The sequence below is a fragment of the Caloenas nicobarica genome, chromosome 3, assembly GCF_036013445.1.
Source record: "Caloenas nicobarica isolate bCalNic1 chromosome 3, bCalNic1.hap1, whole genome shotgun sequence".
NCBI classification, from domain to species: Eukaryota; Metazoa; Chordata; class Aves; order Columbiformes; family Columbidae; genus Caloenas; species Caloenas nicobarica.
In genome coordinates this window covers 46,996,032-47,056,979 of record NC_088247.1, presented here as the reverse complement: position 1 = coordinate 47,056,979, position 60,948 = coordinate 46,996,032, and the positions used below count along the sequence as shown (strand labels likewise).

At 45.8% G+C, this 60,948-nt stretch overlaps 1 protein-coding gene across 2 annotated transcripts; it reads right to left on the bottom strand.

Moving 5' to 3' along the window:
* Window positions 1-18,221: 18,221 nt before the first annotated feature.
* On the bottom strand, window positions 18,222-48,835 carry PRDM1 (PR/SET domain 1). 2 transcript variants are annotated; one of them, XM_065632132.1, is made up of 7 exons: window positions 48,776-48,835; window positions 39,086-39,334; window positions 31,984-32,103; window positions 28,484-28,736; window positions 19,606-20,714; window positions 19,176-19,304; window positions 18,222-18,797 (listed from the first exon to the last, which is right to left on the bottom strand). In XM_065632132.1, the coding sequence occupies exons 1-7, from the start codon at window positions 48,833-48,835 to the stop codon at window positions 18,222-18,224; spliced, it is 2,496 nt and encodes an 831-aa protein (XP_065488204.1). The 2 variants fall into 2 exon arrangements, with proteins under 2 accessions (XP_065488204.1, XP_065488206.1); XM_065632134.1 differs by lacking the exon at window positions 48,776-48,835 and having other exon boundaries at window positions 39,086-39,367.
* Between the last annotated feature and the right edge of the window lie 12,113 nt (window positions 48,836-60,948).

Sequence of the window (60,948 nt, the reverse complement as noted above, 5' to 3'; positions counted from 1 at the left end):
CTGGAGGAAATGAGGCTGACAAAAATTTTCTGTGTGAAAACCTGTAGAAGCTGACTTCAAACAGAGAAATATCCGTACAACGTGAACGTGGCAGAGATGTTCCACAGGAATGTTTCAGCTCTCAGGAATATGAACTGCGTTGTGAGCATTTCCCCTCTTACATTTGCATAGATGGAGATATGTTGATTCAAAACAGAAGGATTTTGATGAACAGACATCAGCTTCAGCCATAGCTGAGTAAAGAGGAAAAAAGGTAGGTCACATTCAAAACAACGGAAACTCAACAGCGTAATTATACGCTACAAATGGTCCTACTTCTTCAGTCAGCAAAGGTGGAAAAGTCCTTTGTTAAATGTTATTGGTACACACGAAACTGCGCTCTTCAAGCCAATGCCAACTGCTTCTGAAATCACAACAACTAATAACTGCAAGCTACGCTGCAATTTCTTTCCTGAAATCATGTGTTTTAGCCTGTAAGTGAAACTTCATGGGCTCAAATGCAAAGATTTGGATTTGATAAATGAGTTTGTATATATTTTGTGAACTTCTGTTGCTGCTCTGCGTTTTCAGTGAAGAAATACTGAAAACTTCAGACAAGATGAGTTAGTGAAAGTGATGCAACAACTTAGATAATGTAACTTTCATGATGGCTAAAGGATGGCTCAACATCAATTATACATGATCAGTAATAAGAGTAAGAGAAAATTATAGGCTGACAGTGCTTAGGAGGGGACTCTATGGATGTGTGTAATATATTTCCCTCCTTCCAAAACTTGTTGGACTAGCAACCTGACTACAGGGGAATCATTGTAATTTAGCTTTTGTTGGCAGTATTGGCAGTGGAATCTAGGGCATAAATACGTTGCTTTGTATATGTCTCAGCCCAGATCTAACACAGAAATAAGTGAATATGGGAGAGTTTGCACTGTTGTCTCTTCTCCTTTTCTTAAACAGGAACAGCTCAGGTTTGGTCATGCTGGAAAGCAGACGTGCTTGAAAACATTACCTTTATTTCATCCCAAATATCCTGTTGAAAGGAGAGATGAGCCCAGGTTTTATCAGGTCTAATGCAGGGCTGCTCTCAAGCTGCCTCAGAGGAAGCACTTGGGGAAACTCATGGTTCAAGGTTTCAGGCTGGGCATGGGAAGGCACCTCTCATTGCACACAGCCACCCTCTGGGACTAAGGCGGTAATCACTGCTCTCCAGCCTGTGCCCATGCCTCACGTCTGACACGAACATTCCTTTTTCCTTCAACACAGTCACTGGGAAACATCTGACGCAGCTCATGAGCTTTGCTTTGTGGTGTGTCTGGGGCAGCGTTTGTTTCTTATGGTAGGTAGAGACTACAAACAAAGAGTACTGTGGGTCTCGGTCTTAAATTTTGGAAGAGTAGGATAGCCAAGCTATATCCTGGATGCATTCAGTTCCAGCTCCTGTGAGCTAAGGAAGCACACGTGGTGACACGTTTTGCCAAATAAATTAGCATAAGCTGACTCAGGCCAGCCCCAAGTGCGTCACTGTCTGCTTTGGTGGCTCTTTTTGCCCTGCTCGTAAAAAATCAAGGAATTGGTGTAACCTGAAGAGCCAAAGGTTTTGAGTTTGTGCTAGCACACACCTGTTAACAGGGCTTTGCTGAGGTCTTTGACCTCCGAAAGGAGATAAGCCGCTCTTGCGGGTTAAGAGATTTGGAACCGCGGGGCTGAAATCCAGCACGTTACAACCCAAGCTCTTTACCTTTTCCTTGGTTAATAGGTGCTTGAACTATTTGGCAGGGAGCCAATGAGGTCTGCTGGGCCTGCGATGGGGCAAGGAGTTACGTTAAAAGACCCAGTTTCTAATTAATCCAGGGCCTTTGTAACTCTATAAGTGGCTTGCCCAGAGTCACGCCGGTGCAGGGTCACACTTGTCTTCCGAGTGCGAGACAGGGTAGGTGAGGCCTCCAGTTCTTCTAAACACTGAATTTCAGTACAGATCATTAGCATTTTTTAATTATTCATTCAAAATTGCTAGAAAATTATCTGTGTGATTATATCTTAAGGGGCAGAAGCCAGAGTAGAAGTGACTGGCTGCTGTTTCTCTCTTGGGCTGGAGTTCAGCATTGCCCCATGCTCTCTGCTGAGACTGTGTTTCGAATGAAATAGAACCTTGCATGGAGCTGTTCTTGATGTAGCTTATGTTTAGAGGAGACGAGAATGAGGGGTAACTCATACCCACAATTTAGCCTAATGTTTTTTCTTCTTTCTTCATTTCTGATGGTAGTACTGGATGTGGGGAAATTGCATTGCTGCACTGGTCTGGAAGTGTTAGTATGGCTTTGACAGGGGTTGCAGGAGATGGTCCTTGCTGCAGATGTGCCTTGGCTTTACTAAGCTACATGATTGTTTTTTATATACTTGTGATTCATGGCAAGTGTCTTTCAAAGGTAATCTGTGCCCTCTGGCACTGAAGGATGTCATGTGTGAAAATATGATGACCTGGTAACTCTAATATATGACAGAGCTTTTTGGTGTAGCAGTATCATGGTGAATACCCCTTTTCAGCAACTGGGATGGGGTTTGCTAGCAAAAGGCCTGATTAACACAATACTTGTACGCTCAGATGGTCAACAGATTCAAAGCCATGATTAGCAATCCAGTACTGGCAGTGCAGATCACCTCTGAATTGGTGATCATCTGCAATAAATTACAATTCAGTGCAGACCCTTGGTATACCTGATCATTATTTTAACAATTCACCCTTCCGGGAGATTTCAGGTCCCTCAAATTTTACTTGCTGGAAGAAAATTAATTTTAAAAAGCCCAGGCCGATAACAAGATTCACGCAGGAAGCTTATTTTGTTCATTAGTGTAGTATTAATTAATATAGTGTATTTGTTAACATGGTATCAATTGAGTTGAGAGAAAAGATCTAAGAAACAGAACTTGGGTTGCTTGAGTCCTGTGTGGTGTATGTTTAATGAATTTTCACTTAATCATCCATTAATATGTATGATAAAAATAAGCATGGCAATTGAACAACACAGTACTAAATACTGTTCTGAAAGAAAACCACTTTGGGTACACTAAAACAACTGCATTTCTTACTAATCTACACAATGCATTGCATTTAAAAGGAGAATTTATAGTATTTGAAATATCCTACCACATACTGAAACTTTTAGTATAAACTGCCACTTTCTGACTATCACATATTGAAATACTTGTGGCGCATAGTGAAATTTATGTTACATAGTGTAAAATATATAGTGAAACCGAACTGATGTATAATGAGACACACATGTGCCTGCAATGACTTATCAGTTCCATTATTTTCTAACTAACATCACTTTCACGGTCAAGTTTTTCTGGGTCAGAGGAAGACAACGGTGAAGACCAGGACTGGTATTACAGTGGAAGGTATAGACCCAAACTTGCACAAAAACCCCATCATGCTGAGTTATCCATTGTCCTTTTCTGACATAAATTCTAAATGCAAAGTCTGCTAATGGTTACAACGTGTCTCTCTATCTCCGCCAAAGCTTCGTTACAAACATCAACATCACCCCAGCCAGGGAAATACCACCAGCCACAAGTGGAGAGGCCGAGCGCCCAACTCTCAGCAGTTTTTACCAGCATGGGGCTGCTGCGTAAGTTACCCTGGTGAGTTGTGTGGGGCATTGCAGGAGCACCCAAGCACAGGTTGCGTCATTCAGACTCATGGGAGGGGGCAGCTGGGCATCTCACACCTGATCTCCTTCATGCACCAGCACTCCAGACCTCCCATGAAGCCAGTGGTGGCTGCAACCTGCAAAAATTCCGTCTCTGCTGCTTAGATTTTTCTTTTTTTTTTACCTGAGCCAGGTCCCGACTATGCAGCCAGGCATCCCTGCTGGGCAGGGCGGGCAGGCCGGCCACTGGGTGTGCCTTGCTGCTGCTGGAGGATGGCTGTGGTAGCTGGTCCAGTGGCTGGTGGCCTCCCAGCAACCTGGGGCACTCCTCTGCGAGGCTGTCATTTGCAGTTCACGCTTGCTTTCCAACCTCAGCGATGGTTTGGGCTGAGGATGTAGTATCCTGGGCTGGCTGGCCTGGGAGGTGGTTTTGTCCCTGTCCTGGTAGGCTGACGTCTTGCAGATCCCACCTGGTGCAAGGCTGCAGGACTTCTCCAGCCCTGCCCAGTCCTGCCCAGGGCTTCCCACTGGACTTGGACCCCAAAGAAAGTGCTGTCTCCAAGAACTGTCCAAAAAAGAAACCGACATCCCAGTGCTGCTCAACCAAAAGAAGGAGAGATAAACTATAAATCTCATGTCTCCTTGACTGGTCCTAGTCCAAGCTCCATCAGAGGTGTTTCTTTTATGGGTTATCTTTTACCAGTTTTGCACCAGTGCCAGTGTGACCAAGGCATTTAACACTCGGAAAGTGGGAACAGCAGTGAAGTTTGAGTCGAGGTGTGTTCGTCCCACCCCAGCCATTGGACTACTGGCCTTTTGCTAAACCAAAACAATCCAGGCCATACTAACACTGAAAGAAGACCTTCCTACTTCATGGCTGTTGTGCAATCAAGGATGGTTGAAGGCACAAGGCAAAACACACCCTGCGTTTGAGGGTAAGGTATATTAACCTTTCCACTTGGAATGCCTAATTGCTCAAATGTTACCAACATCGTTCAAACTGCCAGATATGTTAGGGAACAGGCAAAACTGGAGGGACAACTTTATATAAGGGGTATGACAAATTTATTGGGTAAATTGTATGGGAATGCTTAACCCTTCTCTCTGTTCTGTTTTTTGTTGTTTTGGGGTTTTTTTGTGAGGACAGCTGCCAAGTAGAGTTGATCATGACTAATTCATGTGAGGAAATAGCACAGAGAAGTTAAACAGCAACAACCAGTTTAATTTCACATGTTAACAGAAGACCTAACTTCAGTTTCAAAAGGACATGAAAGGTATGTTTGCCATTTGCTCTCTATGCTTTAAAAGCTGCAAGGGAGCTTGAAGAGAGATGCGCTCTGCATTATTAATGCCATTTCTGTCTTTAGAAAAGGGGGAAGAGACAAACACAATTTATTTCCCATGTCTAGCAGGACAAAAGGTCTCTGAGGCATTGAACTTGTATTTTGTTTTTGTTCTTCCCCATTCCTAGCTTTTAAAAATCATTCTAGAGAGGTATGTTAGTTATCCCTGAAGCAGGGCAGAGCATATATGTGCTCCTACTTGTCCATGCCAAAACTGACCAAGGTGATATAGAAATGATAAAGGAGAAATTGTCTTGAAGGGAGAAGGAGAAGTAAGCAGGAAACATATCTTAAGTACCTGAGCATCAACTCTAGCAAACAACATATTAGGCATTGAATATTTCACAGGTGGTACAATCACCTGCTACCTCTTTTTTTGACCTATTTTCTTATCTCTCATGAATCAAAGGGTGTGACAATGGTGACAAAGAATAGATGAAGTACTATGTATTTAGACAACATTGTAAAAGATGATCTGTCACCAGGGAAACAGAAATCTTTTGTAATGCTAGAAGAAAAATTCATAGAGTAATCCCAGAATAATAGATTTTTAATCCTTGGTTGTTTCCTTGTATGACATAAACTACCGAGTGTCATCCACCCCTTTGAACCTCTCTGCAACTTCATTGGGATGGACCATTTCCTTTTGAAAGATACTCAGTCCAGACTGCAACAAACACCAGTTTCTTCATCACTTGTGGCTAGATTGTTCTTTTACTAAAACAGAATTAGGCAAAACCACTGCATTTTTCAAAGACAGTATCTAGAATTACCATCCCTTTAAGGTAACATAGGCAAGCCAAGCACATGACTGAGCTTTCATAAGATCAGGCTTCAACACAATTCTCTTCATTTAAAATGCTTCTGCATAAACCAATCTTGATTTAAATGTCCACTATGTGGGTTGCAGATGAAGACTGTCCAACACAGACTGCCAAGCTGGATCTGCTCTCTGCTGAGCTACAAGAGTCCCTGTGAGGAGGCCAAGGGCAAATGGCTCTTGCTTAGCAGCTTAGTAATGTTCTCACCATCTCCAGGAATGCTGGTGGTTATTGCTTGCCAATTAAGGGGATCCTTTTTTAGTGCGGTCCCGGTTATTTTCTTCGCTGGCTGCCTGTATCCAGCCAGGGCAGTGTCAGTGTATGAACAAGAGGGGCAGCTCCACACCACTGAGTTTTCAGCTCCTGGGGGAAGTATTAGGAGAGAAAGATGCATCGAAATAAGGAAAACCCTAAAAAAGGGAGTAATTTGGAAATATCAACCCAGTAGAACACTGAAGGTAAGCTCTGTCAGGGTGGCAGGAGGCTTCTGAGGACCCTCAAAGCATTGTGGATGTTATGGTTTGTCAAGTCATGGGTGAAATTTCATGCCTCAGAGTAAAGTCAGAGATGAGACACTCTGGGCCTTTCAATGTGGGAGAGCTGAATCTATCAAAATAGTTTCACTTTGCATCTACAGACTGTGAAAATATATTCTTCCTTTTTTTTTTTTTTTTCCCTCTTGGTGTTTCATCTCACCCTTGCCCACGGTTGTGTGGGTCCCCTTGCTTAGGAGGCGACAGCTTTTCCAAAGAAAAGGTGCCGTTTCACAGCTTCCCTCCACCGGGTCGCAGCTGGGGAAACTGAAGAAGCCGGTGGCCACCTTCCCCCATGGCTGGCATGGTGGCAGGACTGGCAGCACCGGCAGGGAGCCAGGAGCCTTGGGGATGGTCACCGAGAAGGCAAGAGGATGGGGCTGGGCGCAGGGAAGGGGAGGATGAGGAAGGTAACAGGGATGGAGAGTAAGAGCGTGAGGCTCACAACTCGCCTGTGCTAGTCTACATCATGGGTGACAGGCTGCTCCTGGTAGCAGTGCCATGGCCAACAGTGCTGATGGAAAATGCCAGTCCTGCTGCATTGACCTGCCATACCCCAGGCCAGCCACGGAGCGGGACAAGTCTTGCCCATGTGTGTGGTTTCCAAAACCCAGGAGCTTGCTCAGGCAGCCTGTGAGAACAGCACTGAGGCGGCAAGCTTGGTAAGTTGAGAAAAGCCAGAATTAAGGTTGCATCAAGCCCTTAAGGATATGAGTAATTATGTGGTCTTTACAGGATGCTCGTTACCTTTCCCCATGGCCTTTGCCATCGAGAACCAAAGGAGGCTCCAATCTGTAAAGCCCACACCTTGGTGGTGGTCTCTGTTGAAAGGAGTGGGGTGGATGGAGGGGCCAGGGAGCTGGTGCTGCCTGGGAGAACATGTTCTTCACTGGCTGTTACCCAAGGAGTTGTGCTTAACATGGAGCAAGTCACTTCGCCCGAATTGTCACAGGCCGCGGAGTATAGGACTCTCTAGTTGAGGTGCTGAGGATTCCCAGTGACCCCTGCAGTTAGGATGAGCTATGCTACAGTCAAATAACACTTAGTTGGGATAAACTGCCCTGGAAGGTCTGGGCACCCAAAGGGAATATTTGACGTGCAACTCCCCTATTTTGTTGCTTTTTCTGTCATGTATAAGGATACTACCTTCCTCTCCCATTGAGTGACACAGGTGAAGCCTTCAGCTCTCCTCCCGATGGGCCCACCGAGAGCACCAAGGAGCAACCAGCCCTGGCTGAAGAGTGGTGCGGGAGCACGAGGACCAGAGCTGCATGGCCAGCGACGGAGGCAGGAGGAGACGGGGGCATCCCTGTCCTGCCCCATGCAGGACAAGCATCTCCCACCTGGCATGCTAAGCAGGTAGAAGTTCTGTGGGAAAACCAGTGCGTGGTCCTGTGAGCAAGGGGTGCTCCTGAGGCCTGCATGTGGACAAGCTCAATGCTGGCATTTCATAACTTTTTGGTGTTTGACATTGCAACCGTGCTCACATTGTGTTAATATAGGGAGAGAGGTGTGTGTATGCGAGCAAGTGAAAGTAGCACCAGCGTTTTGATTAGAACAAGGTTTCCATCAGATACAGACGCATGTCCAGCTTGATACCCATTTGTTTCCAAGCAATGTGAAGTGAAGGCCCACTCGGTTTCAGCACACTTCTGGGGGCCCAGGCTTTTAATAGTGTGTAATATTTCTGGCAACAGATGAGAGCTAATATATTGCGTTTAAATCTGGGATGAGTTGTTGACCAGCTGTGGTCTATGTGCAGAGATATCAAATGCTTTTCTTTGGGTAATGTCAGTTCCAGCCTGCAGCCCACATGTGGGTCAGAGGCAGGACTGAAGATGGGCAAAAATAACCCATTTAATCTCACAAAGCCATCTCTCTCCTGCAGTTTGTTTGGTGTAGTCATCCTCTAATGATTTAAACAAATCAGAAAGTTCTGGGCGAGCTGGCTCCTTTTTCATTGTTGCACGTTGGTCGACAGTGGTGGGAGGTTTCTGCCCTTCTGTCTGCACCAGAGAGGTAAATTAGTTAGGCAGAGGCACGAATTATTTGCATGCAGCTGAGGTGGCAAATGTGTTATCTTAACAGCAGAAAAGGAAATGGTTCTCTATAGATTATTAGTTACTGAAAAAGCAAAGGCATGTCTTTTGTTACCACCACACCACTGGTCTGACTGTTGAGTAGATATGGATCAATATCCCCCTTCCTTCTTGCCCCCCCACTTCGCTCTTCACATTTTCACTGAGGCCGAGGTGAAGAGGTTTCACTTTAATTTCTGTCATTCTTGTATTGCCAAATGGCATGCCAGAGCAACCGAACCGGGCGTGATCTGACTCTCTGCTGTGTGCTCTCACATGCAATCCCCTCGTGGGAAAATGCTCAGAGAAAATAGAAATTTAAGCTCTGCACCTAGCCACTGTGGTTTTTTGGGTTTTTAGTAGTGCTTCGTTTATAAGCTGCTTGGGGCAGAGAGAGTTTTTGTTGCGTTCGGGCTAGTTGTAGCCCGTACGTGAGGACTTTTAAATGTTATGATATTGCACATAGTACTATAAGCAACCTGTTCTCTCTACAAACAACAAAAATACATGGTGTTACATATCAGAAGATCTCAAAACAAGGTACAAATATTAGTCTGATACCACAACTTGCACAAGTCTTGTACCTATTCTACAAATGAGTCGGGTGTTGTATGGGAAGGTCAACTGACTCCTTCCAGACCTTGCTACCAGTTAGTAAAGGTACCAAAACCAGAACCCAGCTGTCTTGGCTCCTAGGTCCCTGTCATTGCTGCAAAACTTAGCTCTGGCTTTGAAATACTGAAATTTCTAGATAGATTTTTTTAAAAAGTCATTTTAAACCTCTATTATGAAGATAAGCTTAAACTTGGATACATTCCCCTGCATAGATGCACATCATTGCCTTTATGTTTAGATTGGTCTAAAAAAATACATTAAAACTTAATTTAAAAAAATAAATGCATTAGGACTGGCTTTAACAGGCATTCCTGGACTTAAATACCCCAAATCTGGGGGAAGTGAGAACCTGTAGCTGAACTCCGTGGCTGGGTCCATCCCTGATGGTGCTTTTGGAGTCAGACTCACGTGGGGTTGGGGTGTTCCTGTGTGGCTAACGGGCACAGAGGGAGTCATCAGGCAGGAGGCCAGCGGTAAAGGACTGAGATTTAGGATGTTCATGTCTAACAAGGTTCTTAGAGTGTTTGGCAGGTGTGCATGCTGCTTCAGGAGAACAGGTTTGATGGTCAGGGAGGGCCCTTGTTTTCTGGCCTCCTTAATTTGGACAGGTAGCTGAGATTTTGAAGGAAATCAGAGAGCACTCTACCTTCAGTACGGTCTGCACCTTCAGCTCTTCAGCCTGCCTCTCTGTTGGGTGGTTGCTAGCGGAATAAGGATGGTAATTCCCTCCCCAGACAGCAGAAGGACCTGTGCCACGTTGCCCCTGCCCTGGAGAAGCCTGACCTGCTTGTGTGCCGCAGGGCAGAGGGAACTGTAGCTGCAGCCACTGCTTTATCTCATCTCCTGGGCTCCTTTTTGAGCTCAAGTAAGACAAGTGACTATGCAGCAAATGACACAGTCATTCCTGAAGGTTGTATCTGGTTGGGGGGCTGGATTGAAAACCTCAATCACATCTGAGGGAGGAAATCTGCATGTCACTCTTAGCTGCAATGTAGGTCATAACTTCATTTGAGAAACATTCAGGTACTTCATGAACAAGCCTCCCAGCAAATCACAGCATGTGGCACCCAAGGAGAGTGGAAAGAACCCAGGCATGCCAGGTGAACTGCACTGAATTCCTCCCAGATGGCTCCAGATTCAGTGGGACATCTTTCTGCAGACTTCAGCAGCAACTGCTGAAGCTGCGGTGGGATCTCCCTCTGCAGGGAACAGGCTTTTCTTGAGGGCGATGGACCTCCTGGGCTGCTGCCACGGGGCTGGGGGTTACACAGGACCCCCAGGCAGGAGGTGCAGGGATGGAGGAGGTGGGACACCGCTCAGTCACAGCCCTTCTGGAGACAGCAGGACAGGCAGCATGGACATTGGTGTGTAGTCTAAAAGGCGAGTGTCTTTCGCGAACAGATGTGAAGATAGCATTGCACATTGGGAAACCAGCTGCATGGTGGCACACAGAGATTATTGTTGAGACCGCAAGTCTTTGGAGCCAAACGAGAGCTGCTTCCCAAGGGCCGTGGAAGTACCTGCCCTTCCCTGTGCTCGCCGTCTCTAATCACAAGCACAATTTTGGTCAGTGGCTTGTGGCCAGGCTTGCTCAGGGCCAGCACTGGGAGCCAGCCTAGGGAGGAAGGGGGACAGGCAAGTGCCTCCTGCAGCTGCCCAGTTCACTGAAGCTGGGCCCCCAGTGCCCCAGCACCAAGGGGCCAGAGGAGGCCGTGCAGGGTTTTATGGCAGTGGAGATGTAGGAAGATGTAGAGCCTCAAGAATGGGGTCTTGGCTCTGCTTCCCAGGGTCCCAGCCAGGGCCTCTCTCAGGGTGGTGCTGAGGTTGTGGCTCTTGAGGGGGCTTATTGCCCCATTGATCAGAACGCATGGGTTTCAGCAGATTGGGATGCTCTGGGGAGAAAAAAGCCCTCTGGTAGTCACCTCACTCGCTTTGCTGTGCTTAAAGTGTATTTTCTCAGTTTGCAGTGTCAGGGGGCCGGGTGCACCATGAAGCTCTTCGGATTCTGTCTTGATAAGGCGAGTGCAAACTGTCCCCACAGCTCTCGAGAGCAGAATCAAACTGAAACTTACCACTCAGAGTAGAAAGCACATAACACCTACAGCTACAGACATGCACAAATTGCTGCAATAAAGGTTAGAAAAGGAGCCTTGCTCTGCACCCTCTGGTCTCATTAAAAACACACACACGCACACAAAATCTTCTCTGAATGACTAAAAGCAGCAGCGCGTGTTCCTTCCTAAACACCCAACAAACTTGTAACGGCTTATTAAAAAGGCAAATTTTCACTTTTCATGTATCCTTGCTCCCTTTTGCACCTGGTTGCAGTTTCTACAACATTTTTAACTTCTGTTTTTTTCGTGACCAGTAAAATGAGACCTCTCAGGGGATGCCACCCAGCCTGGTTAGCTGGGTCCCCACCTGGGGACATGGACCAAATGTGACCAGAAGAAGCCAAACCTGCCTCACTTACTAAAGATTTCTGCACGGGGCTCTGAGGCTGACAAGAAGAGCAGATCTTGTTTGTAAAGATGGGCAGGACCTGTCCTTTGGGGAAAAAAAAAAAAAAAAAAAAAGGCCAGCTATCTGAATACAGAAGGTAGACTAAGGAAGGGGAAGGCAAATGTTGCCTGCAGTTTGCAGAGGGACAGTCCTCACGCAGAAAGTTAAGTTTTGCCACAGGAAAGCTGGGAACTGAGACTATAATATCCAAGAAATCCCATATTGACTGCTGCCTGCTGCGCTCCTCTGCCTGCCCAAAGGTTACTCTCCGCTTTGCTCATTTGAGTTAGGATTTACCGTGTAAATCCTGGTAAAGGCAGGAACATTTGGGATACCCTAACCCCAGTATCATGTTGTGATGGCTGAGTCCTCAGCAGAGGCAAACGAGGACAGAGGTCTGCAGCCTTTGATTTTGCTGTGTGTGGTTTCAATATTGCAGGAATTGCTTCAGTTCCCAGCGCAGTGCAGCCACTTTGGGGCAGGAATGCTGTAAGGAATCTCACTTGGTCCTTGGATAAGGAAATGATCAAGGACTTGCCCATTCGCAATTAATGGAAAAAAAGAGCCGAAGGCCTTTATTAATCCTTGCACAATAAGGAAGTCATACTGGTTTGTCTCCCTGCAATGGGGCTATTTGGTCACACTTACCTCAGTGGTTTGGCATCCCAACCATCTCCCTGCACGCAGCCGGAGAGGAGGAGGGAAGGGCCACCAAGTGCCACCGAGGTGCCTGGCCCCCAGCGTGCGGGGCAGGGAGCAGCGAGTGCCCATGTCCTTCTTGATGGGCAGGCATCTCTTTTTAGAGATCTCTGCCCAATACATACACTAGTGCTACCCATCCCCCTGCTCTGGGCACAGGTTTCTGCCCATTGCTCTGGCCTAGGAGAGGGTGCCGGGGAGAATTTCATTGTGGGTGGCCGGTCATCATCAGCATGGGATGAGAGACAACACTTCAGGAGCCCAAACTGTCTCAGGTGCCTTTTCTAGGTAAGCTTGTGCCCAGGCTGAAGTTTGCAGAGCTGAAGGGCCTGAGCCGGCCGAGTCTGTGCTGCCTGGAGGTGGAAAGCATCACCTTATCTTCCCTGCGCTGGGCTTTGCTGTTCGACTTGTGCCGAGCTGCAAGCCGTCCTGGTGGCCTTGAAGCAGAAGGCAACGTCTGCTTGCACGCATCTCTGTGTAACCACCATCTGACCCCTCTAGCATGGGACAAGAATATAACTTTGCATCCAAAATAGGCGCTGAGGCAGCAGGGACTTGGTGAGGTTTAGCGGCTCCTCTCCCCTTCAGCCACCACTGTGAATTGCTGGGTAATTGTCCCTGACATCTTTTAAAAATGAGCAAAAGCAGAGTCCTGCAGCACCTTGGAAACTCTGAGCCTTCTGCCGTTGACTGCGGTTAGTGCAGATGTGGCCTCGATGGCTGTGCAAACGTGCTCCCTGCCAGCGCTTCCAGGTGCTGCTCCTGAGAATGGGAACGGCAGAAACCCTGCTGGCTGCAGGATGGCCTTTTTTCAGCATCCAGTGAAAAATTAAACACCCATGTTTTTGGGAAGTGTCATGTCTTTGACAAAAAGTTTTGTTTTCCCAGCGTTCAGGTGGGATCGGTTAGTGCTAAAGTCAACAAAATTTCCATTTGTGCCCCCCACCTCCCAGCCCAGGCAGCTGCCTTTCCCGGGCCGGTGTTCCCCAATCCTGCGCAAAAGGAGGGAGATGTCTGTCTCAGTGCCGGGGGGGCAGGCAGGGGGACCCAGGTACAGGAAGGGATGGGGATATCCTCCTCCCATGTCTCCTTTTATTAACAGCAGTTCTTGGGGAAACCTTTTGGCGGCCGCCTTGATGCTGCCAGTGAGTTTTTCTGAGGCCACCATGGCGGCTTGTGTTTTTCAGATACCTGCCCCGTGACGGGCGCATTCCTTGGCCGCGCCGCATCCTCTCAGCCCCGGCTCACACAGTAATTAGCCAAGTGTTTCCTGGCTGCCTTTAATTACAGCCACTACTATTTCCCTTGCTCTAGCGTAACGCCTCTCAATGACAGCACAGGTTTTGGGCCCCGTCCCGCATGCAGCACAGCCTCAGCACGTGTCGGGGCATCACCACGCACCGGCAGCTGCTGATGTGAACCCGAAGGGCTCATACCCCCTCGGTGAGTCACATTTTTCATTTTCAACCTCAAGGCTGTAATTGCCCATGCTGGGAATTAGCGGTGTCTCCCCAGCACCCAGCTGAGAGACACCAGGATTTAATAAACCAGCCAGAGGGGCAGAGCTGCCTTTTTAGCCTGGAGCGAAAGGAGGCTGAGGGGAGACCTTATCAGTCTCTACAACTACGTGAGAGGAGGTTGTAGCATGGAGGGTGCTGGTCTCTTCTCCCAAGTAACAAGTGATAGGACAAGAAGAAATGGCCTCAAGTTGGGTTGGTTGGGTATTAGTAAAAAAATATTCACAGAAAGGATTGTCAGGCATTGGAACAGGCTGCCCAGGGGAAGTGGTTGACTCACCACCCTGGAGGTGTTTAAGAGACGTGTAGATGAGGTTCTTAGGGACATGGGTTTGTGCTGGTGTTAGGTTAACAGTTGGACTCGATGATCTTGAAGGTCTCTTCCAACCAAAATGATTCTGTGGTTCTATGATCTTCCTTAAATCTGTGTTTCAGATTTGCCCCATCCCATGGTAAAACAGCTCAGCTGGCAAAGCCGTGGAAGGAAAGCGCATGTCGCCTTCCCGCCACATCACGCTTTGTCCCCCAGAATGTTCACGCTGGCGGCAGCAAGGTGGGCCCACAGCTCCATGCTGGGAGCACACAGCCTCACAGGGCTGCATTTTATGGCAGCACCCAAAAGGACGAGCTTTTCGCCTCCGCTCCTTGCTAAAGCTGTCACGGTCAGCCGACCTGGCGGCGGCGGTGTTGCCGTGGCTGAAACTTGCCGTATTTCTGGTCGCAATACCCACCTCCAGTGCCTTCCAGCCCACGCAGGGGGTGCCAGAAACCGAGGCAGCAGCTGCCGGGCTCGGCCTCGCCAGGCTGTGATCTATAATGTGCGTTGTCTTTTTATGTAATGTGTTTTATTAAGCATCTTCTAAAGCTTACAAGTGTCCCCAGGACATAACTCTCCAGCGCAACGTAATGCTTTGCCAAGTAATGAAGTATGATTTATGGCGGTAACGATTATCCTATGGTGGTGTGTTTTTTTTTTTTTTTAAATTATTACAGCAATAGCTCTATCTAATATAGGGATATAACATGCTGCATTTGGCACGTTTATGACAACTGTGCTCTGGTTTTCTTAACTCCACAGTTTGGCGTTGGCAGTATTTCAAATTCTTGAGACAGATGTTTAAATGAATTTTTTAAGAGGACAGTGAAATACTTTTAAAACATCATACGGCGCTGAGTGTCTCAATATGAGCAGGAACGTTATTTCTTTAACGTTCAGGTAGGGCAGGGCAGCACATGGCCTCTCTGGTTTAGATCTCATGCTAAATGATGGAAGTAGCAAATGTGGAATTAGCTTTTCTGGGGCACCCTGGCCTGTTGTTACGTTTTGGCGGAGGTGGTGGTGGGGGGAACGGACACTTGACCTTCTCCTGGATTTAGTTCACATTCGTGTCTCATTTGCGAGCAGTGAAAACAGATCCCCATTTGTTTTGAACGCAGTTCCCACCATGTTGATACAGGACTAAGTGGTCTCACACTGACATTTTGAGTGTGTCATTGTGGTCCCAGTGGTTACGGTTTCAGGCCAGAAATGACAATCATTTGGAAAAATGTAAATGAGAACCCATGTCACATATCTGCAAGGCAGATAGCATTCAAGTATTTCCATAGAAACACTGATTTTTTTTTTTTTGATATATCCTTCTTTTTTTTTTTTTTTTTTTCTGAAGGTATGGGCTAAAACTGAAGGGAGCGTCATAATTAACAAAGCCGGGGTATTCGGCTCCGGCGTTGCTGTTTGCAACTTCTGATCGTGGAAAATCGGAGCCCACAAAGGCAGAAGTCGGCGTTGCCGGGGACGTGGCGCGTTGGCGGCCGTGAGGGAAAACAACCCAACACGAGGCTGCAGACGCAGTCAGGGCAGAGAGACTGAAGACAAGGGAAGCATCGGTAAAGCAATGAACACTTATATTTAATTTACATTTGACAATTTGCACATAAATAATGATGTAAACCAATACGTAAACATATGATAGTTTGTTGTTCTAGCGAAGTAAAAAGCCTGTTAACTTTGGTCAGAGTCTTTCATAAGAGAGACAAAAAAAAAAAAAAAAAAACCATCCCAAAACACTGTTGATTGTTGCTACATTCACATGTAAAACTTCTAAGGGAAAGGGGAAACAGTAAAGAGAAGTAACAATTCTTAAAGCTGATGCATATAAATTCTTGTAAAATTTGTATCAAATACACGAAAGCACTACAGGCAAATAATAGGAAGAGTGTGTGTCCAGTGACAGAGTAGTGATACTTTGGTTTATCCTACAAGTAAGTACTATATTTATGAACTATTGCTACATTTAAAAGATGTCAGCCTCACAATTTGCAGGAGTGGAAATGTAATGAACTGTAGTCCTTCAAGAGCTGTGTTGAGCAAGCTGTAGTTCATGATTGTTTTTTAACAGAAGGCATTAAAATGAAGTTTACTGAAAAAAAAGATCACCGGATCCTGGATCGCTGAAGTGGGCTACTTCAAAATTTGGAGGAATATAACAGGACAAAAAGATATACACGGAGGGGAGGTGTGTAATAATGCTACTTGTATTTATGCGAGTTGAGTGCGCAACTCGTTAGCGGCCGGTGCAAACGAGCCGAGGGGCTCATCCCCACCAACTTCCACCCTGCCCCTCACCGTGTCTTCTGAACACACCAAGCACGGGGCAGATTTGGCTTCAAGTTCCTTCAGTGACCTTTTCTGGCTGTTCATTGACTGTCCACCCGCCTCCTTCCCCCCAGTACAGACTGCAGGGGACAGCAGGGGCCTGACGACCCCCCTAGTCCTGCAAACAGGGTCATTCCCACCAAATCCGCCCCGCGGGGGTGACATTATTCACCTGAGGGGTTTGCCAGCTCAGGCTTCACCCGGGCGGCTGCGCCTGCCAGCGATCGATGCCTCGGCACAACCTTCTGGTTTTGAGGTCATTGGTAATATGCGAAACTGGATAACAGCTGATTTTCACACTTAGATGAAAAATAGGTTTTATTACATGGTTTGGCTCACAACTTAAGTGGTATAAATATATATACATATACATATATCGTATAGTGGTATAAATATATCTATAAATATACATGTATTCTTTGCTACACCTCAAATGTCACCATATCATCTTTGGGCTTAGCAAAACAAAAAGATAAAAGGATGTGCATTCTGTCTTCCCCTGTGCACATTTTGGTTTCTTCTCTAAAGTAGCAAAGCATTTAGATAAAACAGCATTGTCTGCACCACTGGACACAAGCACTGAGGTAATTGTTGTTCAACAACTTTGCAATGCCCTTTTCTTCTTTAATTAAATTAACCACAAAATGTACAAACACAAATACTGAGAAAAATCTGAGTCGTACAGGAAGGAAGAAAAAAAAAAAAAAAGAAGTATGTGCCGGGAAAGGACTTTGTTCCCCACTTCTACCCAGGCAAAGTGGGAGAGGAAAATACAAGTAAAACCAAACCCCTTTTTTCTCAGGGAATCTGACCATCTATTTTTTTTTTCATCCCTGGAAGGCTCTGGCCAAAAGTAAAAAAAAAAAAAAAAAAAGAAGAAGAAAAAAGTCTGCCAAAAACCTTTTAGGCAGAATATTAAGAATATTTGTGTGTTTGCTTTTAAACTGCTTTTGGAAACAAAAGAAGGTAAGTGAGATTTTATTCTGGAAGAGCCACTTTGAGCTGATGAATTCCTTTGGTCATAAAATTACATGACAATGTGTGGGGCTATAGCTGTTTTCTAAAAACCTGTGATACTGTCCATGGCAGGGAGGTGTGTGCTGTGCCACGTCTGCTCCAGGTAGAGCTGCAGGGAGAAGAATCTCTCTCCTCTCCTCAGAGAGGCAGGGGAGCAGTTTCTTCCCTGCTCGCTACTACTCTGTTTTGGTTTTTTTCCTTTTCAGTTCCCAGTGGGGTGATTTGCACAGAAAAGTACACAGCATTTCTTTCAAACCAACGGGTCGAGTATTCTGTATGTCAAATGTCCAACTTTGGCAATACGAAAAACCTCATCAGTTTTAAAGACATTGGTACATAAAACGTATTTGCTGAAACCCCAATCTTAGGTTCTTAAAACAGATGTGCAGAAACAAATATCTACAAAGAATGGCCATAAAACATAAAAACATTTAAAGTAAAAATTACAATGAATTTTCCAGTCATTGTAAACATTTTCCTAATTATTGCTTTTTAGAAAGATTAATTGCATAATAAATTATGAAGTACTATCATTGAAAAAATAATTATGGATAGATGATTGTCTTTTAGTAACTGGCGAGGCAATGCACAGTCCTTTGCCTCTTTTTATGCCCTGAGAAAACAGTAACTTTGGAGTTCCTTCTTTCAGCTGGAAAGCGTAGGGAAACTACTGTAAGCCAAGATTGCTTTGCAGCATTGAAACTATGTACAAGCAACTGCTACAGGCACCCTGACTTGCCAAGTCATAAATTAAAAAAAAAAAAAAAAAAAAAAATCACTTTGCCAAAAAGTCTTAAGGGTCCATTGGTTCAACTGTTTCTTGCTTGACCTTTACAGGTAACAGAGGTAGTGGGTGACCATGAGGCAACTTCATAATGGACATATCTGACGACTCGTAAAGGTTGCATCCTGAGGAGAGAAGTCCGTTTCCCAGGTTCCTCTGCAGGGATGCTTTCAGGTTTGCTCCTTCCATTTCCCTCCTGAGCACGGTCAGTATATCCTTCTCCACAATCGATGTCAAGTCGATATTGTCCTCCACTTCTTCCAACTTGTCGGCATTGTCACTGATGTCGAACTTCTCAATCTCCTCGTTGATTCGGTTCAGGTCCTCCATGGAGAGCCCGGAGGCAGGGGCGACGGGGCAGTTGCCCTTCAGGTGGACCTGGAGGCTGCAGAGGTGAATGTAGCTCTTGTGGCAGTGGATGCACTTATGGGGACGCTCCCGAGTGTGGAGACGCTTGTGCAGCTTCAGGTGCACGAACTGGGTGAATTTGGCTGGGCAGAGCTTGCACTGGTAAGGCTTCTCTCCAGAGTGGAGCCGCAGGTGGGTTTTGAGATTGCTGGTGCTGCTGAATCGCTTGTGACAAACCTGATGTGGGGGGTGGCAGAGAAACAGTGAATGAGTGGGAGGGGATTTTATGGTGTAAATCGCAGACAGCCAGGAGGAGACGGCAGGATGAAGCAGCGGCTTTTGATATCTTCACATTTTCTCACAAAGGGGGGGAAAAAAAAATTCCTGCATTTTTTAATTTAAATATTGCTGAATAGCATTTTGAGTGTGGCAGACGGCAAAACTCTATCAGGCAGATGTTGCTCTGGCAGGCTAAAGGCAACCCTGCTGTCTCACAGATGCTGCGGCACAGGGGCTGGGCACGGCTGCGACACGCGTTTGTGGCACAGCCCTCCCCACTGGCCCTGCTGGCCCTTTGGCCTCTGAGGGACGTTGTCTGGGTGGTGCGTTACATACCTGACACTCGTGGGGTTTTTCTCCCGTGTGTACCAGATAGTGCTTCTGGAGGTGAGCCAGCTGCGTGAAGCCTTTGTTGCAAGTCTGGCATTTGAACGGTCTCTCTCCGCTGTGTACTCGGAGGTGCACCTAGGGACAAAGAAAGCAATCAACAATGTGCAGTTTCCAGTACTGGCACAGAAGTACTTTTCAGATGTTTCCTGAAGTTAGCAAAGACTCCCGCTGCCCAAGTACAATGCTATCTAGTTAATTCGGTGGTGTCAGTGTTAAAACACTCTCTACAACCATGCTTTCTTGCTGTGGGTGCCGTATGAATCCCAGACTGATAGACTAACAAGCAAGGGAGGCCTGTCCCTACTTTTCATAGATAACCTGTAGAGAGAAACCAGAGCCTTCCAAGAAGGCTTGTGTCTTATTCTCCACTGCGTACCTTCAGATTGGAGAGCTGGCCAAAGGTCTTGGAGCAAACGTTGCATTCGTACTTGATCTTCCCGTTCTGCTTCTTCAGCGGGTACGGGAGGGTTTTGTAACCGGTCACATTCCTCTTACTTTTAATGAGATTCATGGCTTCTTCACCGCCGGTGGCAGCCAACACCACTGAGGTAGGTTTAGGTTGCATTATGTGTTCTGAACTGGCTGCTGTACCAGCTGTGGGGGAGCCGCTGGTGGGGCTGCAGGGCTTGTCCTTCATGCTGGCGGCAGCGCCCGTGATGGAGAAGGCACTGTTGGGCGCGGGTATGAGGAAGTCTCTCGGATGGTCGGGCTGCAGCACTCGACGGCCTCCGTCACTGGGCAACGAACTGGGGAGCGTGGTGGGGGTCAACATGTGGTGGGAAAGGCTGCCCCCGCTGAGCAGGTTGCCGTAAAGAGGATACATCCTTGGGAAGAGATTGAAATTGTTGATGCCATTGATATTGTTCAAAGCGCTCAGGTTGTTACAGCTCATGTTGAACGGAGGTAACAGGAATTTGGGGTAGTGGGGGCTATAGGACGGCAGAAAGGCAGGTGGGAGGTGGCCAGGGGGTGCATATCCAGGATAAGACCCCAATCCTTCTGAGCCATATGATCCGTTCAAGTAAGAGTACGGCTCTCTGTGCTCTTGGGAAGTAGGTGCCAGAGGTGAAACCGTGACCCCTGGACTGCTGTGAGGGCTTGAACTTTTTAAACTTTGGTCTGGGCTGCTCCTCCCGGAAGGACTCGGCGTTGTAGACGTCTGGATGGGCGAGTGAGTAACGTAGCTGGGTCTGTCCATCCCGTATGCTAAGGAAGCTTTCAGATAGTCTTCTGGAATGTGAGGTCGGATCGGGTACACAACTCGAGGGAAGAAACACCTCTCCGGGCTATAGTTTTTACGCAAATCATCCAAGTCTTTTTCTGGAGTAACTGGTGAAATGTTGGTCTGGAAGAAGTCTTTTCCTTTTGGAGGATTGGATTCCATTTTCAGGATTTCTTTCACACTGTGCTCCTTCTTTGGGATGCTTTTCTGACACAGCTCATCTTTATCAGCACTGTGCTGCTTTGGATTAACGTGGGTTTGTGCTGAAATACAAAGATGAGGTCATGATTATTTAGGTAGGCCACCATCATTATCTCTTTCCAAAACACAGGCTAACTCCTACAAGTTTAGTGGGCAGGAAGGGCCACTCTTGGAGATGAGCAATCATTTAACTTGCAAAAAACCTGCTTTCTGTGTGAAGAAACGACTGCTGGTATTAAGTGTTAATAAAGAGCATCATTAGTTTAAGGGACACCAGCCGGTACATACAGATCTGGATGACGATTCATTTGCAGAGTGCCAGCCTCCACTTTGCAAACTGATTTCACCTTTCTTTCCCCTTAAATTTGAGTAGCTTTGCCATTGAATGTCCAGTTAAGCAGTATTTCTAATAAATGCAGAACCAAGCATTTGTTCACAATACAGGTTTAACAGAAGGACTTTGCAGAACACAAGCTCCCAGAAATGTTCCTCAGTAAAATAACAAGGCATGACAAATCGGCTTTTGCCAAACCACAGCAGTCATTTCACCAGCCGGTTCAATTACTTACAGTACCAAAAAACCCATGGCTGGCTAGGATGAAAGCCTCCTTCAAAGAGAAGGTATTCTCCATCAGTAAACAGATCATTACTCATTAAATACGCTGCTTAGGAACATCTACAACAAAGCAGACTATTTACTGCAGATTTCTGTGGCATTCGGTCTATGCAAAACTCCTCTGCTTACAGCTGTACTTTATATAAAAAAATGCTGAAGCAAAGCAAAAGCATGCAAGACCAGTTGGCTCCAGCTTAAGTTGAAATGTACTTCAAAAAAAAAAAAAGGGGGGGGCAAAATAAATATGCATTTAGAACGAAATAGAAGCTAGTATCCACTCAGCTCAGTTCAGTGCATACAGTGTTTATCTGCACGCAAAGACATTGTTATGTGGACATAATACAAACAGTACACTGAAAGATGTCTTCAACAGAAAAAGAAGTCTGCTTTTATCTAATCTCCCTGAGTTAATAGTTATATAATCTTGAAATGATGACTTGTAAGATATTTTCTTATAGGGGAAAAACTACAAGGAGGTTTCGTATTTGTGGTTAGTTACGCGCAAGGTTTTCCATCAGGAGGTACAAGTCAACGCTGACAGGTACGCGACGCGAAAGTATCACAGCCCTTTAGCCAGATTTCTACTTTTGTGACCGACTGCTCTTGCTTCACTAACAGGGGGAGAAACAGCTATTTCTGATTTTTGAAGGACCAGCTGAACCCAGAGAGGAAGACTGGAACGGGCAATGACCACGCTGCTTTCAACGTGCATCCTTTGCTTCACTATTCACTACTCTGATGGAATTTATCATTTGGCAACATTACCTTGTAAGGCAATGAAACAGCCATTTATTAAATGCATCCAAGAAAACAGCTGTTTTCAAAGTGTGCCCCTACTCACAGCAACCTGCTTTTACAATAGCATCCTTTTTCAAATAGCATTAGACAAGGAGCAAGTAAATTTAATTTGAATTATGTGGGCAGTTTGTATATTTTCAAGTTGCAATGAAATGCAATTGAATAGAGTTATGTTCAATTAAAATATTTACGATAAAACATACGGCATGTTATGCAGCAAGCACGTCCACACATAAGTGCGCAGACTGCTTCCAAATTACTTCTCTTGATGTTAAAGTTTAATGCAGAACCGTTTAAAAAATAAATTAATAGTGTGTCGGCGTTGCCTGGCACTAAAAATCATCTGCTTTCTTTTGGCATTTTGTCTGTATTTGTGGACTGTTAACTCATTTTCTAAATGCCCACCCAGATTCTTGGGTATAACATAGAGGTCCTGCTAGGTTCGAGAAGCTCCACACTGGCACTTGTGGATAATATTATCTACATCTTCTTATCAGCTGCCTGTCACCACGCCAGCGCCTCAGAGCAAACATTCCTGGTGACACTATCAGTGTCGGGAAGTATTGAGACGGGGAAGTATTGAAAGCTGGGGGGGTGGGAGGGGTGGAAAGTGGGACTTGTGAGGCCTGGCAGCAGAAAAAATAAATAAATGCCACCTTATCAGGCCCATATCAGTTTCTCAGTGGGGTCTGTCAAGCAGGAAGTTCAAATTGACACTTCCCTCTTTTAAAGCAAAAAAAAAAAAGAAAAAAAAATCCGAGGGGAGGGAAAGAGGAAGGAGAAGTGCTGGCGCTGCTGGAAAAGCGATAGAGAAAGGGGGGCGGACGGCTCCTGCTGCCGCCAGGTCAAACATGGGCCGGGACGTACGTGCCTTGTGCGCCGGAGCAGCCCGCGAGCCGCGGAAAGGCAGCGCACGGCGAGAACGCGACTTTCTTCGTGCAACAGGCCCGTGTCCACACCTGACAGACTGAAGATAATTGCTCCTTCCTTCCCTTCAAAGTTCCCGGTAAAGCCTCCCCTGCTACCGATTTCCACGTGTAGACAGAAGTGGCAATATTTAAAGATTATTTTTCAAGTCTGACTGTGACAGGTCGCTTTAGTTTGCAAGCTATTTTTGGTCCATAAATCCCCTCTCGGCTTTTTCCCCTTATTACCTGAGCACAAGGGATGCTCGGGAACAACAGAGAGATCAAAACATAAACAAGTGTGTCAGCACAGTGTAAAATATGAGAAGGGGCCAAGGAGAGGTTCTTAGGTTTTATGCTGAACATGGATTTAAACCAGGGCTGAAACTGATTGAGAGGTTTACAACCTTTCTTGTTGCTCTTAAAGGAGCCATACTTCAAAGTTAAAAGACATATATTTCTTATAAATGTTATTTTTATTAACTTGTGATTTTATATTTCTTACTGATCACAATGTCCTCCTCTCACTCTTGAAATGCATTTAGTGTACATACATGTATATACACTAAATAGAGGCACGTACTCTTCCAAGATCCATCTAGTTTCTGTGGTCAGAGAGACACACAGAAAAGAGGTTCATGACAAGAGAAGAACAGTGCAGCTGCATTTGTAAATCGCTGATCTGGGGTGGGGGGAAAGAAAGAAACAATAAAAACCTAGACGTGCTGATCCACTCTTCACCGAGGTCAACAGATTATTTGCTCAGATCTGAGATTAGGGAGTGTGTGCAAGAGGAAAAGGGACAAAACTCCTGTTACTTTTAAGTATTAATAAAACCTGGGCGGGGACGCTGCCTGAAGTCACTCCAGTGTGGGTGTCGCAGCCACAGCCTTTGCTCTCTGTTCCTGCGCTCCGAGCTGTAGCCTGAGAAAGACTTCACAAAAACAATGATCTGTTGGGTTTTTTTTCTAAAAACCTGAAAAACGGTTGTAGGCAGACAGTAATTTCAACAGTAATTTTGGGAGCGAGAGGGTACTGAACACTTTGAGTGGTGGAGCTTAATTATGCCGATTCACATTTTCGATCTAAATTAAGCACCTCTTTTGCTGGAAGAAAGAGAACCTCGAAGTTGTGAAGCAGGCAAAACAAAGAGTGTTTCCACTCAGAGTGAGAACGGAGACCAACATTTAGAAGTCTATAATTTGATCATCTGTTTTCTAAATGTGTCCAAGGCAGGGTGACATGCCTTTGAAAACATTTTGCTCCGAGAAGGTCTTAATATTGAGGATTATTTGAAAGCTCCTTTAAAGTCAACTTGAGCCCCCAAATTCTGCTTTTGTGAAGACAACCTTTCATATCATTTCAAAATCATTTTCCTGAGCCCTTTTGAAGATTCCAGGAGGCATTTTTTTTAAGCAACTGCAGATGTTTCCTCTCAACCCAAACAGAAAAGCTTTAAAACCAGAAAGTGAAACTGCCCATAAACAAAAGGGAAAGCCAGCGGTGGGGCTCAGCTAACGGCCAGCGTGTCAGGTCCAGCCCGAAGAAGAAAAATAATAAATTACATTTAATAAAGAGCATTAAAAAGTTAATCTTCATAGAATCCCGAAGATTTTTACATACTACCTGGTTAATGAAACAAGAAGCTTGCCAAATGTTTTGTAAATATGGAAATTGTCTTCCCCCCCGCAACTCAAACTTTTTTCCTGAACGTTGACCAAAAGACGTCACCTGCCCATACTTGACTGAAGAGACAAACATGGACATGAGCAGCAGGAAGTTGCATCATATGATTGCAATACGTGAACATTATTATCAAATAGTCAGGTCCTGAGTCAATGCAATTGTTTGGTGTGGGGTTTTTTAAAAATTATTATTATTTTTTTAACTGTTATCCTCTCTACCCTCCATCTCAAACTAATCCTCCTACGGTGAGGTAGGAATTAAATGCTAAATGATATGGGACCCCCAAAGCAAACTTCCTTGGTCTGTTTGCTACTCCAAAAATAAAACATCACAGACTAAATAAAATAAAATAAAATAAAAACCAATCTGAAGGTCTAGTTAAATGAGGTTAAGCACATTTAACGTATTATAGAAATTTGATTTTTTTGGCCAGCATAATACAGAAATCTTGTGCCATCACACATAAAATTATTTACTGGACAATGGCACCATCTGAAGGTGAGGTATCTCAACTATTGACAGAAAACATCAGTGGGCTCAAAACAGGCAGGAAGGAGAAAGGGATTGTCTGAAAGGAGACTGAGTTTCCCCTGCTGGGATTCCACGGTCTTGCCTCTGCCGCTGTTGTGCAACTCCCTGCAGCCACCTCAACATCCACTCCACGTTACGCAGCTCCACTCGGAGCTAATCACGGCCTCGAAGGCAGGTAGGTGTGTGCTGCAGCGTCTGAAGGACTGGGTCAAAGGCCCCAATTCAAGAAAACACAGGGGACGGGGTTAAACCCATAACTAAGTACATGCCTAATTGCCGTCTTCAATCCGGATGCTTTCCTTCTGCAGCACGAATGAACTAACGCTGGAGAAGTTACCTTTAATTTGAAAGTTTGCTGTTACAGAGGCAAGTAGATGTTACATGGGGATGTGTAAATATACTTATGCTCTAAAGTGGTAGTTCTCTCATTTTTGAGGCCACTAATTACAGGAAATAAAGCCAGAGAAATTCTCTGATACATTTTTCTCCGGAGGCCCATCCCGCTCAGGTGCTTAAAGAGGAACTGAGGTGCCGAACTACAAAACCACGATCCTCAAAGCCCTGAGGCACCTCGAGCAGCTGCCTGTATTTGAAGTGGGCAAAACTGAGGCCATAGTGGAAGCTCCCCATCGGTGTGTGTCCCAGGCGGCCCCTCCTGTGGCCACCAGCCAAGGGCGCAGCTCTTCCAAAGCCTCTGGCGGGCACTGGCGCGCTCTGCACACACAAGACGTGGTGGAGAGAGGGAGCTGGGCACAACGCACCATGGCTGCATTCCAGCAGGAGGAAGCCCTGACTCCAGCCGGCGGTGGGACCTGGACCCTGACCTGCCCTGCTTCTTCCTCGGAGGGTGCCAAAACCAGCAGCCAGGAGATGGGAGAGAGGGTGATGCTCACCGGCTCCTCCGAGGGAAGCTGTGACACTTTAAACACCAAATTACGTTTGGCTGGAGACAGCCTCCTTGACCTTCTCGCAGGTGGAGGAGGTGACCAGCTGGGAGGTGGCCCCAAGCAAGACTGCGTTACGATGTTTTGATGGGGCAAAGCCCCACGTCTGCAGCAGGCGCAGGGTGCCAGCTGTGCGGGGACGAGCCTTCTGCACCTTATTCACAGATGAACACGGTGTGGGGGCACCTTGGCCAGGCTTGTGCTAAAGGGAGAGGCTGGAGAGGGATCTTCACTAATTTTACATTTCACTGGAAGAAGTGGCCTGGGAAGAAGAAAACTGAACGGTGCTGATACTCACTTTAAACTCATCTGGTTCCTGTACTAACACTGGAAAAAGCATCCCTGCTCGCATTTCAGCAAATAAGTGTATTTGAAAGAACTCTTGGATTTCTCTCTGTACTTTTCAAGGAATAGCACTGAAACTTTAGAAAACCTCAATCCTTATGGAACCTGTAGGGTTTCTGGACCAACTGCAGGCCTCAGGCCTGAATGTGTGAGGGGAAAAGATTAAAAAAGCAAGAACTTTTTCTCATTTTTCCGAACTCCTCTTTTCTTTAGGTGGAGGAGGCCAACATAACATTTCTAAATGGTTTAAGTGAAATTATCTTTAAATATAAGGGATATTTCCATCTCAGCATCTGGCAAGGCTGCTCTTTCAAATGTTAAGGCTGAACTACAAAACTGTTTCTCAAGATCCTGTCTCTTTAAATCCACATATTAAAACTACTTTTTCTAAAACAGACTATTCTGCACGTGGCCAGACACCCCCAGTTTTGACTAGAGTAAGAACAACCAGGTAATTAGTTGACACTTTACAAATACATTCCTCACTACTTCTGCAAGGCGACCTAAGATGCCAGCAGATGCAGGAAACTGAGGCTGCGTTTGTGTGTCCTCCTACCAAGTGGCCAAGCGTGCCTGGCTGGGTCTTTGCAAACTCCTTATCCGCAGGAACCTCTAACGCTACTGCCCTGTCCCATCTGCATGTCCCACTGCAAAGCCGGCGGTTCATCATACCGGGAAATAAAACCGCACGGCAAGTGACGAAATCATGCATGCGCAAAGATGACAGAATCAGTGGGATCTTTTTTGAATAGGGAACATACCAGCATAGGACATCCCCTCCCTCTCTTCCCTCTGCCATTAAGAGAAAGCAAATTTTCTTCTACAATTTCTTACATTTAGTAGGGAAAGACCAAAAACTGGTGAAAAGGACAACATCCATGGAGGACAGATGTACTTTTGATTAACCTGAATATGTGACATCGTTTTCATCACGCCGAGTTACATTTTAGCTCCAATGATCACTGAAGTAACACTGATATTTTATAACCCATTATTTGTTGCAAAATAACAGCAAATAGTTCTCTTCATATTAAACAACAAACAAAAGCCAACCAAACAAAACCCACGCACACGTGAAAACCAACACACAATCAAAACAAAAACCAAACAAAAACCTGCTTGCAGTTTTTCCTTCAAATTTCAGTGTAGGCGCTGGCAGAAGGACAAAAGAACACTCTGCTCTGGCCCCGAGCAGCTAGCTGGGGGGAAGCAGCCTAAGAGTCAAATGAGAAGTCAGCGAGAATCTCTCCCTTTTTTCAAGGGGCTCTGGGTGAGGTGCTAGGCAGTGACTAAGCTACGAGTAAAGCGCTGAGGCTGGAAATGGTCAGAAACCACAGAGGAACACAGAGATAAACTCCTGGAAATACCTCTTCCCCTCACCACCAGTGCTATTACTTTTGAACAGAAAACGAAAGCTGCGATACGCAGCCAAGAAACGAGGACAAAATACACTGAGCTTAAAGGACAAGTAACCAGATGAGAAGACCACGGGAGGTTTGCTCCCATAAGGTAAGTAAGCGTAAATGCGAGGCTCAAAGAGCATTATGCAGCCAACATATATTTTGTCAGACATCTAGACAGAGTCATGGCTTACGGCCGCTCCCTTGCACAGTTTGGGAGCACGACTGGACCGCCTTTAGGTACGTTGTCAAAGCAGACTTTTGCTCAACGCGCCATGAGATCTAGACTTGGGCAGTCTGAGAGTGAACCAACATCTACAGCTCTGAAGGCAGAGGATACATTCAGGTTGTCTGTCCAGAATTTCATCAGATAAGACTCAGATTGTAAGCCAGCAAGTGTTCAGATTTTTTATAATCTGTTTGGATTTGAACTGGCACTGGGAACTCATTCTGTTGTGTCGGGTTTTTTAATTCCCCTTTTCCACTCCGAGCTACCTACTGTGACACAACAGATGATGCAGCTGTCTAATTATACAACTTATTATTAGATCATTTAGACAGAAGAGACATTACTAGCATTCCTTGTTTGTACTGTAATCCACTTACTGAGGTTCATCATTGTCAGCTCTCTGGACGAGGGATAGTGCAGCCTCTCTGCAAAGTCTCGGCAATACCACACAAGCAACTCTTGGTTGGCGGGGATGGGCTTGATGGTGTAGAAGTAGATGTTCATTCCATTCTGACAAGCAGCCAAGTTCTGTTCCTGAACAGAGTAGCCCGGGTTTACATAACGCATCCAGTTGCTCTTGTCCTCGTTAAATCCGTCAATGAAGTGGTGAAGCTCACCACCTGAATAGATCTGGAACAGAGAGGAAGTGCCTATGAACATATATACGCACAACACGCAACATGTGCGCAGAGTCCAGAGGAGAAAAATGATAAGCTTTTTAAAAAAAAAAAAAACAAAACCAAGAAGATATTACTGAAATAAGAGTTCGAGCTGCTTTCCCTCCTTTCCAACTATGATATCCTCTGTGTTAAGAAAAAAGATGCCTATTCAAAGGTAAGTCCAGTCACCTCTTCCATTTCTGCTTAGCCCATGGCTCTGCTAGCATGGACAGATCAGACCCAAAATCTGAAATGCAAAGTACTCTCCCTGCGTGAACAGGCTACCTTAGAGCCCTTTTCCTGGTGCTATGATCAACAAGTGGGTGACGCTCATGACCGCAGGTCTGAGTGCATGCTTGCATTAATGCTTTGAGTCACCTGTGTGTAAGACTGACTGACTGGCTGTGCCAGTCAGAGTCTTTCTCACCTTTTTCTATGGCCTCTGTACTTGCAGTTTCCTACCACCTCCGCCCAAAGGTTTAAACTATGCAAACATCCTCCACCCCCCTGGAGTCCTAAAGCAACACTTGCTCATAGCCGGACTGTAGCCCTTTTGTAGAAAGGCTGGGTGAGGCAAAGATGAAATTCACCTGCCATAACTTAACGAAGACCTGGAGAGGGGCCAGCTGATGAGAAGTCACTTTTCCTAACGAGGGACACGTTCTGGCTTGTCCACAGAAGGGAAAGAGAAATATTGATCTAAAAGCTGCTCAGCGGCTTGCAGGGGGAAGAAGTCCCAATCAAGTGATAAGAATAAGACAACTATTGAAAAAAAAGAAAAGAAAAAAAAAAAAAAAGAAAATCCAGGAGACATGTTTGTTAAAGACACATCCCTTCCTGTCAGAGGGAACTAACTCCACACTGGATGAAATGGGGCTCCCGAGTTTTGCGAAGCAGACGACCGGGCAAAAGCCAGCCCGTGAGGAACCAGCGACGCACCTCGCTGAGCAGGACATGCCTTTCCAAAGGGGAGACGGAGCTTCTCTCACGGGGAAAACCCTCCACGGCGTGTTCCCGCCTCTCTGCTCACACCACTGCCTTTTGCACCCACCTGGCCGGGCATCACGCCCCATGAGCACCCATCGGCCAGGACCTCTCCTCTGCTCCCCGAAAGAGCCGCCGGCGGAGAGGGGCAAGGCAGCCTGGCCCTTTAACGTGGGCCGTAAACACCAGAATCACTTTCTTTTAAGAGTAACTTCCTGTAAACTGAGAAGGGGGAAATACATGTGGCCTCATCAAAGCGGCTTGCGAGAGATTTTGCGGTGTGTTTGTTATGAGAAAATGGAAGAGAGCCGGGCGAGTCGTGCTGCATCGAGAGGAGCCTTCGGGTTTCTCTGCTCACCCCCGGCTCGCAAACTTCCAGGAACGCGGGACTCCGGCGCTCGACGCCTGCCGCCGCTTCCCAAACCGGCCCTCCGCGGCTCCCACGGCAGGGCCGGGGACGCTGCCGGTCACCCTGCTCCGGCTGTGGGGCCAAGGGGCCCCAACCGGACTCCCACCTATTCTGGGGAAGGCCAGAACAGATGTGCTGAGTCACGGCGCGGTTCCCAGAAATGACGCCGGCCCCGGGCGGCCCTGCTCCCCTACGCGTGGGCAAGGCGCAGGCAGCGTCCCCCCGTGCGGGCAGCAGATGTTCCCGCTCCTGCCAGCACGCCCAGGATGCTGTTAATAACATGTGGGATGTTATCTCCCACAATTTCCTTTGCATATGCAAGCCTGTTTCAGACCCCTAGGAAGGAATTCATTCTTGGTGCAGCAGCGTGCCTTGAACGAATCAAGAGATTATAAAAGGGAATTTAACGATGCTTAGATGGCTCCTAGGATATTATTTCCAAGGATCCCTCCACATTAAGGCTTAAAATCACATCATGAGAATGACGCCATCTTTCTCGCGAAGCCCTGCAAGATGGTTAGCAGCTCCTCTTCCCAATGTTTGCCGTCTCATTAAAGAAACAGAATCGTTCGGGTTGGAAGGGAACTTCAAAGGTCACCTAGTCCAACCCCCCTGCAATGAGCAGGGACATCTTCAGCTAGACCAGGTTGTCTCACTAGCAACTAGCAGTGCTAGGGCCGGCATGCCAGTCTCTTCCTATGCCAGTCACAAGCTTCTGAAAAATCTGGCTAAAAGACACATTTTGTAGCCTTATGAATGTGAAAACAGTCGCTTGCTTTGTAAAAACACCCATGCAAATAACTGCCTGTGCAATGCTGTGTTACATTGCACAAAGATGACCTGAGAAAACCAAAATGATGCAATTAGGTAGGAAGAAAAGGGTGTGGGGAAGGCTGGTGCTTGCCCTGGGTTTCACCTGGATGCGAGGTCGGGATTTTGCTAAAGCAGGCAGGCACCTGGGCACAGAGGCTTGGAAATACTCCCAAATCCACCAATTTAGACACAACCTAAGTGGCCAGAAGGCAGCAAAACAAATCCATAGAAGGAGATGGGGCTGAAGGAACGTTCTCTAACAATTAATAATGGATCTGTAAAGGAGACCAAGTATTATGTCAACCGATAAACTGGAAGCATATTCCCCAGCACAGACTTCCCAAGCCAAAACAAATTGGCTCATGCTCCCTTCCAGCTTATACTACAGAGTGCAAATTAGACGTCACCTCTAGTGTTTGTCTGCCATTAATGGATTCTTCTCTTTACTCAGATCTGTAGGCTGCTCTTTAACACTTTCTGAAGTGGGTTAGAAAAGCTTATGACTTGAATGATATATGCTGAAGACCTCCACTACTGTGTTACAGCAGTTCGATCTAAAACCCAGGGAAAAACGGCACAAAATGTATCATAATTCCAGAGTAAAAGATTATGCAGTACTTTCACAGCTTCTTCGTAGCTGGAAAAATCAAGGATATGTGGTATTTGCATAAACAAGAATGACTTTTTGTGGTGAAGAAATGTAAAATAACCTGCCCCTGCAGCAAGCAGCAGAACTATTTCTTTACACAATCAAGCACCGATCCGTTTCGGAAGACAGAGCCGGGCAGGGCAGCGCATCTCCCCTGCTCTCTGCACCCACACAGTCCCCACCTCCAAGGCAGCCCAGGCTTTTCCTCGGCTTGTTTGACCCGACTGGCTCTCTGTCGGTGCGTGGCAGGAGTTGCCCCCTGCCTGCGCGCAGGTCTGAGGCAGGAAGTGACCCAGCTTCTCAGCTGTACTCATTTAGTGATCTGCTTACTGCAACAACACGGGGCTGTTTTTTCCTGCTTACCCGCCAAAAGTATTTTCTGTTCGCATTCTTGGGAACCGTATCGCTGGTATAGATCTCTCCTACCAGGGGTCCAAAGCGCGTTCCTTTTGGGATGTACTCTTTGCTTATAACTCCAGTGACCTACAAGAAGAGCAGCACAGGATCAGTCCATGGCCAGAAGAAATCAAAAAGTCTTCTTTCCTCTCCCCTGTCCCCCAAACTTAACAAGGTAAAGCAACCGACGCAAGAAATTTTTAGTGACAGGTCAGCAAAACAGAAATAATTTAATTAACAACTGTGTTGGATATGGTACAACCAGCTTTGTCAGACACTAGCATCTTACCAAGACACATGGAAGTCAAAGACAAACACTGCCTGAAAAATGTGTTTTGTGGAAATACATTTACAAGAAAAAACAGTAAGTGGAACGTACAGAGACTGTCAAATACCTTCAGAAGTTATTTCTCCTATCAAAGGCAACCCCCAAAAGTCTAGTTCCAGCAAACAAAATTATTCAATAGCTATCAATCGCTTCACTGCTACAGAGCTCACTTTTCTAGTAAGTTAGAAATTGGAATGACTGTTCCTCCGGATGAAAATGAAACTCCCGCCCACCCCTACCTTCTTCGCTCTGTACCCGTCCTGATAGCTAAAAGGAGAACAAAAAAAGACACGACCTACAATTCTCTCACCAGCATACAGTGGCATACAAAACAGAATATGAAATGGCTTTGAGACATGTACTCACAGATCACCCCCTTTATAGAAAGGAGGCAGCAGTTCCGGTAACATATGTCGAGTGGGTTTGGTCAAAAAGGCGTAAGGGTTTTGATGAAAATGCTCCACTATGCTAGGTCTAAGAAATGTACTCTAGTTGTTCAGCTTCCTTCTTGACAGTAATTACACCAAAAAAAGTCACTGACCACAAATCAGGAAGCAATTCATCATTATTCAGAAGAACGTGCCTTGGAGTAACCCTTTGCAAAACACTGCTGAGTTATTGGTTTTGTCTCTCCCTGTTCCTCACCAATCTTCTTACACTTAATGTATCCAAACAATGTTAGAAAGCCAACAATTTGTAAACCAAAACCCCCAAGCCTCTTCAAGATTGATCCTGCTGCTTAGATAGTGAAAACAAGGCAGGCAAAAAGCCCATTAATTTGGTATTATAACCAAACTTTCAGGGCAAAATGTATTAATCATATCCCCTTCACACATCTTGCCAGTTGTCTTTTTGTTCACCAGGATTTCAGAACGAGACAGGAACAGGAGTGGTTGACAAACACTGAGAGTTGGGATTACTACTGTCTGTACCCTGCAAGGAATCAACCAAAGCAGATGAGCACTCATCAGACCCTGCAGATAGATCACTTCAGTGAGCACTTAATTTCCTTCCCAACAGTCCTTCGCAGCAAAGGATGGTAAAAACGCTGGACTGTAGACAGCACTTGACAAATTAGCTAAGCCTTGTGATTTTCTCATGCTACATTTTCTTCTGTTGTATCACCCTTGGCATGAGAGAGGGAGAGAGATAGACAAATACTTGCCTGTGTATTGGTCAAGATTAAAAATCCCAGTAAACAACTAACGCCTAGCATAATTTCACATTAAATGTCAAAATAAAGAGGACAAATAACAGCTATGGAATCAAGGAGGTAAGCCACCGGGAAACAGATTGCTGGGCGTACGTGGTGGCTGTTTGCGCTTGTCTGTGTTTCAACATGTGTTTCAGCACACTACAAAAAAATTTAAATGTCAACAGTAGAGGTAGTTAAATGCTCCACTGATCTGTGCATCTGGACTGAAGAGAGAGAAGAGGGACTTCCAGAAATTTTCCTACACCTACCACAAGCTGAAACAAGCTCAGTGGCTCAGTTTTATTTTTGCCTTGCTTGTACATTTCTCATAGAGAGCTGAAAAAGGCAGATGTTCTTCTCATCTTCCCCATATATCTTCATTTACATCCATCTGCCCTCTCAAGAAAAGCTCACAACCAAGCTACAGCACACCCTACCAGTTTTACTGCATGGTAGCTTGAGTTTCTTCATGGTTTTAAAATATCTTTGCCTTAATTAAAATGACTTTAATGAAATTCTCAGAATCTCTAGAAATCACTCCTCGAACTAGTCAACTTGAAACACTCACTGAACTGGTGCCTCTGACACAGCAGATACTTTTTGATATCCACCTTGCATGCAGCGTTTGTGTCTCCCCCAGCGCAGCTGAACTCGAAGATGATTTCTCACCCTGTAACCCATCACAAGGTTATTTTGGGAGAGGATGTTCTGCACATCCGTGTGTGCGCCAACACTGAAGTTTTGCCAAACCAGACTGAAGCTGTCCAGGTGACTTTTAACCAAGGGTGGCTTTCTGGTAAGTAATCCTTGGCCCCCGCTGTGCCCTCACAAGCTCAGTTGCTGTGGTTGAGGGGCGGTACGCTGTGGGACAGGGGTGCCAGGACAGGCTGGCTCTGCGCTGCTGGCAGCGCCCCTGCCGCAGCCAAAAGGGGCTACAGCTTAGCAGGGGGGCAGCTTGACAAGAGGCCACCAAGTACCAAGCTGCCAAGGGCTTGTAGGCAAAACAGCGAAGGAACTCCACATCCAGAGGTGAGGGAGGAGAAGCCGTCTCCGGGCTGCGGCAGAGGCATTTCAGACTTGCGTCCACCAGGTGTCCTTCGGCACATCCATCGCTGCCTCTCGGCGACGAGCCCTTCCCGAGCAGCCCGGTGGCAGGGGAACCACAGGAGAGCGTGACCTGAGCTCGCTCCCCACAAATTAAAGCCTCCTGCCCTCGGGCAGCCCGCCGGCCCCAAGCCGCGCCGTACGGGAGAAACGCGCTGTTTGCAGCACAGTTTCCTCGCTACAGACACCGACCCCCCTCTCCCTTCAAAGCTCCAACTTCCAAAACTCTTTCGAGCGGGCCACTACCACATTCTTCCTTTCAGCAAAAAGGCTTTTTTTTTTTTCGCACGAAGACGAAGCCAAACGCCCGCCTGAAGCCGCAAGGCCGGCTCCCGGCGCTGCGGGCAGCCGTAGCCGCTACCGAGGCCGGGCAGAGCCGACCCGCTCTCCCCTCGCTCCGAGCGGGCGGGGATGCGCCCAGAGCAGCCGGCCGCAACCTGCCGGCGCTGCGGCGGCGCCCGGGCGGGCCCGGCGGGGGGAGCCCGGGGCCCGGAGCAGCCCGGGGCGGCGGCCCTGGAACTGACCAGGGTCCTAATGCGGCGCCGGGAGGAGCGGGGCGGCGGGCGGGGGCGCGGCTGGAGCCCGGCAGGCAGAGCAGCACCCCTCCGGGCAGGAGACGGATGGGCTCCGGGTCCAAAATTTGATGGTACAAGGTGCTTTGAAAGACCGACGCTCCTGCAAGTTTGTTTGGGGAGAGGGGGGCACTGGAAGCAAACAATGAGCCCTTTTAGTTCTGCAGGGGGAGGATATTTTGCAACGGGACCATCGAACTCAAAACTACTTAAAAAACAAAACAAAGCGCAACAAACAAACCAACAAAGCAAACCAAACACAAAACAGGAAAAAAAAAAAAAGGGGGGGAGAAAGAAAAAGGGAAAAAGAAGGAAAGACGGAAAGGGCGAGGGAAAAGGGCGAGGGAAAGAAAGGAAAAGAAAGGAAAAAGAAAGGAAAAAGAAAGGAAAAAGAAAGGAAAAGAAAGGAAAAGAAAGGAAAAGAAAGGAAAAGAAAGGAAAAAGAAAGGAAAAAGAAAGGAAAAGAAAGGAAAAAGAAAGGAAAAAGAAAGGAAAAAGAAAGGAAAAAGAAAGGAAAAAGAAAGGAAAAAGAAAGGAAAAAGAAAGGAAAAAGAAGACACACACAAAAACAAACAAACAAACCACCAAACAAACTCTTATTGGCTTCAGTGAAATAACAATATTTATCAAATGCAAATACGGAAGGCCACCATGCGTCCTGAAATAACACCGATTTATTTTTTAACTACTAGTTCTATAGTTACACAAGCCCGTGTAAATTTGCCCCCCTCCATGCAGTGACCAGTTTTCTAAAAGAGAAGCCACAAAATAAAATACTTTTAGATCGCTTCCTCTATGATCATATATAGAAGAAATAAAAGTAATAAGGGAGAGCAAGTGTCTGAGGTCAGCAAGACACACTTTGTAACAGCTTAAAATCACTGCTTTCATCAAAATCACTGATTCAGGACTTGTCTCGAAGGAACAGCTTTATCAGGGAAATGGAACAAGTAATGGGTTTGCTGAGGTATGTTTCTCTCTGTCAAGCTCACAGGTGAGGATGAGGCACCAGTAATATCAAGACAGCAGAACAACTGGAACTTTATATTAAGAAGGGCTGTTCAGGCTTTAAGGACTGAGACCAAAGGGAAAAATTATAGGGAAAAAAAGTTTTAAAATGTCTGCATGAAAAAGATTATTCACATATGGCCTTCTGGAGTGTGATTTTGGCACTGCATTTCATCATTTTTGGTCAATTGCTAAAACTGGAGCAAAGGATAAATAATTCACGCACAGAAATAAATGAATTACTTCATGTAAACCCAGCAGCCTAAAGTGTTACGAGCAGTAGTAATTCATTTTTTAAAATGCTGACACATAGTGTGAACTCATAATGAAAAATGTGTCCTTCAGAAAAATCCCCGATCAAGATCCAAGAATAAACAAGAGTATGACATATCATAGACTCCCTTGAAAGTTCAATAAGCCTTTAAAAAGGCACTACTCGCTTCACAAAGCATGCAAGGGAAAGAAACACAAAAAGTAACCCTCCCCAAACAACAGCGGTTGCACTTCCTCCCTCTGAAGCAGGCACGCAATACTCTTCCTACTCCAAGTGGAGATATAATACGAATCATGACAGCACTAGGATTTCATGATCTAATCATGACAGTATTAGTGTTTCACAAGCGGTGCGTTATATATGTTTTTGTCAATAAACTGACTCGGCATTTAAAACTCTCAACCAGACGGAGCCACAGCTCTCCCCGAAGTTAACAACGAAGACAGCTCATATCTGAAACCCACTGGCAAACACACACGCATGCAACCCCCCAAGTCTTACCTCATCCTTTCGCAAGCGAAAAAAACCCACCCCATCAAGCTGTCAGGACGCCAGTGGTTTTCCATGAGGTCAAAACCAGAACCAGGCTCCCTCGCTGACCCCACAAACACTGATGTGTAAGAGCAACACGCACCTAGTCCTGACCCCAGCAAACAAAACCAAACTTGGAAGGCAGACAGAAAAAAAGTGCTTCGCGTCTGAAGTTGCTAGAATGCAAGTGGATCGTGCCATTTGCAACTATTTCACCCCGCAGACAAGGAGCAAACGAGTGACCTGTCCATACACTCACAGTTTTCACTGAAGGGTGGGTGGGGGGAGAAGAATCAGATTGTCCCTTTCTTTCAGAGCTACCTGAGAAAAGAGTCAGGGTTTGAAAGTTGCTATTCCTCCTTACTGTAGGTGCTACTCAGTGCAAATAAAAGACGGGGTGAACTTTGGAGCACAAAAGGAGGATGTCCTATATTCAGACTCCCACTGGCAGGGAGCTGCACGGGTCACATTTTACAAGGAAGAACCAGAAATCTTTCAACTACCTCCCACCTCTTATGCAGAGATGGCAGCAATCCTCCTACCCTGATTCACTGATCTGAGCTATAGAGTAAGGAAATTACACCTCCGTGTCTCCAAACACGCTCGCTGGGAATTTTGAAAGCTCCTCGGACGTCTGCCGCGGAGGCAGAGAGAGCAAAAGCAGCCTGAGCAGCCCATCAGTCACCAGCCGGCTGCCGAGGATCTGCCCAAGCTGTCACGCTGCAAACTCATCCTTCAACCAAGAAATCCTGCCATATCGCACAGCGGAGTCGCAGCTTTATCCTCCCCTGACTCCCCGACAATGTATGACCTATCTAACGACGCAATAACACAAAACAAGGTTTCGCACTTCTATTCTGGAGCGTGTCTTTTCTCTGCCAAAGTTCTGCAGGGCAGGGCAGGGCAGATGGGAAGAGAGGAGTGAATTTACAGGAGAATTTAGCTTTAACTTCTTACCAAACCTACTAGGCACTGTACTAGGCACTGTATTAGGCACTGCCAAGCTAAATTCCACGGTGCCAATACCCTCCAGCTAGGGGTCCGGCTCTATTTCTGTACACAGGATTAAACAAGTACCTACTTTGGAAGGAAATATTTGATAGGCACAGATGAGTGTACCTGTTCTTTTCAGCTCTGTGGTCAGTGTGTTTAGCCAAAGTAGAAGCACAGGTAATAGCTGCTATACCACAAGTCTCAGCACAAGGAGAAATGAAGGGTTGTCCCTTGGGTTATTACCCTGCCGAACATCACACCTAGCTATAATAGCTACTCTATACGAAGGAGTAAACACAAAACCAAATTGCTCATCCGGGCTCATTTCTTTCCAGCCCTTCTGAAACAACAACAAAGAATGTACCCACTCCAGGGACAAGGATAGGACAGACTCGCATGGCTAGCTACCAGTGAAGATACTGTCCCAGATAAACAAAAGTTAATTTAAGCTACGGCCACCCTTCTGTCAAGCTTGCTACAGTTCTACCATCACTTCCTTAAACGATATGCTGCAGTTTTTAAGAATTTAGGAAGTCGGGAATACAGCAAGCTCATGAAAAGAATACAGCAATTTCATAATCAAAGGGAAAACAAAAAGAAATAATTAAACACATTTCCAGGAATTTTTTTCCTCTACTTTTTTTAAAGCTATTTATTGGACAACCGAGGCACTTTAATCTCTGAGCCAGAGGCAACGAATGGTCCTGGCAAACAGCACTCTAGAAATTGGCACAGAGAACTACCCCACAGTTTAAATATGCTTATTCAGATGCTGTTCAAATTGTGTGAAAATTTAACTGTTTGTGAATTGGTACGGAACGAGTTTCAGGGATGGGCTGGCTGTGACTTCCAGTGAAAACACTACATGACAGATGACCAGCTCGCAGTTTCTTAAAAGACTTATTCAGGTCCCATCTTAAAAGCCAGCAGGCAGCATTTGGTGGTGGTGGTGGGGCGTGTGTGTGTGTGTGTTAAAGAATGGAAGCCAAGGTGAGCACACACTTTCCGAAGCGCTGTGATTTGGCTTGTCTGACTCCAACCTTCCCCAGAGCATTGCCGCTTACCTCTTTGCAGTTAGATGCATATTTGAAAGTCAAGTTCCTTGGCAAGGAAGCCTCTGCCTGAGTTAGGGTGCCTCCATCGGCACTGGGATCCAGCGGGTGATCGTTTACAATGTATGTGCACTTCTCTTCAAAATCGGCTTCCGTCCACAGAGTCATGTCAGCATCCTCCATGTCCATTTTCATTGTCCACTCTCTCCCTTTCACCAGATTCTTGAAACTCACAGCGTCCGAGCTACACTGTGTAGCAGCCTGGAAAATAAGAAAACAGCCTTTAATCCTCATTGTCCTTCAGTGTTGTGGTTTCCGTTGAGACAGCGTGACTAATACAGTAGTCTGTGACACTTTAAAAGCGTATGCAGTATAGTTGGTACAGTTGAGTAATAGCCAAAAAGCAGTGTAAACGAAGCTGCTCTGACTGAAGCAGTGCCTTAAAACACCAGCCTTGGTAATAATGAGGAGGGAACAAAAACAAAGAGGAAAAAATCCCCAGGCTGACAACTGCTTTACCTTTTTCAGACCCCTTCCTTAATGCCTCAGAGAGAAAAAAAATATTCCATGCTGAAGAAAACGTGGGGTCATGGCCACGAGACCACTTAGTCGCCTGTGGAAAAGCTGCCTCAGAAAAGTGTCACAAACAAGGAGAGGAAGAGGAAAGGAGCTGCTGTCTGCGTCTGAATGAAGCTAAAAATGGAAAGCGCATGTTGGAAGAGCGGAACCCAGCCTTGCCTCTTCCAAATGGGGAAGCCTGAACTTTCCCACCAGCTTTCAACGCACAAACAACTTTCAAAACAACCTGCCCCCCCCAACCCCCTCCGCCTCCTCCTGACGTCCCCTTATCCTTTGGCATGGAAGGCTGAGAAAGTCGACAGACATCCTGCCAGCATCACTGCACAGCAGCTGCCCTGCACAAAGCACTGCAACACCTTCCCGAGGCCCGAAAAATAATAGAAAAAAGGGAGCAGGAGAAATAAATTAAATAGATGGATAAATAAATAAATGCATGTTCTTCTATGCCTTTTTATTTGGATGGCACCTCCGAGAATTGCTAGCTCAAAGCACTGACTAGGAGCCTTGCAGGACAATTCCACCAAGTCCTTCAGCCCCTCTGTGTATCCAGGAGAGGAGCCCTGTTATCAAACCTATCCCCCAGCAGGTACTAGGTCGGGCTCTTTCCATAAAGGACCAAAATCAGTGCCTACGCCGGTAGCTGGGAATGACGTTGAAGTCCGGCGTAAAATCCCTGCATTTTTCCTTTTCGGATACGCAGCTACTATGAAATTCACACCCCTTCTCCAGGAAAAAAAAAAAAAAAAAAAGCGAAGACCGAAAAGAGCGCGATCTTCCGAGGAAGAGGTGAAGGGCTGGATGACTCCGGGCGAACAGGAGACCCCCGGCGCCCCCCGGGCACCGCCGTTCCCACGCCGGGGAGGCTGAGGCGGGGGGTGGCGGCAAGGAGCGCCCCCAGCCCCCCTCCCCAGCCCGGGGCCGCCTGGGGACCAGCCCCGCGCCCCGTCCCGGCAGCAGCCGAGCCGAGCGGTGCCGTGGGTCCTGACTCTCGGCGTTAAAAACGGGGGAGAGGAGACCAACCGCGAAACTCGGGGTGTGGGGTGTGACAGCTGCGCGGCGGAGCGAAAGGGTTAACGCCGATCAGATAGATGAGCGCTCCCGAGCCGGGAGAGGCGGCGAGGAAACTTTTCCTCCGGGGGAGGCCGAGAAGAAGGAGCCGGGGAGTTTTGGGGGCGAGGGGGGGAGGCATCGCGCTCCTTACCGGGGCAGAATCCGCGCGCGTCTCCAGAGCGAAGCCCACCGTCGGCGGCAAACCTGGCTCATCTCTACAGAGTAAACATTTCCCCTTCCTTCCAGCGCTGGGTCCCCGGGAGACTGACTCACACCTCCAGCCGCCGCTCCCCCTCCCGCTCCTCCCCCGCTGTCAGACAGGTGCTGCCGCCGCCGCGCTCCCTGCTCTTGCCGCCGGGAAACGCTGGGGGGCCGCCTGCCACAGCGCCTCGGCTCCGCTCCGCTCCGCTCGGGCCGGCTCGGCTCGGCTCGGCCCGCCCGCCGCTCGCCCTCCCGGCCCCGGCCCCGGCCCGGGCGCCGGCCCCTCCCTCTCCTCACAGCGCGGGAGGCGGGGCTCCACCTGCGGCCCAAGCCCCCGCGCAACCCGCCCGTTTTTGGTTTTGTTTTTTTTTTTTTTTTTTTAGTTTTAATTATTAATAATAATTTTTTTCTCTCCCCTTCCCACCAGGCTGTGGCGGCCGGGAGAGCCGCGGCGCCGCGCAGGGGCGCGGGTCCGGCGGGCGGGCACCGCTGCGCATCGCGGTGAGCGCACGTGAGGCGGTTCTGACTAGAAATCTGGTTTTCGCTCTATTTTAAGCTCCAGAGATCAACACCTACCCGCTTTCGTTCTCCCTCAATTTGACTAGGTAGAACGCTACAACAAAAATGACTCTGGGGTTCCAGAATATCGATTAAAACCCCATCTAAAGCGCTTGCTCCCAAACCTTAACAATTATAGTGCTTTACTTGATAGTGACCACATGGGAGTCGCAGGGGTTTGATTTTATCCCTTTCCGGAGTCTCTTTCTAATCAACGCTTGTAAAAGGAATCACAAAAACCATCTCCGTTTCTTCCTTTAAATAAAATCTCCCCCCTCCCGCCACGTAACAGCAGGGAGGCTCACGAGAGCGGGGCAAGGCAGGCAGCGTTCCCAAACCCGACGCCTCTTTCACGGCGCGGTAAGAAAACGAGCGCCGATCTTGCGCAGGGCAGTACGTAAGTGACCGTCCAGGAGCACGCCGGCGATGGAAGGAGGATTGGTATAGCAATTAGCAGACCCTTGCACCAAATTTTCTTCCTCCAATCCGAGTCAGCACACTGGCTGGAGGAAGGACATCCTGTGATGATGGCATACAATGTCCTGTTTGTTTACTAGTGAGAGCATTCCTGCTTCTCATTACAAAACAGCCAGATGCCTTACTTCCTTCAGTGGTCCTGTCTCTTCAGCGAGGCGTCTTCAGGCTCGGAGGAACGGTGATGCACAATTCCATTTATAGCCATCTACAGCAGTGTGAGCACCAGTTGCTTCACTGCGAGGCTTCACCGCTCCACTACTTTTCCTTCTTCTCATCACTTTCCCAGCGCTTTACGCGGCAGCTAGTTTCACGTTCTTCTTTCAAACACACGCGCGCTTGCATTTTTGGGGCGATCTGGGTGTTATGTATTTCTTTACAGGAAAAGGCAGAGAGAGAGGAAAAAAAAAGAGCACGTTTATGCAATCGGGTGCCTGCCTGTCTCTCTGATGAGCGTACACACATCCCTTTCCCTTAACCTGCTCCCGCTCTCTCTGATAAAAAGGCGTGTGGAAAGGATTACTTGCCATTTTCGGTCTGCGATGCTGAGAATAGTATATCTGTGTAAAGACCTTCCGTGTGCGCTAACGCGGGATGGCTGGTGGCAGCAGACATAAGTAGGGCAACTGCTTGCAAGTGAGTGTCCTGGCTTAACTTCCACCACAACGTAATTCCACAAGAGAGGTGGCCCGAGCACTGGGCTGAAGGATATAAATGTAATTGGATATACCCGGTAAAACCCAGGCGCATCCAAAATGAGGTCTAGGAAGGCTCTGAAGTAGGAAGAACCATTCATTAAAGGAGAGAAATCCGTCCTACTTGATTGGGTTAATTAACCGATGCTGAGTCACACCGCATAGAACAGAAAAACAATGTAGTCATACTGAAGGTGATTATTTTACCGAAAAATAGTCTCACTCTGAGAGGCAGCTGTTTCAGAGCTTTTCACTTCCCTGTTAGCTTGAGAGAAAAAAGAAAGGCGGGAGAGGGAGGCAAGAAAAAAGAGTTTATGTTTCCTTCAGGGGCTGATCTTAATGTGAAGGAGAGCGGGAATAAAGCAAATCTACCTTTCAAGGAACCGAGAATGCTTTTGGGCTGGAGAAGAAGAGGAAGCAGAGATTAGATCTGATCAGATGAAGTGAAATATTCGTCAGGATGACAGGCAGATGCCAATATGCCAGGTCAGAGCCTGGGGAGGTGAGTACAGCCTATGAAGCCTGTGGACTTCAAATAACTCTGTGGTACACTCCGAGGCTATCCTGAAATTAGCTCCAGGTGTCTCAAAGCTAAGCCCAGAAGTACCGTCGCGCAGGAGAAGGGATTTCGCTGGCATGTAGGTCTAGCCTAATGGTGCCTGATCTGGAATAAAACTAAGTTTATCATGAAAGGAGAGACAAAAACAAATTGTTGAGAATGTGGACTAAAATAAGAATCACAAAGGAAACTCTGCCATTAAATAAATATGTAGACTGACCTTCTGACCTTCCTCCTTAATAGAGAAACATAAAAAGACACCCTGTTCAGCCAGCAGTTTTCTGCTCTTTTATAGAAATCTTTCATACCAGTAGCTGCTATTGTCTGGAATGTGCAATCTCAAATGTTGTTCATTTCAAAAAGAACATTTTTAGTCATGTTTTCATTTTTTCCTTCTCGCTCATAGAAAACCTCAATTACCGTATTAATCAGCATTTCTCAGGCAGCTCTCTCTGCAGCAGCTTTCAGCCTGACAACAAATCATGAATGGCCCTAACAGCTCTGATCTCAGAAATCCCCATCCATTTCCTTTGATGCTATCACCACTTCAGCTCAACAACAAGCCTGCCCAGCTCAGCCTCAGCTGCGGCCGCCGCTGCTGCTGTTCTCCCTGCGCCTGCTGTAATTGTAAGGGGAAGAAGGAGGGAAGGGAGCTGGCTCTAATAGATGAAACTTCTTTAGAAAGTCGGAGGGGAGATAAAATGCACACGAGAGATTAAAGCAGAGTCTCATTTTCACATCCTCCCCTTCCCCTTGCCCCAGCAAGGTCAGTGGCAGAGTGACCACATCAAGAGTAACTACCAGACCCACCCCCCTTTCCCACTTCCTGCATGTAGGCATCCTCGTGCTGGTAAACATTTGGGGACCAGTTGCGGTCATTACTCGGAGAAGGTACATGATGTAGTTGCACGACTGCACATCTTTTAAAAGCCGGCTGAGGAATCAAACTCAAAGAAGAACTTGCTTTCAAGTTCTGCTGAGACAGATACACTGGTGTTTTGGGGCCACGCTTCTGAAAACCTGGTTGCTGTCAGATTCAAGGGAAAGAGAGAGACTCAGCATGCTCTAGTGACTGTGCAACAGGAAAAGTTAAAGCCTTCTTCTCACAGACTGGCCTGACCTTTACAAAACACAGCCTATAGGCTTCAGATACGATCTCAGAGGCTTTGTATGCCCTAGACTACCTCAGCGTGGTATTCCTATAAGGAGAGAAATTAAAATTGCACTTGAATCTACATGAAGGTTTTTGCAAGGGCATTCGGGGTGGTGTATGTTGTAGCCAGGAGGCATTTGAATTAACACATGCAGCTTTCAGGGACTGCCTTTAATTACAGAGCACCCTGGTCATTGCCTCGTAGCACTTCCAAATGCCTTTACGTTTATTTTTGTCTCAGCTGTGCAATACCAAGAGCAGATCTTTTGGCTGCACTCTCAGCTACTGCCTAGTGCAAGCCTTAACATCTCTTTTGATTTCAGTGTTGTTTTATCCTCTCAAGAAATTTTCCTTAAAAAGAGAAAAAAAGGAGTCAAACTAAAATACCATAACCCTTTTTGTTTCCAGCTAGGCCTTATTAAAATACTGCTCAGATGACTTACGAATCAGCCAAAACAACTCTCCTCCGATGGAAAAAACATTCTTGCAGCACACAGAAGCGAGAACTAAGCTTCAGCTATTTCCTCTTGTTGAGGCTCGAGTTTGAGAAGAAGGAGTCGAGGCTGTCTGGGCTGGCTACCAGGAGGGCAAGAAGTCACCGTGAGAAGTTGGGCTTCTCTTCGCTGTGAACGCAGCTGAGCAGCCAAGACAAAACAGTCTGAAGCCACTTGCTCTTGTTTCCCAGGGAGCAAGCTGGGGTGAAGGTATTGAGAAAGCAGCAGAGTCTTTGTCACTGCGCTTTGTTTCATTGTGGGAAAAGGTAGCAGACTTCAGGGTCTGGACTAAACGTAAGGAGCCATCTCCTTGTCCCTTATGAGAAGGGAAGTGCCTCAATGCGAAGACCACATACGTTCCCACTTGGTTACCATCAGCCTTCCCACCACACTTCTGAGCTCTGGTGGTCTTGGGAAAGGTAGGGGTAACAGCCAGAAGCCCATACAACACCACCTGTATTGTCTTTGTATGTTTCTACCAATGTAAGTTTACACCAGACAAGAAAACCTGAGCATCAAAATCAACCTTTCACATCCCAAATACAGACTTCTGAATATTCTGTCCATAGCAATGGAGTCTGAGGAAAAATAAATGAAAACAGGCCAACCCATTCCAACCGCTTTCCAACCTTACTGGTGACGGAGGGCTGAAATAAGGGTGTGCTTTGGGAATTTCTCCTTTAAAATTGGCTGATATCCAGATGGTTACGGAAGAGAGATGGGACAGTATACATATATTAGAGGGCTTGCTCCTGTGGGTATTTCAATGACATCAGCCCTGCAACAAGCTCAGAACGATCTGAAATAACAAAGCCACCTCAGAATTAGTCGCATTGATTCAACTTCCATGTCTTTTCCCAACTTGGCAGTCAAGACACTTTTTGGGGTATCTCAGCCTGCCTGGTTAAGTCCATAGAGAGATGAACCACGGTGAAACTTCAGGCTCTGCTCCTGCGCAGTTCAGTTTTCCTTTCAGATACTCTCCAGCCTGCCCAATCTTGATGAACACAGCAGAAGGAGGGTGAGATCCATGGGTGGAACCACACCGCTTTTCTCAGACAAAGAATTGGCCACGCAGCGTGTTTCAAAACAGATTAACAAAAACAACAGCTACACACCATGACGAAGCGCATATGGTGGAAATAAAAATATTTACCCACAGATTATCACAGATCCAGCAATGTGACTACCGTGCATCTAGGACCAAAGTATTCAAAATAGTGACTGTATGCTTAGAGCTGAGGAGGGAATCTGGCAGAATTGGGCTGAAGGACCACTTCTTAAGCTTCTAAGTGCACAGTTGTCATTTCTCCACCTTTCCTACCCCACGGTGGTGAAATAGTAGTCTTTTTATACCTGTGTGTTGGCTGGGGGAGGGAAAAATTCCTCTGCTATTAAACACAACTTCTCATTAAATAGTTGACACCTTATCCTTCTTTAAATGTTGTAATGTTTACTTTGCAAAACCCAGGAAAGCTTTTAAAATAAAGATAGCAGAGAGATTCTTAAGCCGGGTGTCCTTGCTTATCTGCTCTTTATCAACCAGCTATTGTTTCTGGAGGAGCTCGTTGGGGAAGGTGGAGCAAAGGGGGTTAATGTTCAATGGGTATCTATCAGTTCCCCTGAAGGAATAGCGCTGCTGACAGAAGAGCAACACTGGGCTCCCAGCTACTTCCTGCAGAATGTGACAAACCAGAGAGAAAAAAACCGAGGGCTGCAGCTACTTCTTTTTTTCCCTCCTCTCCCCGTCCTTTTTTTTTTTTTTTTTCCTCCTTCTCCCAAAACAACTAGTTTTAAGAAAGACATTGTCCTTAGGAGAGATAATCCCACAATAGAGAGTCCATTAGAGGTATTAAAGCATTGGCAGCGCCTGATCTACAAGAAGGGCTCTGTCCTGACAATAGACAATTAAAGCTGATAAATCTGCACTACTTGTTGCCGTTCTAATTCCTCGTAATTGTATGCTACTTGTCCCTGCCTCCTGCGTCCAGGGATGAAGCATGCTTCTTTAATCTCCAGAGTACCTGACCTAGTTCCTATGTGGTCTTTTCAGGACCTGTTTTCTTCCCATCTGGACTTCTTCCCTCCTACTCTCTTTTCTTGCTTCCCTCCTCTAAGCCTTAAGAAGAGGTTACGATAGAGGGCACAGAAAACACCAGAGCGCAGCACCCGGATCAATAATTCTGGAGCCCCAGACAATGCACTAATCTGCAATAACAGCTAATCATGCTCAATTTGGCACACCAGTGATTAAACTGTACTTTTCATTAGGCTCAACAAGTAGAGCAGACGCACACTGACAATTCAAATTGCCTGATCAGTAAGAGCTGCCAAACTCGCGTGCACTTCGGCGTTTGCCGCTGCTGCATCACCAGTCTTGCCAGACTAGGCGCTTGGTGGGGGCTTATCTGTTTTCTTTTGACGTTTTACGGACTGCGACTCTTAGCTGTGTTTTCTATAGAAAGAGAGCCGCTGCTTCACTTTGCTACCATGAGTTCTCCCAGTTAAACAGCTCAGTGGGTGAAATTGCGATGTCCTGTGCAGGACACTGGAAAACAATCATCGCAATTACATGTTCGCTCCTGATGCTGCCAGTGTTCTTGGTTTTATTTTATGTCTCAAAGATATTGGGTGGTTTTCTCTCTTTTTTTTTTTTTAAAGAAAGCTTGGAAGCCTGCTGGTGACAGAGCAGAAGCATGAAAATGTGTGTCACGGGACATTAAAGATGGAAAACAAATGAAAATTAGCTTGGATCTATTTACTTTTCAAATTGAACTGTTCAGCCGACCTCACAAAACACTCAGAGACTGGAGAATGGTTTGGATTTTCTTTTTTCACCCCTGAACATATGAACAAGCCACTCATGTGTCCACCTTAGAAATCTATGAAGTTATTAGCCCTTACATGCCATTTTGATAGTGACCTTCCCATCACCCCATAGAACAATTTCTTCTGACAACAATTTCTTCTGCTTATAATGGTACCTAGTAGACTTGTTTTGCAAACTGCCCTGACAGCCTCACCCAAGAGTTTACCACAATCTTTCTCTAAAGCACAGCACCAAATTCCAGGACTCCTAGAGACCGACCCCACACACTCAGGGGTCTCCTTCTGTTTAACTTTAGCTTATCATCCTTGTATTAACTTGAATAAGTGTTAAAAATGCACTCGAAGTTGTTCTTAAAAAAAAAAAAAAAAAGGCGGGAGTAGGGGGGCAAAATAAAAAAAGAGCGTGGAAGATGTCAAACGAATACAGGAAATGTCTCTTCTGGTATTAATATTAATGAATCCCTAATGCATTTGCAACCCATTGAGGTAAGTCAGTAGAGTTCTTCTGACAGCTATTCCTCATCAAACTACCACTGCTAAAGCTGTTGATGCTTTCCCTTTTGCTTTGTCATCTTTAAACCAAGTTTAAATCACATCAGAGCTTACCACAAAATAACGTATTTTATCCTAAGTGAACACAAAGCCCTGGAGACAGAGATTTAAAACGGCACACACGTCCGCTCAATTTATCATTTTAAGATAGGAAGCTGCCGCAACAAACAAAACACCTCCTTGAAAGTGGGACAGCAGCAGATTGCGGTGCAGAAAGCTCTGGGATCTTTTGTTTTCCTGGAGAGCAACAACGGGGCTTTGCAGAGAAAGACAACAGCCTCCCCTTGCTGAAATCTAAATCAGTTCACATAGGAAAGCCTGCCGACTGCTAGTTAGATGGTAACAAAATATCGCAGATAATTCACTTTTCATGATAAAGCAGAAACAAGCAGGCATGCAACACCCAGCAGGGGCTCAACTGATAAAACGGTGTCAAACTCAAACCATTTGTCAATTGGGAGAGAAGAAAGCAAGCTGAAAGATGGACTCAGGAAGTAGATTTATCTAGTGCGACACATTAACTAGTATAAATACTAAGGAAAAAGTAAACACATTTACCCAGCAGTATCTCCAGCCAGCAAAGAAAAGGCTTCTGAGCCTCAGCCCAATGCTGGCCATCTAACCCCTCAGCTGTCAGCTCCAACAGCAGCCGCATTTTTCTTCTCGTGCAGGATTGCAATGCCATTTAATTCATGGCACTAAAAGGTTTTATTAAAAGCGTACACTGTAATTAAGCAAAACAAAAGCTATGACTCCTCTGCTGTTCCAGTCTCCTCCCTCCACCCAGTAGCCAAAACAATAAAACCACCTTGGCAGCAAACAAGTCAGGTAACATACCCCGGAGAAGAGCACGGATTTGTTATATAATAATTTACTTTATGTCTGGCTTGTTCAAAACTGCCTGATCAGAAACTTCTGTCCCGGAGGCTCCCGAGGCAGCGGCGGGGGCTGGCAAGGCAGGTCAGGCACAGTTAACATCGCCAGCAGCGTAATGTGGGGCACACAAACAAACCGGAATAATGCAGGGCAGGAGGGCTCTTCTGGATGTGTGCTTCCCGTTGGAAAGTCTAAACCAAATAACACGGTTTGTGGGCAGCACCGCTTCCCCTGCAACCACCACCAAGAAGGAGAACGGTTCAGAGGGATTCAGGATACCAACCCACAGTGACCTACGCACACCTTGTGCCGGCAGCCCGTCATATCAAAGGATGGCACGTCACATCAGCAAACCAGCCTAATGTTCCATCTAACGCGAAACTCAAAAATTAACAGCAAAGTAAGTAATCTGCATCATGCCCCCCCCCCCCCCAAAAAAAAAAGAGTTCATAAAGCAAAACACAGTTCTTTGTTCAGCTGTACCTTCATGTGTCCACACAGCACAGGTTCCCCACCTCCGGCTCATGCATCTCAGGATGTTAGTCCATATGGAAGGTCTGTCACTCACCCTCACACCCCTACACACACACGCACACCCGAACACGCACACCACACCCCCGCTCTCGCTCCCCAACACGCACTGCCGGCAACCGCTCCGAGGATTTTAGAATTTCCTCTTGCTGGCAGATTCCTCCCTCCCCTCGCATCCACTCCACCCCGTTCTGTAATTAGGCTTAACAAGAGCAATTAACAAAACAAACTCCTCTCCGCCTGGTGGCCTGATAATTCTGATTGTCATAATGTATTAAGATGTGTAAGCCAGTTTAAAATAAAGGTAAATTACAACATTGCGCAAGAGACATTTTGCACCTATTTTTACTGCTTTTATCATAGGGATAATGATCATTCAGCCACGCCTTTAATGTAAAACTCAATAAACAAAAACTCACAGCAGAACTCAAAATTGTCGCTTTTGGACCAATGAGACTATTTTGGTTTTTTGCTAGTTTATTAGTGGGCAGCTCCTTTCTCCTACGCACAGCAAACTCCACAGAAACATCGTTTCGTTTTTGGAATTACCTAGTGACCCTAAAAATAAATCTAAGATGTAAAATCACATTTAAATGCACCTTCAGGCTTTACAGGCACCTACAAATCAATGGATTGTAATAGTTCCTTTTTCCCTGCCTGATGTCTAATGGCACAATACACAAGACAAAAGCCCAAAAATTTTCTAATGGTTTGTCCATCCACTTTCAGTTCATTTTCCTTCAGCAATCAAATCAAAGAAATTTAGTGTCAGGATCATCAAAAAAAACCAACAAATGAGGACTAACTGATTTCATGTGGTCAGTGGCAAAACATTTATGTCCTTTGATTTCAGTGAGCTATGGGTCCAACCCACACAGAAAATGTACACGCAGCCTGAATTCATTTGGAAGACATATCTAGTTCTTGTTCTGCTTATACACTCTAAGAGTGTGTAATTAAAACTGTCAACATAAAATTAGTAAACATAGCAAAATCACAGGCACATAGAAAATTCATGAGCAGAAGACCAGAAAAAAAAAACCCAAACAGTTTGGTACATGACTTGGATTCAGCTTCATATGAACTGAAAAAAAAAAACATTCTGCCCCCTCAGGTACATATAACCTGATTCACAATACCATCTGCCAACTAACCACAAACAATTAAAAAAAAAAAAAAGAAAGAAAAAAAGAAAGGCTAGTGTTGCTAGTGTATTGTTGGAATCCTGCAGTTTCCAATAAACTACCTATGTTTTACTAAGCCAATGATTTCGTCTCTGCTGGGTGTCAACATTTGCACAAGAATAATTTTGGGGGTCAGAAAGACATCAGCAAATGAGATTTCAAAAGGGTTTCATAAGAGTGCAGATTGCACAAACGCAGGGAAAGGAGGGTTTCAGCTTCCAGAAGTTCACTCTTCTGCTTCTTCATTCCTCCTTCCCTGAAGCTGAGTCAAAGTTCTGCAAAAATTTACAGCGAACCATCAGATTTGCAAGACAACAGCCTCACATAAAAAGCCACGCTTTGCAGTGAGACAAACACTCCAAAACAACAGTAAAAGGAGACTGTTATGGTGCAAAATCAGACACATTTTCAAATGGTAGGGGATGCCAGGTGTAGAATTGCACACAGAAACTCAGTTCTGCACTCCTGGCATATGATGCACTTTTTTTTTCTACCAGATCTCTTCCTTGTTCAGTGTTTAGAAAGAAGGGTGCTGACTAAAAACGTTCTTTTACCAGATTTTTTTCTCACTTTTTTGTCTCTTGGAAAGGCCCGGTGCCTTACTTTTACCACAGAATGTTCAAATGGAAGACAAATCAATTTTGTCTTGTATTTTTCCACTTTGCTCATCACAACAGCAGCACTTGAATGCCTCACAAATACCATATAATGACTAATCTGATTTTCACAATAGCTCCTGCATATGCTGATGAAGGTATTATTGCTATTGTCTCGCTTGCAGAAGGGGAATGGAGACACAACGACATTAACATCAAAAGTGTACATTAATTTTGGGATGCAGAGCGACCGATTTACTCAGCACGGCGTATTATGCTGCGTGTTCAAAACATTTCTCTTCCTGGCATCTGTGATGGCTCTGCATTTTGCAGGGCTTCGCATCAGGCACCCAGCAGATGTCAAAATTACTGACCACCTGCAAAAGGCTTTGGTGAGGCGAACTGGCATGAATCTTATTCAGAATCACAAGCAGAAATAATACATGGTACCTCAGAGCAGAGCTCACCTGCCTTGAGAAGAACAACACTTTTTCCTAACATGGCCATTTTACTTCCTTGTGCTGCAGCGAATGCAATGGGGGGGAAGAGGTGTCTTAAAGATAACATTTCATTACACCACCCCAATTCATCTCCCCTAGGAAGCTTATCTGATGCCTGAATGAGGCAAGTAACCAGTAGAAAAAAACAGTAATTAAATGAGTAATTAAAGACTGTATCATAACGCATATAAGGATCAAATTTGGCTTAGGCAAACAACCTAAACTCCAGAGAACTTGAGTTTGCAATTTTAGTAATGTTCTTCCAACAGTTTTTGCGCTGATTTTTGAAACTGCAAATAGAAATAGTGGAGATCCCATGACCTGGCATCACATCAATGCCCACACGGACCACCAGCAGAGCTGGGATGTTCTGATCTGCCACGGGCAGACCTCTGGAAGGAAGCTAACAGACCTGGCTGGGAGCAACCATCTGGTTGTTTTGGGCAAGGTCAGCAGCTGGAAGGGACAGCACCCGTCTGCTGATGGGTTCCCCCAGGTGGAAGCAGAGGAATCACTTCCTCCAGGGATCTCAGTTTCATTCCAGGTTGGGTGTGGAGTTTGTTCCCTCCTCCCTCTCTTCCTGTCTCAGCCCATCTTCCAGACCTCGCCTCAGACTCCTCATCGGTTTCCTTGCCCAGCAAGTCCTCACCTTGTTCCTCCTGACCCCGCTGGCAGTTTCCCTTTCCATTCACTCCCATTTTCCTCTCCCACACCCAGGTTCCTTGTGCTAAGCCTTCTCATCAGGCCAGTTTCAGTCCCTCCTGGTTCCTCACCTGCACTGCACTTCTTTCCTTTCCTGATCTACACGAACATGGTACAATCTCCACCCCCGCCTGCCCCTTCCCGCTGACTGGCAGGCCTGTCCTCCACAGCCTCACCAGCACCATGGTGTCATCAAGTCTCCAGGCATCTCCTGGTGCTCCTCTGCAGGCACGTAGCGGTGAGCTCAGTTCACACGTTGAGCAGACATGGTGTCAAGCCAACTGGAAGTCCTGTGACTTATGTTAGTATGGCGCTGAGCCCGAGCTAATAAGCCCTGGTGAGAAGCCGGATATATTAGCTTGGGCTTAGCACCGTGCTAATGCAGCCAGGCAGCTTTTGGATCAGAGTTGGCTTACATCCCACCCGCTTTTAACACCAAGCTTGCTTGTCTTCGTCTACAATAACCCATAAAGATAAATCCCTCGGTCTTGTACCAACCTTACTCTCAGTTTCCCTCCTCCCTGACACTGCTGATCTCCAGGCACAGTCTCTTCTTCATAATCCACTCCAGGTTCAGCTCTTGTCCAGAGGCTTTTAAAAACAGCTCCTTTTGATGACTCTCTGGCCTCAGGACGGTTTGCAGTAAGCACGCACTGAACATACACTCTACTGCTCTCGGTTCAGGCGCTCAAGTTCTAGACCCAAGAGTGTTCACTCATTGAAGTGAGACATGATGCCCTCCTACAGCTCCTGGGGAGGATGCTCTGCCAGTCATCTAGGTTGGCTTCTAGCTCAAAAGTGATCCTCCTGGGCATGGGAGTCAGGGCTGGAGGTGGGGACAGGACTGGTGTGTGTCCTGGTCTTGCTCTGACAGAGACGTAAGCGGAGCAGAAGCGCAGACCCAGGAACTGGGAAGTGCTCCTGGCAGAGGGATGGCATTCGAGCATCCCTGACCACAATGGCCACCACCTTCCCCTGCCACATAAGCCGTCCCTCCCCGGGCCCCTGAACATGTCATTCAAACTTCTGCTCCAAAAAATGGGGGCTCTCATGGTGGAGATTACTTTTCAAAAGAAAGTCATCACACTCTTAGTGTTAGCAACACAATTTTTGACATAGCCAAGTTCCTGGAAATGGCAGAACAGATTTTGGGGAAATATACAGCCTGAGGAAAGTAAAATGTAAGAAACAACTGAGCCGAATGTTTGGTATTTGGTAGATTTATGAGCACCTAAAAGTGGGATCTCCTAACGTAAACAGTCTTTCTTAGCAACAGGTGATGCTACCAGTCCTGTTTGTACTAGAGATCAGTTTCCAGAGATTAATTTTAGGGAGATGTTACTGAACATTCTCTTTTGAATAAGCAGCAGAATAGTACCATCATGTACAAATCACACACAAAGCACATGCATAGATTTAAATGCTGCTTCCATGGCTTGCTATTCCTCTTTCAGTGGCCCAGGCCAATGCACTAGAATTGTATTAATTATACAGCATGGCCAGGTTTGATAAAGACAGAAAGGATGCTTCTGTTCCAACAAGTTTACACAAAGTGCTCCTTTTCACATACTAAATCCTAAAGGGCAACGGAGACAACAGAAATGCTGATGCTGCTATTTTTCATCACTGTTAAGATGAAAAAAATAAACAAGTGACAACCTAATTGCCGTAGTTTGCTGTAATAAAACCAGATCCTTAAGTGACTAATATCACCACCAAATAATAATACTAAAAAAATTTTAAAAAACAAATTAAAAAAAAACACCAAAGTTTTTGACAGATTAATTTGCACCAGCCTATCCCAGCATACCCCTCATCTAGAATTATTAGCACACAAATCAGGCAACAGGGAGTGAGGGAAGCTTGCAATCAGACCTTACGCCTTCCCTTCCTCTCAGCCCCCAGTACAGGACAGCCACTTCCTTTCTACAAACGCTTCGCTCAGATCTGTACACAAGACAGGCCACATCTTCCGGGGAGGCTCAAAGTCTTTGCAGACGCACAGTTGCCTTCAAAGCATCGCTGGAAATCTGTGTGGGAAGACTTTAAAATATTAAAACCATCTTATACTCTTTTCTTCTAAGCCAAAACCAAACCCCCTCTAAACTTATCTATCACTTCTCTGTTCTGTTTATTCTGGGCTGCAGAATAAACTTTCTGACTACTGAAAAAGATGCACAAATACATAAGCTGAACCACATGTACAAAGGAAAACAATAGAGAAAATCTAGATGTCCTTTCTAGACAGACAGTTCTCTTCCAGAACGTTACAATTACATATAAGCTTTTCCTTCATTACCAAAAGCAGGCAAAAAGAAGACTGCTGTGAAAACACTGCACCTCAAAATGTAGCTTATCTGTCCTAAATTCGAACTGACTTACCTTTTGGATCAACGCTCTATTAGCACCTTGCCTGATTTTCCTCTCCCAAAGGTAACTGCTTGCCCTCTAGCAGATTCACAGGTTATTTAAGCCATGATCTTCAGCCTTAAGAAATCCCCAGCTGAAAGTTTGCTACGGCACTCGTAACCACAGCCCGGTGGCGAGCAGGACGCGACACTCCTCTTCCTCGCGCGGTGCTCAAGCAGCCAGCCTGTGCTTGCTGACTATAGACCAGAGATTGTTGTGTTTTCTCAGTTTCCCCATTTCTAACCTGAGAGCTACCCCGTGCAGTGGGATGACTTTCATAAGACGCATCCTTTGTACCCTCTCCTTGCTGCCAGATGTCCTCTGCAGCCAGTTCATGGCTTTCGTTTTGTATTTTGCAAGAGATTACAATTTTCATAAAAATTCAGAGACTACTACTACTAAAAAAAAAGTATGTATTATTCTTAAAGAAGGTAAAGAGGCCAAAAGATCTGGTATCAGTTAAATCCTCTGAATTTCTCTAATTTCACATTTCTTTCTGACTGTCAATGCCAGGCTTTTGCTAGTCCTACATACAGATAGAGAACTAGATCCCTTTGGAATATGGTCAAGCTGACGAGGTGTGGAACAGCAGGATCAAGATGCTATTTCCCCGAAACACCTGGCACATTTGCAGTGTGCTAGGGCACAAGAAGAGCATAAATTATCACAACTCACTGTGCAGAGAGAAGCGTGCCCTAATGGACCTTCGGAGGCTCATGATCAGTTTCTGAGGATGGATGCTATAACCCCACAAATTACAGTGAGGAAGGGTACATTGGTTTATGTCTAACAAGGACCTAAAGACAAACAGGTACCAGAAATTCAGTATATGTGCTGGTTACTGGAACAGACAAAACACATCGAAATATTTTTTCAAATTAATTTACATAAAAATATATTCGACTTTTGCATGTACAGTAAATGTGATTTTGCAAATCACCCTGTCAAAGAAATCTAAACAAAATCCATCTGCATGCTTATAAACAAGTAAAACTGTTTTAAGGACACAATATGTTAAAAAAAATGTCAACAATAATGGTGAGTCCATGCTTCCAATTATATTCTTTCTTCAATTAGTCTTGAAGAAACTAACACCTCTATTAATCATTTCAATTAACTCCACGCACCACATGACATCCGCACCAGCAGCCCATATGTTGCGTTCCAATCACCCAAATATTAAAGCCTTTTTAATTGATTGATCTAAAGAACATTCAACAGGCTCAAGGTGGCAGCCAGCCAGGAAATCCCAAAAGAAGATGACAAAAAGGTGGGGGTGCTAAACCAGCTTCCCAGTTTGTTTTTCCTCTTCCTCCAGGGTTCACTAAGTTAATCCAATCACAGCCCATAAAGCCCCTTTTTAATAAAATAAATAAATAGATAAGAGAACACACATGTTGGCTTTCCCCCAGAGAAGCCCCCTCCGCTAAAGCCAGAGAGCCATCCTGTTAAGAAAGTGCCGCATAGGAGGGTGCATTTTTTATCCGGCAGAAATATTTAGCTTGGCTGCTGGCCAGGGAATGCTGAAAGAATAGACTGAATTAGGGGATTTACCTTCCACGTGTTTGGCACGCGTCATTAGAGGCTCTGAAGAGCTTGACTCTTTCCCTCTCTCACTCTCTGTTTTTTCTCCCCCCCACCAGAGCTTTGATGCAGAGAATAAAGTATGAGCTACAAGAGCATTTGATGTGTTGCGTTTCTAAGTGTTGGCACGGTGGCTTTTGTTCTGTCGAAGAAAACTGATGCCCAGTTTCTGAAGGTAAATTAATTTTCTTTTTATTCCAGTCAGGTATGGGGTGATATGTTTCAAACGCATTTATTTTAATGCAGAAAAAAAGCATGCTATTTTTCTTACTCTCTTTTCCTAAAAAAAAAAAAAAAAAGTTTTTGAAGTTTTCTGTAGACAGATTTAAACTTGGGGAAAGTGGCTTAAAAGTAAATTCCTTAAGTGAAACTCCAACCACAGAGTATTTTAGGAGCTCATTGTTGTAACAATAACCCATGAATTGCTCTGTCATTTGACTTTTATATGCTGTCATGTGGACTTATGTTATTTTAAAAAACACCTCTTTACATAAGTACTTTGGTCCTGCAAATACCTCTTAAGATCTATAACCAGAACACATTAGTCAAGACGGTTGGTCTATACCTCAAGAAACCCAAACACCTTCCCAGAGTTTCTAATTTGTGAAGGGAAGGATGACATTTTAAGTTAGCCTCTGCCCCCATTAACTTACGGAGGGGTGAAAAAAAAACCCACCACTTTCCACCTGAATAAAAGCATGGAGGCCCTTAAACCAACAGTAAATGCAAATGTTTGTGTCTGGCACACATGCCAACTCTGCTTACGGGGCAGGGTTTTGCAGAACAAGTCCCAGTGCCACCAACACTCATCTGTGGAGCTGGTGTGAGCACTGAGGAGAGCCCTGTGCCACTGCCTCTGCTGTACAGTCTCATCGCAGCATCAGATAAATATAGGCCCTATTCACACATGGGTTTTATCGTTATTGATTCAAGCAAATCAGTTTAGAAGCTATATGTTGACATGCTTACTCAAAGCAAGGTTCAAGCAGAGTTTCTGAACTGGTGCTGGCTGTATCTTTACCCCGTCTTCGCTCGCAAATAAATCTGAGTCTGACTTGGCTTCAGCTAAGTTCAAGTCACCAGATGACAGCATGTGATTTTTCATCTGTCTTTCAGCAGAACTAGTTCATTGTGCCTTGCATATCAGGAGATCCTGGGGGCTACAAGAAAAGCAACTAAAAGGATGGATACCGGCCCCCAACTGGAAATACAAGATATTAACTCCAACATCGGAAGGGTGCTGAGGACCATCTCCTCGCTGAATGTAAAACACCTCAGCTGTAGGTAACTCCTCATAGCTGAAGGGCAGGCCCATAGTTTATCACTTCTTAAATAAATCATTCATAATTCATAGCCAGGTTGAAAACCACACAAATAATGAGCTCTCAGTATTACTCAGCGGAAAGTGAGAACTGGAGTTTTCCACCCAAACCCGTAAAGGCTGACAAGCTCAGACATGTTTTTGTGAGCTCTTTCCTGGACCCCACGTTTTTAATTCAATTTAAAGAAAGCTAGACAGCCACTTCCCCCTGTCTTTTAAGTAAAGATGTTAACATCCGCGCTAATAATACAGCTAACCCTTCATTTATCAAAGGCTTCAGCAATCGCAGAGGCTTTCATTTCATCACAAGGAAAAACTGCAAAAATAAAGCTGCCTAGTTCTGCTGCTAACAGGGCAGGTTTGGCTCCATACCCTGCATTTTTGCTGCTAATTTAACCTCCGAACCACTGGTGATGCAGCACTTTACTGCATGTCAGTAGCAGTCAGAACTGCAACAGATAATTCCCTACTGATTGTTTCCACTTTACCAGAAAAAAGAGTAAGTGTTCTGGACTGACAGTCCCAAATAGGATAATATATCTGCTGAAAGACTGCAGGTTTAATAGAAAATAATTGTGAATTAAGGTGCGGGTGCTGTAGGCTCATGCTCCATGGCGAAGCACCACGGGGCAGCACACGCTTGTCCATGCAAACCTGTGAGCAAAGGCCTCCAGTGCTCCCCGCTCCCCTGGCATGGGCTGCCTTCCCGGAAAACATTCGACACGCAAAAGGTGCATTTCTGTCATCTCTGGCCTCCATCACGTACGATCCCAGGAATACCTGAGTGTCCACGCCTGGGAACTGCCTCCCTGCTCTGGCTCTGCAGTGGTGACAGGGTGGCCAAGCAAAGCTCAGTTCTGACCGGTATTTTGATACTTGGGCCAAATAACAGAGAGAACTGGCCTGACAATACCAGTTCAGTGGCAAATTCCTTGATGTATTTCTCATAATTGCAGCAATCTTGCTGTGTTTAAACACAGCGGGCTATGCTTACCATGTTTACAGATTAAAAATATGACCCTTATAAGTGAAATCAAAGAGCTCTTTTTTTCCCCCTACACCTCCTCCCTCTGTGTTTTTAATTAAAGCCACGAACCAACACATGTATCCATTCTACTTTCTGTAATAATTTGGGATTCCACACACAAATACTACACAGATAAAACGAACCTTTCTGCGTTAGCAATTCACAGTGCAGTAAATTCTCCTTTCCAAACCTGCCGTCTTCATTAAAATCTTATTTGCTTGGTAATCTCCTTTGATCGCTAAAGTTATAAGAAGCCCCCTCCTCTTCTTTTGATACTATCAGTGTAGCTTTTGACCAGAGAGCATGATGAATTAAATGTATGACAGATATGACAGGTGAGGAGTGCTTGGAAAGGGCTTAAACAGCAGGGATAAGACAAAGCCCCCATTTAAGAACAAAACCCCTACCCGATGGCTCGCCCGTTAATGACCAACCACTCTATTTGTCCTGGTGGATGAGGAGCAAGCTGATACCACAGACAAAGCTTTGTCAGCCACTGGGCTGTTCTTCAATCAGGCCACACAACCAACTAATTGAAATACCCAGTTTTCCCCCCTCAGGATTTGATATACAAGCTAGGGTTTTTTGTAGGTGCACTTCCCCCCCACCCCACTCCCCCTCCCGTGTTTGTTATTTTTTTTTCCCCCCCTATAATGTATTAATTCAGTCACCACAAGTTTACAGCTGGACTAAGTGGAATTAAAGCATATAAACCTGAAAATCTATCTGCAGGGATCCAGCTAAGCCCCGGAGAGAGACAAGTCCAGCAATACAAATCCAAGGAATTTTGGAAGTCAATCCATTAGGATTACTAGGCCTTTGATTTTGGAAGTCATAGGCTCAAAATATGGAACCAATGAACTCTCAATCTTCCTTCATTTTAGCCTCTTTTCAGAGGACTTATTGACCCCATTTTTTTCTACGAAAACACGCTGATAAATATGGACAGAATTATACTGTTTTTCCACTATATTTGCAATGAAGGAAGAGAGGAAAATATCTGCTTTCCCCAACTCATGGTTAACACGCCCTTTAAGATTTCGTATGTATTTTCTACTTATTTAGAGTTGTCAGAAGCAAACTTGTCACCGTTCTCATCGGCTAAAGACCGCTCTCCCCCTCTTGAAAATTCATGTTAACTTTCAGCACGCTGTGCTGTACCTAAACGAGGAGTTTCAGGCTCCAGTTACTTTAAACTACAGGCAGCCTCCCAGAGGTGAAGAAATCTCTGTGCCCCCCTGCAGACCAGGATTATATTCTCAATGGGCAGTCTCTTAATTTACCCTACCAATCTGTGGTTAGCAGGCCAGCAGTTTCCTGAGGTAGATGCCAAAGCATATTCATTGCTAAACCCAACTGTAAAAAAAAAAAAAAAAAAATTATAGGGATGCAGCAATGAATCTGACTTTATCTTCACCCTGGGTATAATGGAAAATACTAAGTGAAGCAAGAAGAGTCTTCGCTTTCAGAAGAGATTCAATTTTTATCTCTTTGTTCCTTCCTGTCCTGCCCTCGCAGCACACTGTAGCTGAATCACAGGTGCTGGTATCAGGAAACCTGGGTTCTGTTCTTAGCTTTGCCACAGGCTTCTTACGTGGCTTCTGGCATGCCTTGCACCCTCTCCGTACCTCAGTTTCCTTATATAAAAATGCAAATATTCCTACCTATTTCAGAAAGAGTGTGGTCTAGTGGTTTAAACCACAGAATCAAGACATCCGAATTCTCAAATTGAATATGGTATCAATTTCTGCTGTGGCTTTGAAGCAACCACCCTTACCTACCCAAGGGGTCAACTTCCCCTGGAAAATGTTGAATGGCCAAGGCCCAAGCTTCCTGGTAGAATATACGTGCTGCTTTTCAAGTGAGTGATATTTCTAGCTGGGTGAGAGCTCAGCCTCACCTTGCAGAGAGACTGGTTACCTGGAGGGCAAGAGAGTCATAGAATCATTTTGGCTGGAAGAGACCCTCAAGATCATCACGTCCAACCACTAACCTAACACT

What these genes read in the sequence shown, in the direction of transcription:
- PRDM1 (XM_065632132.1), bottom strand. Translation starts at nt 48,835, where the DNA reads ATGGCCAGCATTGGGCTGAGGCTCAGAAGCCTTTTCTTTGCTGGCTGG. An exon ending in CTGGCTGGAGATACTGCTGG is followed by an intron (nt 39,335 to 48,775) that starts GTAAATGTGTTT and finishes CTTATTTTCCAG; the next exon opens with GCTGCTACACAGTGTAGCTC. An exon ending in ATGCATCTAACTGCAAAGAG is followed by an intron (nt 32,104 to 39,085) that starts GTAAGCGGCAAT and finishes CTCTTCTTGTAG; the next exon opens with GTCACTGGAGTTATAAGCAA.